General features: G+C 39.7%; 1 protein-coding gene across 1 annotated transcript; it reads left to right on the forward strand.

The window, feature by feature from the left end:
* The first annotated feature begins 37,492 nt into the window (after positions 1-37,492).
* On the forward strand, positions 37,493-38,275 carry lrrc3b (leucine rich repeat containing 3B). Its single transcript, XM_020925917.1, has one exon. It carries the CDS (start codon positions 37,493-37,495, stop codon positions 38,273-38,275), a length of 783 nt encoding a protein of 260 aa, XP_020781576.1.
* The last annotated feature ends 33,814 nt before the right edge of the window (positions 38,276-72,089 follow it).

Genomic DNA, 72,089 nt, shown 5'->3' on the forward strand with positions numbered 1-72,089 from the left:
CTAGGGCAGCAGTCTAAGCAGGGACTCCAAGACTTCCTTCAGCCCAGACACCTCCTCCAGCTCCTCCGGGGGTACCCAGAGGCGTTCCCAGGCCAGTCCAAAGACACAGTTCCTGCAACCTTTCCTGGGTCTTCCCCGGGGGCCTCCTCCCAGTAGGACAAGCCCAGAACACCTCTTGAGGGAGGCGCCCAGGAGGCATCCGGAACAGATGCCCGAGCCTCAGCTGCTCCTCTCTACGTGCAGGAGCAGCAGCTTTACTCTGAGCTCCTCCTGTGTGACAGAGCTACTCACCCTATCTCTAAGTGAGCGCTCTGCCACCCTGCGAAGGAAACTCATTTCAGCCACTTGTATCTGCGATCTCGTCCTTTCGGTCATTACCCAGAGCTCATATTTTCAATTTCCTAATATTCTAGTCCAAGACTGCACGACTTTAAAATCCATCTAGATGTTTTTACAAAGATTCATTGTGTAACTTTTATGGTGGAGGGTCCATCATCTTCTTGTTTCTATGGATATGTCGTTGCTCTACCTGGAAAGTTCCGTAGTGTGACATTAAACAGCTCTACTTTACATTTATTCAGTTACAGGTGGTTTTATAGCTCAAAAATAACTAGAAAAACAAACATTCTGACTGTGAGTGTGGTCGCCTCTCCATAGATCTGATCTGTAACTTGGTCTGGTTTGGTCTCTATGAAGATGGAAAGATTTAATGCCATACTGTGAAACATTCCTGACAAAGGAATAACGCATTTGACGGACTCTCCAGCAGAAAAGTTACACAGTGTACCTTTTGAAATACTGCAATTGTGATTAGATTTGGTAGGATTCTGTTCAGAGTGCACATTAGTCAACTCCAGGAGTGTTCAAATGTGAGAAAAGACTGAAATGTCAACTGATAAACAAATACAAGAATCCCAGTTACAACTAAAAGAAAACATTTTTCAGTCTTTGTGATTTGAAAATTGTCAAATTGCGCTTTCATCCCTATTTCCATCATTCTCGTCATAAGTATTGAGCTTGCTTTATGTCCGGTTAAGTATTTCCTTCGCCCAAACTTTCTAAAGTGGCGTACAGGCTCAACTCTTTCCTCTAATGGAGACATACTCATTGTTTTTCCAGTTAGCATTACATTAGTAAACAGGAAGCACTTCAAAACATACCTTTTAACTGGCATCCCAAAAGCACTGTAAACATGAATGTCGGAACACAAATGCTCTTAAAAGAAATGGAACTAAACACTCCTATTTTCCTTTCATCATTGGCGTAACAGCTAAAGTAAGTAATTATTATTCTTTTATAGTGTGACTTTTTGATGTTTTAGATGCAGTATGTAACTTTTCTGTTGAGGTCTGCAACTATCTTGTGTCCATGGAGATACTTGGCCTGGAATGTCCCACAGTATGGCATTAACTGCACCTATCTCGCATTTATTGTGTTTTGTATTAATTGCTATGATAAACCTTTTTTAAAACATGCATTGGTGCTGTGAGCGGACTTGCCTCTCCACAGATGTGACCTGTATGCACTCCTGGGAGCATCACCTGCTTGTCTCCATGGAGATAGAGATGTTTTATGCCATAAGGTGGAACATTTCAGGCAAAGCTGTTAACTCACCTTAGAAACAAGCCAAAAACATAATCTAAAACATGTGTAAAATTAATTTAAAAGATATTTCCCTTTGCTGCCCCCTCCTGGCAACATTAGGGAGTGAAGCATTTTGAAAAGACAACAAGCATGGCTATTGTTAAAGGGCTTGTATTACACTATTTGATTTTATAAAATGATTTCCTCGTCACAAACAGACCTGGAGTTGTGTTTTGTTTCATTTGCACATGTTTAACTCACAAATCCTGCGTATTTAGGCTGCGTTCTTCTCTCAAACTGAAAACGCTCTTTTCCACCTTGTGATGTCATGTGGTAACTAGTGTTGGAGTCAAGACCGCACTAATCGAGACCAAGACCTGTCCGAGACCACAGGATCCCGAGACCAGGACGAGACCAAGACTTTTAAAGGCCAAGACCGAGACAAGACCAAGGCTGAATCCCATTACACCCCTTGCCCATACCATTGTCCCCTACCCCTCTGTTTTTTGTGTTCACATGGAGGGGTAGGAGTGTCCCAGTTACCGTTATGGCAGAGGGGTTGGGGAAAGTGGTAGGGCTATATACTCCTCCAAACGAAGATTTTTCAGAGGCACACGCCAAACGGAGGGGTATGAGCAATTTCCCAGAATGTCTTGCCAATCACCTGCAAGATGGCTGCAACCACGACCACAGGGACCAAAGAAGTTCACAAATTAGATGACATGTTGGATTTCTTGTCGGTCTGGCGGTGACTACTGATGACGTTTGCGATTGTTGAAGGGGTGTCCCAATTTATAGGGGTTTACTTTCAACCCCTACCCCTTGTTGCTCAGTTTCAAGGGGCAAGGGGTAGGGGCCAAAACTAGAAATCAAGACAAGACAAGACCATAGCCGATCGAGACCAAACTGACCAAATCTTTGTAATTTTTGACATTTATTTGTATTTTTTGGAACATATATATTCAATGTTTAGTATAAATCTATCTCCATTTTATCACTTGTCGAGTGTCGAACCTCGAGATCAAGACAAGACCAAGTCCAAGATGAGACTAAGACCACAAAAAAACTCGATTAAGACTTGTTTCAAGTACTACGACACTAGAGGTAACACAGGAAGTGCTCCACTGTGGTTTTAAACTCCATACACCTTCACTTCTTAGAGTCATTTGGATAATTTCAGCCCTGCAATTGCCGATCTCTAACTAAAGGTAAAAGGAGCTGTCAACATGAAAACTACCGCTTCCTGACATCACAAGGTGGAACAGAGCATTTTGAGCTGAGTTGGAGATGTAGACAGATTAATAATAAAGAGTTACTCAAACATGAATGAAACAAAACACAACTCCAGGTCTGTTTTTGTGGAGGAACAACATTATGACATGACTTCAAGCTCACAAGAGTCATTTTTGTGTAACATAGGACCAAACGGATGTTTTGTTGTGAATTCAAGTGTTGGAAAATGTATTTTTAAGCAACATGTTTGAATACCAAGTACAGCATGTTTTACAGATGCAAAACAAAATCTTTAAAATCTCCAAAAGTTGAGTTATTATAACTTTCTACTTGCATTTGTTCAACTGAATGTAGTAACTTTATGAGCAAACCGTAGTTACATCTTGTTCTGGACCAACAACACGCAATAGATATCTCCATTAGAGCAGAGACTGTCTGAGTCTGTCTCAGTCCTGGATCAGTGCCCTGCTCCATTTGTTCTAAGCCAACAATATAGAGCTTTTCTCATATAAGCGTTGTGAAAAGGAAAGTCCTGTACTGATTCTCGGAAGAACTATTGTGTAAGAATTGATATTTCTTATTTTTTATATAAAAGTGCATTGGCTTTTTCAGTGTGTATTAACTAATGTGCCGTATTGGCCGAGGTGGAAGGAAATTAACAAAAAGTAAAGTTACAGTACTGTATTTACATTTTAGGCATCTGTTCTTAAGTTTATTTTAAAGTGAATACGTTTTACTTTTACTTCACTACATTTGGGAGCAGGTGTCTGTACTTTCTACTCTACTACATTTTGAACAGGACTGAAAAGTATTTTGTTATTATTGTTTGAGATCTGCCGAAAAGACTGAGGGACTAGGAAAAAGTATATATTAAATTGTTTCAAAATTCAGCACAAATGTCACAGATCACTACATTTTAAGTGTTATAAGATCTCAAAACAGGCGCGTCAGACTGAGGGGGGTTGGAGGGTGCTGTTCATCCAGGGCCCAATGCAAGAAGGGGCCCCTTACAAAGTGTATAATGTGCATTTTTCATTAGGCTATAAATCATCTTGTTGGGCACACAATATTGTCTGATTCATCAGCCTGATTCACTTTGTGGAAACCATCTGACCTCGCAGCATTAGGATTCGTTCACTCCACGGTTGACAGGTACTTTTTTATTTAACCAATCTCTGCTATTTGGTCGTGATGTATGTAATGGATCAAATCCTGTAGGAAGAAGGGCAATAATGTCTTTTCTGTTGATAAAATTCACCAAACATTCTCTTGGTTCCGGCTTTAAATCCTCGATCTTGGGAATTGTTGCCAACACAGAATGTCTGTCTTCGTCTACATCCATCTCGACCACTTTGTTTACTGTTGTGCTGTTCCACAAAAGGGACCCAGACAGACACTTGAGTTTGATGTCATGGCTTCAAAGCTCTTCACTGATTGGCCGGTGCACGGTCTACAACTTGCGGGGTTCTTGCAAACCGTCTAGTGTATTCCGATTCCTGACCTAGTTACTGGAGAGTACTAGATGATTTGTACCCAGGGCCCAGAATTTGGTGCTACACCCCTGCCTAAAAATCTGCTCTGAATACTTTTCCTTTTTACTCTAAGTACATTTTTAAACGCTACTTTAATTCTTTTACTTCAGAGATTATTACAGTTTAAATGTTTGTACTTTATTTAATAGTGCAATATGGAATATAAATGCTATAGAAAAGGTCAAATATGTGGGATTTCTTTAGCACAAAGGATCAGAAAGAGAAGATAAAGACTCTGACTCATTATTCCTGGACGTGGGTAATTATAATGCCGAAAGTGTCTGTATTTGAATCAGTGTTTACTTCCAGATGCGACTGCCCTTCGCTCTGTGCATTTATATGTATTTAATTCATAGGTTCCACTTTTAAGCAATGTGGGACCTTTTCTGTGTGGAGTTTGCATGTTTTCTCTGTGCTTGTGTAGGTTTTCTTTGGGTTTTCCAGTTTTCCCTAACCCTAAACCAACCTAATGTACAAAAGTCTCTACTCTAGGGTCAGGACTACCTTTTAAAATGGGCCGTTACTTGTTTAAAACCAATGTAAAATATGGCTCATTCCAGACAAAACAATAACCTCTCCATGAAGAAAATCATCTGACGGGTCCTTCACCAGAATGCACCTTTTAAGCTCAGACCATTCTGTAACGTATTTGAGTAATTTCCAGTCTGACGCTTGTGGTTTTCAGCATAGGAAACATCTTGTAGGTTTTCATTTCTGAATATGGCTGCACTTACCGTATGAAATTATAATGTGTTTATCAATATTACAGCATTATGGGTTTTGGAGTTCTGCCCGATATCTACAGTATTTTTATGGATTTCACGAATTACCACTTTTACATTGCTTTGCCAACCATCAATACAGACTGGAGCCAATCTTCTCTCTTCTGCTTTAAGGGCCCATTTTAATATTACAAAGTGCTTGCAGCTAATCATGTTATTTTTCAGCTGGAACTATTTGTGCAAACTCAACTGCGTAACACGGTATTTGGATAACTGCTTACTATCGAGGCGTTAACTTGGTTGTATTAAAGGACCTATATTACGCAAAATTGACTCTTGTGAGCGTTGAGCCGTGTTAGACAGTTGTTACCTCATCAAAAACAGACCTGGAGTTAGGGTTGAACAATCTATCATTTTGGACCGAAAATTACGATCCCAGACAACACGATTTTGGGAGCGTCAAAGCCCTGTTTTTTTTTTTTTTGTTTTGTTTTTTGCAGTGCTCCTAAAAAGCCCAATTTAAGAGTGAAATATAGTTCTGCATCGACTGAACACGCTGCTGTCGTCACCTTGTCGCTACCGTTTTTGATTTATGAATCTGCGTCGAGGCTAGGAGGTGAGGATTTAAATCTGGCGTTCGTGTAAAGTTTAACATGAACCATCTCCAATGTGACAAAAGCACAGAACAGACTCACCATCATCAGCACATCCTCTGTCACAGAAAGAACACTCATATTCCACTGCGTCCTTTAGTCCGACAGAAGCTGACTCATCGGTGCACAAGGAATGAGCATGTTTTTTTCAGCGCTAATAGTTCATGCAAATTATCCATTTAGTTTTAAGTTTCATTTCTGTAAAACGTAAACAAATGTGCACAAAGCTGCATTAAACACATTATTTCCCAATGTGTATTGAAAAAAAGGAAAGCGGAGTACAGGAAATGTATGTAGAGCAGTGGTAGAGACGACCAATCACAGCCTTTATTGTCTGCGTCGCTTCTCCCTGCTGCCATCGTTTTGAAAATTTTGGGCTTTTTGGCGGTCTAAATCATGATGTAAGTTTCTGTGATGTTTGCAAATGTTCATGTGCACTGAAACTTGAATTGAAAAAAGTCGTGGATGAAATCGAAACCTCAATTCGATTTTTTTCTTAAAATCCTTCAGCCCTACCTGGAGCTGTGTTTTGTTTCATTCACACATGTTTGAGTAGTGCTTTATTATTGTCTGTCTACATCTCCAAAGCTCAAAATTCTCTGTTCCACTGTGGTGGAATTTCTTTACTATAATCAATAAAAACCCTGAGAAGTTGTCTTGAGTCAAGGAGCCTGATTTATTAAAGCAATTGTGTGCACAATCACAGAACTACTTGCCCCTGCTATAAAGAGTCTGTCCCTCAGCTGTAACCAAAACAACACAGAGTTTTCATACCCCACAGGGGGCATAGGGCACATAAGCTAAGACATAACAGATGTTATGTTTATGTTTTATTCTTGACCATAACATTAGTTTTGCTCAGTACTTCACCAATGTTTGTCGTTCTTCCTCTTTGTTTTCGTTTTTCTTACCTTGATAGTTGTGGATAAATTCATCAGGGACAGAATATGTCTTTTGTTGACATTGTTGGTTGAAGACTTGTGGATGGGGCAGATTTATGAAGCTGGTGGAAAATACTCGACATTTCCACTGATATTTTACTATAGAAAAGCATTAACGTACGTGACATTTACCATACACTGCGGCACTTCTGCCTTTTGTGAAAATGGTCTATACAGTTCCAAGGACAGATCAACACAGATCGGGTCAACACAAGTCACGGCACAACAATCAGTGGAATAACAAGTTAGCATTAACGTGAGAAATAGACTTTTATAGAGGCACAAGGCCAGAGTGTCTATATAAGAGCACCGGATTAGAGCAAGTTTTAAGTTAGATAGTTGCAAAATCCACATCATGAAGTGATAGTTTTCAAGTTAACAACTATGTTTTACCTTTGTTTAGCAGCGATTGGAAATTCCAGGGTTGAAATTACCCAAATGATTCTAGTGAAGGTGTATGGAGTTTAAAAACACAGTGGAGCACTTTCTGTATTAACACATGACATCACAAAGTGGAACAGTGTTTTCAGTTTGAGAGTAAATATGCAGGGTTTGTGTGTTAAACATGCTGCTTCTCTCATCACCTCGTCACCTGGAATCTTCCAAAGTTTGGCATTACACTTTTTTTTATCTCTACGTAGACACAACAGGGCCAAGTTAGAGCCAGGTCTGCGGAGAGGCGAGCCCACTCACAGTAAGAATATAAGTTTTTAGGTCAATAAAAACCCATATTACTGAGTAGACGCAACATTCTAGAAAAGAACAGTAACATCTCCATGGAGACAACCAGAAAAGTTACACAGTGCACCTTTTATTTCATTATATAATATTAATATGTGTTGTACAACAGATCAGGAGGTCAATTTGCAGAACCACTGTGTGACGAACAGTGTGTTATGATTTTAATGAGCGTAGTAATGGAGACATGTGTCAAAGTGAATGGTCCAGACACAAAGCTCTGTAATGGGGCTGCAGCTGGGTAAATACTGAGGATGAAGGTGGTGACCTGCAGTCTTCATCGGGAGTCTTTATCATAATAAAAACACTGGGAGGTGGGTAACAGAAGTGGACAGTTGTAGAGGCTTATACCACAGCAGTCCGGTCTGGTTTTGTGATATGAGGGAGCGTGACCTTTTGTTTTGGAGACCACACATGCTTGAAGGAAAAGTTTGAAATGACTATTTTGTGGTCAGTGTCTAGAACCAGGCTGGTGTATCTGGTGTAATCGTTGAATCCAGCCAGCCACTATGGTTGGATAAAAGATTGGTAGAAAGGGAGACAAAGCCTGCACACTTGCACCGAAACTGATTTTAATAAATGACAACGTTTCGATCAGTGGATCTTCATCAGGTCATGGTTCTCTGTGAGCCACTCCCATATAAACCCTCTGCCCCCTGATCCCTTGGCCAATCCAAAAGTGAGTCACAGGAGACGTCCACACAACACAACAAAATACAGTGGTTCCTCGTTTATCGCGGGGGTTACGTTTTAAAAATAACCCGCAATTGGTGAAATCCGCAGAGTATTCAACTTTATATTTTACAATTATTATATCTGTTTTTAGGCCGTAAAACCCCTCACCGCAAACTTTATACACTTTTCTCACACAGGACAGTTACAACCCTTTTGCATCCTTCTTAAAACTTATTGCTGCTCTCGTCCTTCTGTTATTTTCCTCCTTCTTTATGTAACGAACTGAAGATTCATTTATTCCGTAATGGAGCCCTACAGCACAGAGTTCTGCACAAGTCCATTTTTGGAGCACCCCACACACATATAACAGCACTGCACCCACCCGTTAACCCGAGATTATATCAAACTTTTGCGCTGCCTATGCCACGGGCTGAACCAAGACTAAACCAGAACTAACCCAGGACTAACCTAGGACTGATTCCAGGACTGAAGAGGAGGACTAAACCAGGACTAAACCAGGACTGAACCAGGACTCATGATCGGCACGGGCTCGGAGGTGACCGCAAGAGAAAGGACCAACGCAGAGCTCCGCACCTCATGGTAAACGCGGCAATTGCCCGATCGCGCAGCACTTCAAAATCACACTGCAATGATGGAACATTTATGTAAATTTGGCAAACTGAACACATTTTGTACTGTAGAGGAGGCACGGCACGGAGGTGACTGACAATGTTCTATAGTCCCTTAGCCAGTCATGACGCAGGGGGAGGAACACAATACACACTCATACAATGTAAAAAAAAAAAAAAAAAAAAAGAATAAGCATGCAAACTTGTACAAAAAAAATCTGCGTAACTGCGAGATCGCGAAAGGTGAACCGCGATATAGAGCGGGATGACTGTATACATTGTACATCATATAACACGAGCCATTACCCAAGTCCATCAATCATATGTCATCATCGGGCAGGTGAACCACATTAGAAAACATTATAGAAAGTATTTAATTTCATATTTCTGATTCCGGCCACTAGGGGCCTGCATTTTTAAGGAATACATATAAACACTTTCACTTTGTAGGAGCAGCCTGTTAATATCACCTCCTCTTCTTGGGAGCTTCACCTGCTTTATCCCAGTATATTTAAGGGAGCAGATGGGGTGCTGCACTTTAAAACGGTTGCTCCGATGTTCACCAAAAATGTCACTGACCTTTTAAAATGCCGCTGTGGACTTGGTTATGTAGGAAAAACATCTAGAGCACTAAAGACTATCTGAACATAAGAGCAACATGCGAAATGGAAAACTAAGAAACCCTGTAGCTGCCCCTTAAATATACTGGGAAAGAGCAGGTGAAGCTCCCAAGAACAGGAGGTGATATTAGGCTGCTCCTACAAAGAGAAAGTTTTTATATTTATCCAGTAAAAACACTGACCCCTAGTGGCCTGAATCAGGAATATGAAAATGTTTTCAAATGTATGATGACAGATGATTGATGGACTTGGGTAATGACTCGTGTTATATGATGTACAGTGTATACTGTGTTATATGTTGTATGTTATATGTTGTGTTGTGTGGACGTCTCCTGTGACTCACTTTTGGATTGGCCAGTGCATCAGTGGCAGAGGGTTTATATGGGAGTGACACACAGAGAAAACCATGACCTGATGTAGATCCACTGATCGAAATGTTGTCATTTGTTAAAATTTACTTTCTGTGTTCACTGTAGTAGCCTTACACGAGTGATGTGCATATAACAAGACCTTTAATGAATAAAAGTCTGGTGCCATAAACTCTATAAAGAAGTGAATTAAGGGAGTGTGACGTCACTCATAGCATTCGGCTCCAGTCAAATGAAGTTCACAGAGGTCGGCAGTTATGGGGTGAATTTGGAGCCAAGTTCAATATTTGGAATTTTAACCGTGAGTATCTTGGCCCTTAAAGAGCCAATCCAGAGCGAGACTGTTGAAGGTAACGCCCCTTCCCACCCCCACGCTGGTTTAGCAGGAAGCAGACACTAAGCAACACTCTCATTCAAACACCAGGATCATGTAGAGAAGGTTAACACGAACATTTTAAGATGAAAATGAGGAGCCTGACAGCAGCTGTTACTGAGAGAGGGGGCAAAGTTTTTCAATTGAAAGCGAACTGGACCCAGAGTCGATGGATGGAGTCAGAAACATGGCGATACTCACTTCCTTATTATTTCAGCTGTAAGTCCCTATGGAGCAGTTTTCCTGGTGCATCTGAGGAGGACGCTGTGATAACTGTTTTCCTTTTGGACCAAAATAAATGACAACACAGCGCTCATGGAGGGACACGTGCATATCGAACAAACACGTGTATCGAATCATGAGACCAGTATTGAACAATTTGATATTATATTGATCGTTGCCTCCCTATTAGCTATACTTATACATACAGTCTTTCTTTGTGCTAATATTGTTTTGTTTTGTTTTTTTTCTCCAGTCCAATATTGACAAATTCCAGTACCAGTATTGTTTCCAAGCTGCTCTAGTCTCTGCGTGCTTTTGTGCCATGGAGATGTTGTTGCTTTGTCTGGACTGTTCCACACTATTGCATTATTAAACTTATTTACACAACCAAATGCTGCACCAGTAAAATGCAGGGTATATTTGAGTAAAAACGGAATATATGCAAGACTTATCAGTTTTAATAACATACTGTGGAACATTCCCATTAGAGCGATATCATCTCCATGGAAACTGAATTCATCAAACGGCTTTCCATTGCTTTTCAGTGTACCACCAGCTTTCCCAGTATCCGCCGTGACTGCCCTGCGTGACGTAAATCGACAAAAAAGATTGGCTGAAAAAAATCCATATCATCTCCTGTAGCCTCTGCAGGCTCAATATTCAATTCATTAATGTATTTACAATATCAAAGCTAAAATGTACACATAAGTCGTTTTAAAATGGCTAAAACTGTGTGCCTTTTACATATTCCCCTCTTGGACATGTAATAGGTTTGAGAGTGAGCTGAGCTGGGTCTTTTAACAAGAGGAAAATGCAAATGGGTTCTGACAGCCAAAAGCAGGACTCAGCGCTGCCCCCTGCTGGCCTCCTGCTGGTCTCTTGATTGGCTCAGTCCCACTTCAGAAGAACAGAGACGGCTCTCACACAAATATCAATCACAGAGCTGGACCAGAGCCAGAGCCAGATCCTGCAGAGATTCACCTGTGAGATGTGTTTTACTCATGAGAGAGGGATTACACGGACAGGCTCTGGATGTTGAATTGATTGAAACACTAAAAAAAAAAACAGGTTTAATGTTTGTACATTTACATTTTGGATGTTTCATGGCAAAGAACAATCATCACATTCCAGAGTATGATGTCATCTTCCCATATGGGGCCAACACAGTATTCCCCATTGTTTACATTACAGTTTTTATGAGAAGTCTTCATTGAACCTTATTATTTCTGGTTGTACCCTAGAACCTAAGGTTAAAGTACACATTATTGGTCCCACAGGGAAATCTGTTGTTGTGGAGAAATACTCCTTTTGTAGACAATGATGAATGTTGAAGCAAAGAAGAAGAGCTTATTTCTTGCAAGAAATAGGTTCAACAGAACAACCAGCAGCACGTCCCTCCAACGTCAGACCCCGAATGATACAAAGCACCAAGTTTATACACACTGACTGACCAGAGGACGTACAGGTCAAAGGGAGAAGGTGATGACTCCTACTGAGGTGTGACCAGATGTGCCTGATCTGATTTGCATTTGCTTCCTGACAAGATTAGCACAGTCTACACGGTCTACCAGAGGTTGGACCAAGTCGTTGTTTTGCAAGTCTGTAGTAAGTCTCAAGTCTTATGACCTCAAGTCCGAGTCAAGTCCCAAGACAAATACAAGTCCAAGTCGAGTCTCAAGTCACCGGCCCATAAGTCCAAGTCAAGTCCTCTGCTTTGAGCTTCAAGTCATTTCAAGTCTTTAAACCACCTTAGATTTAATTGTACTCAAAAAGTCATAGTATATTTTATATAGGAGTATTTATCTAGTTGTAGAATTTTTCTTTTTTAAATGTCTTGACTAGATCTTAGTGCGAATCACTATGGTCAGAATAGAAAGAATTAAGATTTAAAAATGTTAAATAACATTGTGTAGTTTGCACTGAAATGGAAGGATCATGTTCTATGTAGTTCCCTCTGTTTTACTGAATTGTACTGTATTTTACTGTAGTACATTTGAGGATACCACATCACTGTACTTCAGTTATAACAAATGGAGAAGTGGGAGGGAAATGTTCCAGTTTGTTCCTTTTTAAAATGAATCACCACATTTATCAACTGCAAGGAGAAAAGTATTTTCTAAAAACATATACTTTTTTAGGAGAAGCATCAAGTCTTCTCAAGTCACAGGGCTCAAATCACAGTCAGGGTCTGAGTCATTGACCTTCAAGTCCAAGTCGAGTCCCAAGTCTTAAAGGTTGTATAGAGGATTTTCCAAGGAACGAGAAATCCAGCGACTGTTTGTCCTTTTTCAAATGTTGCGCATGCGTGAAACCACCCCCCCTCCCCTACAGCTCCCTACGTAGAAACGCCTCCTCCCGCCTCCTCCTTACGCCAGAAACAGGTTTGTTTACAGCCGGTGCGCTGCACATGACTTGTAAACAACTAACTACAGTGTTGGTTAGGCAAGACGGAGAAGTGAGGAGCGGGGGGAGCGGGTGTGCGGACATTTCATTCGCGGACGAGAAGTGAGGAGCAGGGAGAAGAGCGGAGCGGGGAGAGAGGAGAGGAGCAGGAGAGAGGGGGGTGCAGAGAAGGTTGCGCGGAGATTCAGTGCGAATGAACTAGCTACAACACGCAGCAGCAAGCGGACTCTTTCTTTTCTAGCTCTTGGAAATAAAGTACGTTTTCATAATAAGCAGAAGTGACCTGTCCAGGAGTAATTTGGCGACCAATGCGTCAGTCTTTAGACCCTGCGTCTGCTTCAGTTGCGCCATCGCTGGAATGAATCTTCAAGAATCACCTTAGTTTGGCTTCGCTGCTTTTCCCCTTGTCTTCTTCTTTCAGCAATCTCAAAAACGGACTTTCTTTTGCGGCTAACTGCTCCTGGATTCTTGTCTGCCATTGCAACAAACTTTGTGCGAACTGCGAGGAAGATATAGGTAAAAAAAAGCCGCTAAGAACTGTTGCGTTGGTGGAGTAAACAGCGTCTGTGCGGCTTGCGTCTGTGGACTGCGTGACAGGCGTACGTAAACCACGTACCGGCGGCGCGCAGGCAAGTCAGTTACGCTAGAAACGTAGGGAGATTGATTGACAGCCTGTCAGCTAACAGATAACGAGGCAGTGTCGTTATCTATTGGAAAATGTTTAGCCCCACCACGTCCAGAGTTGATGAATTTTTATTCTCTTTTTTTTGGTCATCATAATTACAAGGCTACTGCATCTCTATAATGCTATCATTGACAATTTGAAACAAAAAAAAAATCCTCCATACAACCTTTAATCCATTTTATCAAGTCAAGTCTCTAGTCCTAAAACAGTGACTCAAGTCTGACTCAAGTCCAAGTCACAACTTGCAAGTCCCACCTCTGCAGTCTTTACTAAACCAAATGAGTCACAAGACCAAATGTGTTTCTAAAAGATAAACTTAATTTAATCAATCATAATCAATATTTTAATTTCCTTCACATTTGTTTTTTGCTTTTCACTCATTCTTCAAAGTCGCTGAGGGAAACAGTCAAGAATTCCCTCAAGGATCTATAATTTAACTATAATTTTTTCCTGCATTTAATTTTATTTAAGTATGTTTGTATTTTTTCCTCTTGTTTTTTTGTATAGGTTTTTGTATATTGCCCTATATATCATGTGGATTGTTTTGTATAATTTTGACATTCCCAATTATCCCCTGCCTTGCTATCTGTATATTTGATTATGTTAAATTAAAAGAAAGAAAAAAAAAACAGTCAAGAACTTTGGCGATCCATCTCCCGATCTTGGGCGAGGCTTGGTCAGAACTAACCTTATACAACAACACGGATTCTTGTGATAATTGACGGACCAATTACACAGCAAAAACCAAACCGAAACAACCTTTTTAAGCAAAAAACAAACAATTTTGCTTATGAAAACTATGCAGAAGGCAAGTGTTGTGTGCAGAAGTCTGTGCTTTTTGCTCAGCTGGATGTAACAAAAGTAAAATTCTTCATCTTGTCCTGCTGTTGTGACATTTTGGACCAATCATTCAGCTATTCATTATGGTGTTCTTGATCTCTTTCAGCGAGTTCCAGGTTGATAAACGTGTAGAACTCATTTCATAGTGCTGCACATGTCACTCAGGCGTGAGTCAGGATTGGTCTGGACTGCCTTCGCTGGAGGATTTTACTTAGACCATAAGAAAAATGATTTGGACACAGTAGCGTGTGTTATTGTACAATTGCAAGGTGTATGGTATGAATCTAGTCCTGAATCTCTCACTGTTTGAGCGGACATCCAGGTTATGCACTGACATCGTTTTATTAGAAAAATGCCCGTCAACGCTCCAACTGAGGCACTGAGGCAGAACTGCGAGCAGCACAGCACACAAACTGTATTTCTTTCGTTCTTGTTGTAGATGTCAGGTACAAACTAAATATTTAGCAGAAGAAAATGTCATTACTCAGCACTGACACATATTTAAAGTTGCCCCACTCATTCTCATTCATCTGCATAATCACTATTGTTGGTCTACGAAATGTTGCGATGTCCTATAAACCTGCATAACGCTCGGCTCCGAGTTGTTTAATGCGCTGTTACGACAACTACAAACTGAAATGTGTCACTTGTAAATGTGAAAAGCCTGTTCCCTGTCTGTAAATGTCCAAAATATCAGTTATGTCAATGTTTTAAATGATCCTAGTTAGTACATTCTATTGGTGCGTTCGATTATCCATCGGACTCAGGAAGTCTGAGGACGTTACCGAGCAACACGCACTGACACGGCCCTTTTCCTTGGACGGCACGACTCGGAACAACTCAGAGGAGACCGAGCAAGGTTTCCGAAATGGAATCCACGATGGCGATGACGATTTCAGTCAGTCGTATTACTGCAATACAGAGCCCTGCACTTGACCCGACGCAAAACACATTTTGAAATCTCATTGCAGCATCGGGCGGGTCAGACGATAAACTGCAATCCCTCTAACTAAATATGAGTGTAAAGTAAAATACACAAATGATTAATATAAGCCTATCATACATTATTTGTGCCTGATATTTTATTTGGCATTAATAAAAGCATTTTAAGTAGCCTAAATTTGCGGACGTGGTTTAATCTTGAGCACATTTTAGACAATTCCTTTCCTCTTCTGCGTGTTTGATAGAGCTTAAGGAAGCGAATGTCCCCGTCTTGCGGGATTTGCGGATGGGAGCGGAACAAAATATCACAGATGTGGACGGGAGCGGAACAAAATATCTCAGATGCGGATGGGAAAGGGACAAAATATCGCAGATGCGGACGGGAGCGAGACGAAATATCTCAGATGTGGACGGGAAAGGGACAAAATATCTCAGATGTGGACGGGAGTGGACCAAAATATCGCAGACGCGGACGGGAGTGGACCAAAATATCGAAGACGCGGACGGGAGTGGACCAAAATATCGAAGATGCGGATGGGAGCGGGATTAAATATCGCAGATGCGGACGGGAGTGGATCAAAATATCACAGATGCGGACGGGAGTGGACCAAAATATCTCAGATGCGGACGGGAGTGGACCAAAATATCTCAGATGCGGAGGGGAAAGGGACTAAAAATCGCAGATGCGGACCGGAGCAGACCTAAAAATCGCAGATGCGGACGGGAGTGGACCAAAATATCGAAGATGCGGATGGGAGTGGGACTAAATATCGCAGATGTGGACGGGAGTGGATCAAAATATCTCAGATGCGGACAGGAACGGGCCTAAATATCTCAGATGCGGACAGGAACGGGCCTAAATATCTCAGATGCGGACAGGAACGGGCCTAAATATCTTAGATGCAGACGGGAGCGGGAATGAGCATTACAATTCTTTGCGGGCGCAGGCGGGAGAGGGACTGCACATTCTGTCCCACGCAGACCTCTACTGCAGTACTTTATCACGCCGTGGGTTTGGTGGTCAGTATGGTGAGGTCAATATTGAACGAAAGACTTTTAAAACGGGTGTTGCTAAACGTCTCTAGAGTCACTAACAGGAAGATAAACAACAACAAAAATAGCTTTCCGGGTGGCGTCCAGGTTTTTTCTTCAAGTCGGACACGCGAAACCGGAAAAGGACGTGTGTGAACGTGACGTCATATCCGAGATCCGAGTTGGAGATGGATGGATAAACGAATGCACCATAACGCACAGTAGTTAGTGGATTTGTCACTGACCATGGTATAATCCGAGTAATATCTTTCAAAGTCACACAGAATCTTGTCAGTTTTCGCCGTATGTAATATTCCTGGTGCAGGCTGGCTCTGCTGTGAGGAGGTGGAGGGGGCAGGTTTGTGTGATCACAGGTGACTCTGCTGTTGTCACTGTGTCTGGAGGTGACAGACGGTGTGAGATGAAGCTCACACTTGTATTTATGGAGCCTGGAAACACGGAACAGATCTGTGAGTGGCATTTGGCTGTCTAGTCTGAGGTGGTCAAAACATGCTCATTTCAAGCTCAGTACTAAGGAAATGGATCAGGATTTGATAACACCAACACCAAACACTTTTTTTAGACGACAGAATCTAAAATAATAGTTGTTTTTGTTTCAAATATATTCATTAAGAAGCCAGTATGAATTTATACAATGAAGCTTATATAAATATTGGTTCATTTTAGGTGCTTTGTGGTGGAGGGTCTGTCAAATACTTGTCTCCATGGAGATGTCATTGCTCTGCCTGGAATGTTCCACAGTTTAGTTTATTTATTTAATGGGGCGGCAGTAGCTCAGTTGGCACAGCGTTCGTTTACTCATTTAAAGATCGGTGGTTTGAATCCCGCTCTCGACGTAAACATCATGGGTTGAGTGGTCAAATCCACAGACTCACAGGTTGTTTGGTGTGATTCCATCTTCCACAGATGAATGCTGCTGTTGTGTCCTTGGGCAAAACACTTAACCCTAGTGATGGGAAAATGGAGCCTCGTGAAGCACTGACACCTCAGTCGCAAGATTATCTGAAATGGTTTGACGTGTTTGAGGCCTTGGAGAGACGACCACGACCACAACCACGACTAGCAACAGAAATAGCAGCTGTAAATAAGAAAATAGGTGACCTTGTTAGGTGGAATTAGATCAAAGTGATCCCAAACCATGAATCACTTTTTTCCACTTGTAGATGCCATCGAAAATGAAACAAATGCCAAAAGTCGCCAAAAGTCACCAAAATCACCACTAACGTCACACAATACTCCTCACTACCCAACATTTTTAAGAAATATTGGTGCATCTTTTATACTGTAGCAGTTTAGCGCTTGTCAAACCACGGAAGTGCGCTGAACACTCTGAAGGAATCTGAACCAATCGCAGAGCAGAACATTCGCAGAGCCAATGAAACACTTCGATACAGTGAAGTGATTGACACGCAGAGCGAAGCAGTAGGAGGAGGGACCGACACTTCGACACTTTGGGCACGTGAGCGGCTGCTGCGAGATGAGCTCCGAGGCAGTGCTCCGGAGCAATTTGTTTCAGAAAGAATGAGACGTGCTCCAGAGCTCCGACTCATTTGCCCAGCACTACTTAACCCACCTCCTCTCCAGTGTCTGTGTACTCTGGTGTGTGAATGGGTGAGTGGTTCCTTATTGAGGTGGAAAAGCGCTATAGAAAAATGTGACCATTTAATGCACAATATACATAAACGTTAACAGGAGAGATGCTTTGTTCCAGGTTGTAGCACTAGTGCTAATTTCCATCTTCCGTCCCTGGGCAGGTTGATAAAATCAAACATATAAATGACGGGAGCATCATAACAATTATGTGTCCTCATTCACATTCAGTTCTTTCAGCACCATAAAATCATCATCCTTATCAAAATCGTCATTCAATTCATTCACTCCAGAACATCACGCTCTCCCCAGACACTCATCAGTCACATTATGGGCGCAGGTTTGGTTTGAGAGGAGCCGCTGTTTCTCCAGGCGTGAGAAAGCGCCATAGTTTGTTTATGTGTTCAGCTTTGTTGGTAACATGTTCCACTGATGGATGCATGAAAAAGTTGAGTATCCAAATGCCGTCCTGCGTTTGTGGATCCTGCACTCAGTTGGATCGAGCGGCTCAGGAGGTGGTTTCAGAGCTCAGAGTAACAAACTGTCTGTCAAATCTTATACAGCAGACAAACATTTGCGTTCATGATCAGGTTTTCCAAAGTTAAAATGCTGCGTTTAACAAGAATATGACAGTGGTGGAATAGCCGACTTTTCTTGTCATGGGTCAGTAGCTCTACAAGTTACAGGTCAGATCTGTGGAGAGGCCCAGAATGCCTGTTTTTCTAGGTATTTTGTAAACAGCTCTACTTTCCATTTATTAAATTGCAGCTGGATTTAGAGCTCAGAAATGCCTAGAAAAACCTGACCTGTAACTTGGTCTGGTTTGGTCTCCATGGAGATAGAAAGGTTTAGTACCATACTGTGAAACATTCCAGACAAAGCAATAACATCTGACAGATCCTCCACCAGAAAAGTTTCACAGTGTACCTTTAACAAAAAAGGAACAAGACAGAATACTAAAAAATAAAATAAAATACAAAAACTCAATGAAACTTCCTCCTATACCCTATATCTGACCTTATAGTTCTCACATTAATCAAGAGCATTCGAAAACTATTGAGGAAATATAAAATTTTCCCTGTCCTATTTATCTTTTTGAAGTATAGATGACAGAGTTTGAGACTTGGTTTGATAAAATGGACTAAGACTTGGACTTGAAGGTCAATGACTTGGGACTTGATTCAGACTTGAGGCCTGTGACTTGAGAATACTTGATGCTTCTGCTAAAAAAAATATACAGGTGATAAATGCTGCGCTTAATTTTACAGGAACAAACTGGAACATGTCCCTCTCACTTCACTGTTTGGTACTTTGGATGCAACTAAAGTACTGTGATGTATTATCCTCAGTAAAATACAGTACAATACAGTAGTTAAAGTACAATATAGTAAAACAGAGAGAACTACAGAGAACTACTTGACAAAATAACTGATATTAAGCATGTTAAAATCTGAATTCTTTCCATTCTGACTGTAACGACTCACACTAAGATTTTGTCAAGACATTTAAAAAGGAAAAATAGCATTTCTACAACTATATAAATACTCATATATTAAATATACCATGACTTTTTAAGTACAATTTGTTTTAAAAAGTTATATCAATTGCAAATAAAGACTTGAAATAACTTGAAGCTCAAAGCAGACGAACTTGGACTTGACTTGGACTTATGGGCCACTGATTTGAGATTCGACTTGGACTTACCTGTGTTTGGCTCGGGACTTGACTCAGACTTGAGGTCAAAGACTTGTGACTTACTTGAGTCTTGCAAAACAACGACTTGGTCCCACCTCTGATAGATACCTTCAAGATAAATAAACCTTTATTTGACCCACAATGGTGAAATTACAGCACAATTAAGACAATAACAGAAATCACAAATGCGTATTAAGTTATAATACTGCCGTTAGAATGTGTCAGTCTTGGGTATAAATTTTTACTCATTTACCATTTTAGATTATTAGAATTTTTTAATCCTTTATCGATTTTTACTTGGTTTTAATGATTGTAAGTATTATAAAATGTGTACCAGCAACAACCCTTGAAAGAGCATTGATTTACTGTAGTCTATAACTCCTAAATGAATCTGTCAAGGTCTGCACTACATTTGGCAGCTCCCTAACTATGGCTATTCAAAGTGCAATTTTGATATGATTTCCAATTCATCATTCAGCTCTTACTCACACTCCAGATTTAGTAAAAAATACTGGAAGGGTGTTAAAAAATAGATTGAAATCAGTGGTGCATTATGTAACTTCGCTGGTGGGGGTTCTGCCATGTGCTTGTCTCCATGGAGATATTGATTGAGATGTGCCTGGAATGTTCCACACTATGACACTAAACACATCCATCTTATATTTATTCGTTTAAATACACGTACTCTGTTTGTGGGCACAGTTGCCTCGCCGCAGATCTGACTTGTGACTTGGTCAGGTTGCATCTCCTGCTTGAGCTGAATATGTTTAATGCACAGACTAAAGAAGTGGATTAAGCGAGTTTGACATCACCCATAGTGTTCGGATCCAGTCAAATGAAGCTTATTGAGGCTGAAGTTATGGGGCGAGTGCCATATTAGGAATAGGAATTTATTTACGGACAAAACGGCTTAAATAAGAAAACATCAGGATCATGTAGAGTGAGTTAATATGAACATTTTAAGACCAAAATGACGAGGCTCACTGCAGAAGTTAAAGAAAGAGGAGCCACGATATCCAAGTGTAAGTCAATGGGAGCGAGAGTCAGAAGGAGCCGAAAGTGCCCACAATTTGGAATGCAGTGGCGAGTGCATTAGCTCTGTCCACTTATATATACAGTCTATGGTTTAATGCCATTCTGTTGAACATTCTCCGCTCAATTTCATTTCTCTCCAGCAACTAGGTCAGGAATCAGAATACACTGGACGGCTTGCAAAAACCCCGGAAGTGCGAGTTCGGGTACCATCCAACCAGTGAAGAGACATACATTCTGTGTTGGCAACGATTCCCGAGATCGAGGATTTAAAGCCGGAACAAAGAGAATGTTTGGTGAAGACGTTATTGCCCTTCTTCCTACGGGATTTGGGAAAAGCTTAATATACCAGTTACCCCGTTAGCGGCGCATTACAAACGTCACGACCAAATACCAGTGATTGGTTAAATGAAAAAAAGTACCTGCCTACCGTTGAACAAATTCTAAAGTTGCAAGGTCAGACGGTTTCCACGAAGTGAAACCAGCTGAGGAATCAGGCTAGAACATTCTGGTCATCATTCAGAAAAGTTACATTGTTCATTTTTTATTCTGGGAGTATTTTCCAATAGGGATGTAACAATAACCAAATTATTGTAATATCATATCATCAAAACTCTCACAATAACATTATGGACTGTCACAAAGTATTGAATTGCAAGGTTTTTCACCTACAAGTATTAAAGTAGAGGGAACTGCATAGGCCATGATCCTTTACTTCTTTTACAACACAATAGAATTTATATATTTTAATATTTTTTTGGAGTATGACAATAATGACTCACTGAAAACTGGTCAAGGTATTTAAAAAGGAAAAGTTGCATATGTACAATTTTGTTAACCTCTCCATATCAATATCACAATAATTATCGCACCGTGAGATGCATATCATGATAATATCGTATTGGGACATTTGGATATCGTTACACCCCTATTTTCCAAGCATGTTTTGTTTTTTTCTTTTTAAATTATTTAAACCATGTGCTATTGTGTCCTAATCTAAAGCAGGGGTTCTTAAACTTTACCTTATCTGTATGAAAATATCTAGTTGATACTCTATGAATGGCATCAAAATAAAATTATAGTCATGTTTTTAACCAAATTTGGATAAAAAATTCATTTCATTTCAATGTATTTTACTGGTTTAGGTGTTTCCATCAAAAATGTTATATATTTGGGATTGTATACTGTAAGAAATTGTGTTATTAACTAATGTTCAATGTTTGTACCAGTTTTGGAGGACCCCCAACACATGACCACACCCGACGTTGAGAACCGCTGATCTAAAGTAAAGCGTTCGCAATTTGTCGAGTCTGTCTCCCATCACTCTTTCCTCTGGCATCAAGCATTGATGTACTTGAACAAAAAAGCGTTTATTTCCTAACTCAGCGATAATGCCGTTGTCTTTATTGGCTTTAGAGGTTAATGTGGGAACAAACTACGCTGTATTCTCCATTACTCTACTGCTGCTGTGGCTAAACCAACTCGCAATCAGCGCTCCCATTCCAACGCTAGTGCGATTAGTGGTCCGTAAAACCACATTACCCATCTCAAAATGGATCCTGTGGCAGATGGATTGTTTTGACAAAGGTGAGGGGCTGCCGTGGTGTAGTGACATGCTCCGAGGAGGGCCCCCTGCTGGTCGGAGCTGGTACCACACGCTGCGGCACAAGAATGAGGCAGATGTATTGACTCGTGCTGACAGGGAACAGCAGGCGAGAGAATGATATTCATGGGTTTCTGCTTCCTGTTATATGAGACACTGCGAGTTCTTATAGACGCTGTATCTGATTTTCTTTCCAGGTATTTGAGCAAAATTTGAATTACCCCGGTACAGATAGATTGTATAAGCAGCTATTGAGGTCAAAATAAGTCCACTGTGTAGCGTCTGCATCTAAGTTTAAGTGGTTTTATTGTCTCAGTATCAGTGTAGTGTGATGGTTTTTTGGTTTTTTTTTGTTTTTGTTTTTTTGGCTTTATCATGAAGGTAAAACTTCACACTTGTCTCTGAATGTTGTGAAAAGCCTTTAAACTCAGAACGTATCGATATATTTATGGGCACTTTTAAATCACTTGCTCTGTCATTATTAATTTAACCCTAAAATTTGATGTAAGTAAAAAGATTTTTCCATGGATTAGTGAGATTTACAATAATAGGGGTTTTGTGGTCTTCTCTCAGCAAATATTTGGCTAAATCAGGTCTTTTTTCCTCTAATTTGGTGCATTTTGGATTGGCAATTGTTGGGCTGTCTGCCAGATTGAGGAAATATATAACTACAGAAATATTGTTTAATACTCACTGCTATATCATGAGTTAATAGGCTGAATTAATTTGAAGTGGGATATTCAGATTAAACATTAAAGCGTCACCTGTCACCTGTCATTTGTGTAGCCCAAGGCCCAGTGTCTAAAAAAACATAGTTTGCTATTAGGGATGTAACAATAACCGTAATATCGTGATTCATATCATCAAAAGTGTCACAATAATATCATGCGCTGTCACAATATATCAAATTACAAGTTCCTTTGCTTAAAGGTTGTATGGAGGATTTTTTTTGGTTTCAAATTGTCAATGATAGCATTATAGAGGTGCAGTAGCCTTGTAATTATGATGACCAAAAAAAAGAGAATAAAAATTCATCAACTCTGGATGTGGTGGGGCTAAACATTTGCCAATAGATAACGACACTGCCTCGTTATCTGTGAGCTGACAGGCTGTCAATCAATCTCCCTACGTTTCTAGCGTAACTGACTTGCCTGCGCGCCAGGCCGATACGTGGCTTACGTACGCCTGTCACGCAGTCCACAGACGCAAGCCGCAAAAGAAAGTCAGTTTTTGAGGTCGCTGAAAGAAGAAGACAAGGGGAAAAGCAGCGAAGCCAAACTAAGGTGATTCTTGAAGATTCATTCCAGCGATGGCGCAATTGAAGCAGACGCAGGGTCTAAAGACTGACGCACTGGTCGCCAAATTACTCCTGGACAGGAAACTTCTGCTTATTATGAAAACGTACTTTATTTCCAAGAGCTAGTCAAACGTTTTTCAGGACACGAAAGCGATATCCTATGTCTGAAAACGTAATTTTCAATGCAAAGAAAGAGTCCGCTTGCTGCTGCGTGTTGTAGCTAGTTCATTCGCACTGAATCTCCGCGCAACCTTCTCTGCTCCCCTTTCCTGCTCCTCTCCCTGCTGCCCGATCCACTCTTCCCCCTGCTCCTCACTTCTCCGGGCACGGAATCTCCGCGCACCGCTCCCCTCTCCTCTCTCCGCTCCCTGCTCCCTGCTCCCTGCTCCGTTCTCTCCCTGCTCCTCACTTCTCGTCCACGCACGAAATGTCCGCGCCCCCCCTCCCCCCGCTCCTCACTTCTCCGCCTTGCCTAACCAACACTGTAGTTAGTTGTTTACAAGTCATGTGCAGCGCACCGGCTGTAAACAAACCTGTTTCTGGCGTAAGGAGGAGGCGGGAGGAGGCGTTTCTACGTAGGAGCTGTAGGGGAGGGTTGGTGGTTTCACGCATGCGCAACATTTGAAAAAGGACAAACAGTCGCTGGATTTCTCGTTCCTTGGAAAATCCTCTATACAACCTTTAAATGCATGGTTTTATAGTAACAACAGTTTATAAATATCGGGAACTACATATCCCATGATTCATTTCAGTGCAGACAACATGAAGAAATATGTTTTTTACTCAAATTTGTTGCATTATGATGTAATAATTCACACCATAATCTTGTTAAGGTATTTTAAAAGCGAAAAAAGTGTCCCATCTACAATTATATTCTCCTTTTAAGAATATCGCAATAAATATCATACCGTTAGATGCATATCGTGATAATATTGTACCGTGAGATTTGGATATCGTTACAAACATTTGAGTACACACACATTTCAAATCACAGTAACAGTTCATATTGGGGTGGTATATAAGGATACAAATCTAAATGAATAAGTTTGCATATTTCAGGATATTTGATGCCTGCTCTGTGGACTCAACTGGATATATTTTCATTTATTTATATATCCACTATACTATATATTGACGTGATTATGTAAAACAACTTAGGTAGAACACTATACGATTTTAAATGTTTTTTTTTTCATCCTACTCCTTTTGTAGCCTGATTCATCAGCCGGTTTTACTTCATTTCATTTTGTACAAACTATATGACCTCGCAGTGTTAGAATTTGTTTGCTTGACGGTAGGCGGGTACTTTTTATCATTTAACCAATTGCTGCTATTTGGTTGTGACGTATGTAATGCACCTCTAACGGGGCTAACTGGTATATTTAGCTTTTCCCAAATCCCGTAGGAAGAAGGGCAATAACGTCTTTCCCCTTGATAAAATTCACCAAACATTCTCTTTGTTACGGCTTTAAATCCTCGATCTCAGGAATCGTTGACAACACTGAATGTATGACTCTTCGCTGATTGGCTGGTGCCTGAACTTGCACTTCCGGGGTTTTTACGAACCGTCTAGTGTATTTTGATTCCTGATCTAGTTGCTGGAGAGAAATGAAATTGAGCGGAGGCACTAGGTGGCACAAGCCTGACTACCCCTTTTGAGCACCAGGTCCCAAAAATGTACATGTACATATCCTTATTTTTGTGTTATTGTTGTTGATGTTGTTGTATCTTGTTCAAACAAATACAATGAATGAATTAATTTATTTAAAATTAGATTTTTGCTCATATTTTGTCATTTGGGCAAAGTTGGAGGCCATATTCAGGGAAGAATGGAGTTGGATGATCATAGTGTGTTTGAATGCAGAGAAACTACTGAATACTATTTAGATTGCAGCTCAGAAACATGAGTCTTTTCCACTTATCATGCTCGGACATCGTGACTGTGATATTAAAACCTGCTTTAAAGCTGACAAGAGTAAATTTTATGTAATACAGGACCTTTAAGTTGCTTGAGTCACTGTCCATTGTCCATAAAGTACTGAGTAGTTTAAATCATGCATTATTAATCAGTGCTATACTTTCCAGCATTAGACTCTTCCACTTCTTTGAGTGACTCTCTATTGTTCCGTATAGAGAAGTACATATGGGCACCAGAGGCAATTATAAGTGACTGCTGCTTCTCCTCTTTGCATATTGAGTATCTTTGGTGGGACCTGATGGAAGGCCAATTATATCTACATTAAGAGGGGGAAGCGCGTCTGAGCAGTTTCTCTTGTTAGGCCTGATCAATGCTCTGTCAGATAATGGACTTTCCGTATAGCGTGCCCAGACTGGACGAGCTGGGAGTGTCAGAGCGTGTTTGCATTTATGGTGTTTGGTTGCCATGGCGAATAAAACATACTAGAGCAAAAAAAAAAAAAAAAAACTCAAGTAAAAGTATCAAATGAAAAAAAAATTTACTTAAAGGTGCAATTTGTGACTTTTCTGGTGGAGTGTACGTCCAGTAGGGCTGGGTATCATTAAGAAGTTGCAGATACGATACATATCTCGATACAGTGTGCTTTCAATTCGATATGATATATTTCAAATCGATTCGATACAGTTCAATAAAAAATAAAGGTTAAATCATGGCTTTGGTACTAAAAGTGTTTGTTAAACCCCTTCTTGTGCAGAGTTCATATGAAACACAAACATTTTAATCATCAAAACAGTGTCAAAATGTCAAATGTGTCACATAAATGAGTTTCCTTTCACTCCACAAGCAACAAAACTGTAGCTCTGTAACAAAATAATTTAGTAAAACACACCTAAAAATACTCTTGGTGATATATCGATACAGTAGCCCATGATATCGATACTGTATCATCACATTAAACGATACGATATATCGATATTCCGATATTTTTGCACACCCCTAACGTCCAGTGCTTTTCTCCATGGAGATATTAGTGCTTTGTTTGGAATGTTTCATAGTGTGGCATTAAACCTTTCTATCACCATGGAGTGTGTATACATGCGCATCAGTATCCCGATTATTAGCCATATCCTGGTTATGTCAATACTTGGGATACTGCGTATACATGCGCGCTGAGAAACCAGGACACTCATATCCCCGTGTACATGATCAAATGGAGTAACCCGGTTTCTTTATATAATCTTACAAATGCACAAGCGCAAAAATTAACTTAAATCAATTTAATAAATCACGAAAAATACAAACCATGAGCACCTTTAGCAGAGGAAGCTCGGGAGGTTTAACCAGCGGTGAGGAGCTATGAGATATCCCACAATCCACTGCACAGATCAAATCAAACAGATTCTTCATTAAAATCTTCTGCATAAATAAAAACTTTACAACATCTACACCATAACCACTGTAGAGCCACATCAGCCCGTTTGATCAGATAATTCAGCTTTGATCACATTTGTTTACATTTTACAGAAATTAAACTTAAAACTGCATGGCTCATTTGCATAAACTGTAATAAAAACACTCCTTCCTTGTGCCACTGATGCAATCAGTTTCTTTCGGACTAAATGACACGACTCAGTGAATTATGTGAGTTCTTTTTGTGACAGAAGAGGTGCTGATGATGGTGAGTCTGTTCTGTGTATATATATCGTACGGGAGATAGTTCAGGTTTTAGCTTTTCAGAGCTCATACGAGTGCAGATTGTACGTGTGCAGGTTTCACTCATGTATGGTCACTTTATTTATGTTGGTCACTTTATTTATGTTGCTACTGTTGCGGTGAAAAGACTGAAAAGTGTTTCGGACGCATGAGCACTCAACTTTATGTTGCAGTAACCGAGATACTGCATTTACATGCCACAGTATCCCGGTTACTATTGAAATATACCAGATACAGTGTCTCGGTTTCTAATAACCAGGATACTGCCATAACCGGGATACTGAAACCGGGATACTGCGTTTACATGCACCACGAAGAAACCGGGAAACTCAAACTCGATCATAACCGGGATACTGATGTGAATGTAAACGCACTCATGGAGTCCAAATCAGACCAGGTATTTTTGTGCTATAAAATCATCTATAATTGAATAAATATGGTAGAGCTGTTTAATGTCATACTGTGGAACATTCCAGGCAAAGCACCTTATAAGTATAGTACAGATACCTTTTTTTTCTTTTTTACTACTACTACTACTTTTCCTGCGTTACATTTTCACGGCTGTGTAGAGCGAGTCCAGGCTGGAGGAGCTGAGAAAGGCGACGCGGGAGTGTCAGAGCATGTTTGCTCTGATGGCATTGGGTTGCCATGGTGAATCTGGTCACCGCTGAAAGAATGAACTGAGAGAGGACCAATAAGGAAAGGCACGTCACCATAATTACTACTGCTACTAATGACTATATTGTAGGGTTGAACGCTTCGGGTTTATGTTTAATTGCATTTTTTCTGACAAGCTTTGTGATTATGATGCTCTAATAAAAGGATTCTGCTCAAAGTAAGGCTGGGCAATTCATTATTTTATTAATTGAATTGAGATTGAAATTGAGGATTACTGTGAAACAAGTTTACTCCGTGTACACTTTCTTAAATTACAGCAGATGATAAAAAAGAATGAAAACCTAAAGATCTTTTGCTGTCTCTTTTCTGACTTTGATTAAAATGGATTAAAATAATCGTAATCGTACAGAGTGGTGGAAAAATACACTGGGAAAAAAAAATCTAGCTAAAGTAAAATGACTTAAACATTTTACTTTTATTTGAGTCAATTCAAATTGAAAAGTAAAATTATCTACCAAAGGAATTAGTGTGTTTGCACTTAAAATAAGAAATAGAGACTAAAGAGTTGTTGTTTTTCTTATTTTAAGTGAAGCAAGTTGTGTTTGGGGTCAGTTCGTCGCCACAGAAGCAGTTTATGAGGAGCCCAGCCCATATTACATGATTGTTACATCCACAATGTAATGTGTGTATCTGTACAGGCCCATGAACATTTGTGTGATACTGGTCACACATGAGAATGTTTGTGTTTACGAGCGTGTAACGAAAATGTAATTTTTCATGAGTTCCGTATATGTTAGTTGTGTGACTGTAGATCAGTGTGTTGTGTATCACCAGAAAAAGAAGAAATATAAATTATTTTCGTTCCAGTTAGAATTTTAACAGCATACACTGAAAGAGAAAGGAACTGTTATAATTAGTGATTATCTCAAAAACTATTAATATTTTACTAGACAAATGCATAGACTTATGAATAGATAATAATTTTTCTGAGATTTTGAGACCACTCCTGTTGCTCTAGCTCGATCCCTCGCGGAGTTATGACCAAAAACATATTTGACCTTGGTGACCTTGACCGGTTTCAAATTGTAACATCCAGTGTGCCCCGGTTATGTGTGTGCCAACTTGTGTGATGACTGGGTGAATATTTTAGCTCGCAGATGGTTCAGAAATTGCCGATCCTTTATAAAGGCGTGACCTTTCATTTGACCCGTGTGACCTCAAATGAACTTGGATCATCACCAAACTTTTTTTTTTGTGGCATCAGGCACAGGGTCTTGACCCACGTACCAAATTTTATGACAATCTGTCCATAAATGGTGGAATTATAGTGGGTGGACGGACACAGACACACAGGGTGAATACAAAACCTGGTCAATCCTTTGGGGACCAGGTAACGAGTCCAGAAGAACTGGCACAAGAGATCAACAGTTTTTTTATGTAAAATAAAACGGTGGTTGTTGTCTGATCAGAAGCTCGGTGGTTTGAATCCCGCTCTGGATATATACTCGGTCGGTAAAGCGATCTGTCTGCACTGGTGTGTGAGTGTGAGTGTGAATGGGCGAGTGTTTTTTTGGCATAAAGTGCTCTGAGTGCTTTATAAATGTGACTATTTTAGTGGGTTCAGCTTTTATGGCTCATTATAGATACAAACTAAGTACTTAAGTGTTTCACATTTTGCTATTTATTTATTGCACTTCATGTTTTTTGCTTACAGAATGATGATTTAGCGTCTATTTTCATCAACAATTTGAAGTTTGTAGTATGGATTTTGGCTCCACAGCATATTCCAATCAAATCAAAACTACAATTTGAGTTGTCACATTTATCAGATCACAAAGACTGCAATTTTCTAGATAATAGAATGGTATTTTTTTATTATTTATTTATTAAGGCCAGCAGAACAATAACACAAAAACACCCACAACAAATACAAAAAAAAATAAAAAATACAACGGTCTTTGCAAAGAACTAAATAGCCCATCCCTTTTTATACAGAGAAATCTTGTACCTTAAAGCTGCATTGTGTAACTTTTCCTGGCTATCACCTGGTTGTTCCTATGAATATGTAACTACTCTGCCTGGAATGTCCCACAGTGTGACATTAAACAGCTCTACCTTCCATTTATTAAATTTTAAGTGACTGTATAGCTCAAAAATACCTAGAAAAACAACATTCTGACTGTGAGTGGCCTCGCCTCTCCACAGATCTGGCCTGTAACTTGGTCTGGTTTGGGCTCCATGAAGACAGAAAGGCTCAATACCACACTGTGAAACAATCCCGACAAAGCCAGGACTCTTGTATTGGCTTATCAGTTCGGTTCATATTTCAGTCTTCTCTCAAATGTTAACACTGCTGGAGTTGTTTACAATGTGCGCTCTGAACAGAATCCTACTTTTCAAGCATCACAAGTCTATTTTTTCCCAAGATCGTGCGGCTCTAGAATAGTGGGTAGATGTTTGAACGCTCTCTAATCTTATGTAGCTTTTCTGGTGGAGGATTTGCGTGCACCTCACTGCAAAAAACAATATCTAGGCAAGTTAAAATGACTTAAATTAAGAACATTTCACTTAATTTGAGTAGATTCAACTTGACATTTACAATTATTTACCAATGGAATGTGTGTGTTTTTCTTCATTCGAGCAATATTCGATTTTGTTTCTTATTTTAAGTGCAAAGAATTGTTTTCTTTAACAAGGATACATTTTCATATTTTAACTATAAAAACCCTTGTTGCATTGTCAAGTAAAATTTACTCAAATCATGTTAAAACTTTATTAATTCAAGTCATCTTAATTTGGCTAGAGTTTAGTTTTTGCAGTGCTGCTCATTTCGAGGGAGATGGTATTTTGCCTGGGATGTTCCGCAACTGGGCATTAACCCGAATCTATCGCCATGGAGACAAGTTGGTGACAGCATAAGATATTTTTGAACAAATAAAACACCTGTAATTGAACAAATGCAAGATGGATAAGTATAAAGGTGCCATTTCAATAAATAGTAAATACCGTGGGACTTGAAAGACAGATATTTTGTTATGATGCTTTGCAATAATTTTCAATTATGGGATATTTCAGTAACATGGGAAATGTTTTCTACATATATATCTACGTTTTTGTTTGTTTTTTTCTCTTATGAGGTGGATGACCAAAAAACTCCATCCATCTGCTCCTGGTCCAGCCCTTCTGTCAAATTTTAGAACCACAGTGTGGAAGGTGCTACATTACAGTTCAGATCTGTGGAGAGTCGCTCCTATTCATAAGGAATTATTGTATTTTTGATCAATAAAAACACCCGTAATGAATAAATCCTAGATGGATATGTTTAATTTCATACCATGGAACATTCTAGGCCAGAAGTCGGCAACCTTAAATACTCAGAGAGCCATTTGGAGCGTCTCCCACAGAAAAGAATTACACCTGGAGCTACAAAACCCTTCTGACTCTAAAATGAGGGTAACACTGCATATGAAATTGTATTAATCAATCATCGGGAGAATTAAGGATCGATTTTCGATTTATCATTAACGTTTTAATATGATAAGTATCATCATTTATTATTACTATTACTAATCTGCATAAATAAAATCAACTTTACAACATATAAACCATAACCAGTATAGAGCCACATCAGCCCGTTTGACATTATAATGTGTTTAATGCAGCTTTGACACATTTGTTTACATTTTACAGAAACAAAACTTAAAACCACATGGCTCATTTGCATAAACTAAGTGGAGAGAAAAAAAAAAACAGCTCTTGTGCGCTGTCAGATGCAGCTTCGTCTCTACGCACAAAAATCTACATTCGGTTTGTTTATTAAAAATGAATTTAATCGACAAAATTCTTAATGATCAGTTATCGATTAGTCGACTAAACATGCCCATCCCTACTTTATGCGTTTGACCTGCAGACGTATAATTTCTCAAAAGTGTAACATGAACCATCTCCAACGCGATAGAAGCACAGAACAGACTCACCATCAACAGCACATCCTCTGTTACAGGAAGAACACTCATATTCCACTGAGCCGTGTCCTTTAGTCCAGCATAAGTTGATGACATTAGCGACACAAAGAGCGCTTACAGTCTATGCCAATGAGCCATGTGGTTTTAATTTTTGTTTCTGTATAAAAGAATGAGAACTTCGCACACCATTTATTAGAGATGGGTGCGAGGAGATGGAGCAGCCCAAGAACATAAAGAGACAGGGTGCAGGATTTTTCTCTAAATTTTCTTTCTGTAAAATGTAAACGTGTGCAAAACTGCATTAAACACATTGTTACTCAATATCTATTTGAGTCCTTCTTGTAGGAAATAAAAATCCAAACTTAAATTATCCATCCACAGTGAACCAAAATTGCCGTCTGTTTCTGTGTTCCGTTGTTATTTTATCGCTGTGTAAACCAGTTTCATCAGCTGTGAAATCAAATGAATCTGCCCATGAAGCATTAAATGTTCTGTTTTCTTCAGAAACTTTTCTTTTCTTGGATTTATCCATCATTTACCTACCAGGAGTCGAAAAGCTCAATAAATCATGCTGCTGGTGTGGGACCTGGTAAATCCGGGTTGCAGATCTGTTTTATTTGAATGTTACAAGATTACCATTATTTACAAATTTAAACAAATTAAAATAAAAATATATTGTAATTAAATCCTGTGAAGGCCGAGAGGGGTCACAACAAACGTAAACGCCGCAACAAATACAAATGGGAGAACACAACAAAAAGCCACAACAAACCAAAAAAAGCCACAACACCCAAAAAAAAAAGACACAATGGAAATGACTCTATTTTAATGCAAACGCCACAACAAATACAAACGCAAATGCCGCATCACATTAAAAAGCCACAACACATTAAAAAGCCACAACACATCAAAAAGCCACAACTGAAGTGACCGCGGGACTCTATTTTCCGATGGACCGATCAAGCGGCAAGTCAAGAAGAACTACAACGTGAAATGAATAATGATAAAACCACAAATTACTTTTACTTACGTTTCCAACTTCTCTGTTCCTTTACTTTTCATGTTGTAGTTCTTCCTCTTCACTTGCCGCTTGATCGGTCTGTCGGAAAATAGAGTCTCGCGGTTACTTCCGTTGTGGCTTTTTGATGTGTTGTGGCTTTTTAATGTGTTGCGGCATTTGTGTTGTGGCGTTTATATTTGTTGCGCTGTTTGCATTAAAATAGAGTCCTGCGGTCACTTCCATTGTGGCTTTTTAATGTGTTGCGGTATTTGCATTTTGCGTTGTGGCGTTTGTATTTGTTGCGCTGTTTGCATTAAAATATAGTCCCGCGGTCATTTCCGTTGTGGCTTTTTTTGGTGTGTTGTGGCTTTTTGTTGTGTTGTCGCATTTGTATTTGTTGTGGCATTTGCGTTTGTCATGACCCCTCTCGGCTTCCGTAAAATACTCATTATTTATTTTACAAAGTCACAGGGAGCCGCAACAAAAGGATGAAAGAGCTGCAGGTTGCCGACGACCTGTTCTAGGCAAAGCGTTAATATCTCCATGGAGACGAGTAGGTAGCGGAACCTCCCCCAGAAAGGTTGCGCAGTGCACCTTTAACGCTGTCCAGGAGAAGCAATAACGGTGATAATTGGGTGGCAGTAAAGTTACATAACACACCCCACCCTTAAAAACCAAAGATAATTTTCTGCTTTTACACGACTTGATTGGCCCTTGAATCAAATTATTAGTAGTAATAGTTATACACTTGAATTTACATAATTTATTAGCGAGCCTTAATTGAGCTATAAATCATTCATAGTATTGATTTTGGGGTATGTTTCCTAGCAACAACCGCCGTCTGGCACAGTTATGTCAAAACAAAAGGGTTTAATGATAATGACCCACGTGCCCTCCCCGGAGCGTCTTCTAATTTATGTTAACGAAGCCTAATTAGGGCTCTAAGCTTCCACTTGTGTACGCTTGTGTTTGTTTGGGAGATTTTAAAGAGCTGTTCTCGTGGACCCCTGCTGCTGATCCAATTTCTGACAATATTTTTCTCATTTCACCTCCGAGATGAAGGACAGGTTTGGTTTCCGTTTCAGGCGTTTGTTATTACAGCAGTGGTATTTTAAACTTACATTCATATTTACTCCAATCGACTGTACAATAACTCACTATTATGTAACAGATAATACTCCCTACGACTGTATACCAACTCATTATGTAACAGATAATACTCCCTACGACTGTATACCAACTCATTATGTAACAGATAATACTCCCTACGACTGTATACCAACTTATTATGTAACAGATAATACTCCCTACGACTGTATACCAACTCATTATGTAACAGATAATACTCCCTACGACTGTATACCAACTCATTATGTAACAGATAATACTCCCTACGACTGTATACCAACTCATTATGTAACAGATAATACTCCCTACGACTGTATACCAACTCATTATGTAACAGATAATACTCCCTACGACTGTATACCAACTCATTATATAACAGATAATACTCCCTACAACTGCACTATAACTCATTATGTAACAGATAATACTCCCTACAACTGTACAACAACTCACCCTTATGTAACAGATAATACTCCCTACGACTGTATACCAACTCATTATGTAACAGATAATACTCCCTACAACTGTACAACAACTCACCCTTATGTAACAGATAATACTCCCTACGACTGTATACCAACTTAGTATGTAACAGATAATACTCCCTACAACTGCGCTATAACTCATCATGTAACAGATAATACTCCCTACAACTGTACAACAACTCACCCTTATGTAACAGATAATACTCCCTACAACTGTACAACAACTCACCCTTATGTAACAGATAATACTCCCTACGACTGTATACCAACTCATTATGTAACAGATAATACTGCCTACAGCTGTACACCAACTCACCCTTGTATAACGGACAATACTCCCTACAACTGTACAACAATTCCCCTTATGTAACAAATAATATTCCCTACGACTGTACAACAACTCACCCTTATGTAACGAATAATACTCCTTACAACTGTACAATATCACACCCTTATATAGTAGATAATACTCCCTACAACTGCACTACAAACAACTCACCCTTGTGTAACGGACAGTACTCCCTACAACTGTACAATAACTCACCATTGTGTAAAAGATAATAATCCCTACAAGTGTATAACTCACCCTTGTGTAACAAATAATACTCCCTACAACTGCACAGTAACTTGTTATGTAACAGATAATACTCCCTACAACTGTACAACAATTCACCCTTATGTAACAGATAATACTCGCTTCAACTGTACAATATTAATATAAAAAAATATCAGTAATAAAGTGGTTTTTTTTGTTTGTTTGTTTGTTTGTTTTTAGAGAAATGCTGAATAAATGTATCGTGTAATTATTTAAAAATAATTGCTGGAATAATCGTGTTTTCAATATAGACCAAACTAATCGTGATCATTATTTTTTCCATCATCGATCAGCTCTACTGTAAAATATTCTAGATAAAGGAATGAGGAAAAGCATTTGACGGACCCTCCACCAGAAAAGTTACACAATGCACCTTTAAACTACAGGTATTTTTATTTCTGTAACATGCTACCTTTTGAAAAACACGCATTGTTACTGTCCTCCCCACACATCTGACCTGCAGCTCGGCCCGGTGCTGTTGCTTGTTTCTCTGCAAAGATACTGATAAGAGAGTAAAAGAAAAAAAAAAACTACAGCAGGGTCATCAATCGAAGGCCTGGGTTTACATCAGACCCTGCAGAGCTCCCGTCTCTCCTGCAGAAACTTACTGAGGCAAAAACACACTATCTGTAGTGAACAGTGAATCCTTGAAGCGGCTTCTCCCACCTGCCTGTGTTCATGGTGGTGTTGTTTTGCCTGAAAAGTTACTCAATATGGCATTAAATATATATATTCATCTAGAAAAGTACCTTAAAAACACTCAGTCTTACTTTGCTCAAACACCTGCAGCATTGTGTCCATGGACTTGCCTCATTATGCAACAATGCAAAGTCCACTTCATTGTTATTGTATTTGTGCGTGCAGTTACTTGAGTTGCTTTTTTGTAATATAAATATAAATTCTATGAAACTGTGATTTCATTTGAAGGCTATTAGGCTCACAACAGTTTTAATTTCTGCCATATTTCAATAAGACTAAAAATAAACCTTTTGTCTTTGAAAACCCATTTATTTCGTTAAATGGTCCGATGCAACTTGTGTATGCTTGTGTTTGTTTGGGAGAATTTAAAGGTCTTATATTATGCAAAATTTACTCTTGTGAGCGTTAAGCCATGTTATAATGTTGTTACCTTGTCAAAAACATACGTGTAGTTGTGTTTTGTTTCATTCACACATGTTTGAGTACTGTGTTTTTTGGACTAAAAGGCACACTGGATTATAAGATGCATTAAGTGAAACAGAAGGATGACTTGAGACTTGAGACTTTATTTCCTACGAGGAGGACTCAAATATAGATTGAGTAATAAAGTTTTTAATGCAGCTTTGCTCACATTTGTTTACGTTTTACAGAAACAAAACTTAAAACCACATGACTAATTTGCATAAACTATAAGCGATTAAAAAAAACAAAAAACAGCTCACTCCTTGTGCGCTGATGCGGTCAGCTTCTGTCAGACTAAAGAACACGACTCAGTGGAATATATGTGAAAATCGATTCGAGGTCAGTAAGCACTAGACAGGCTGGCGCCACCTAATGCCTCCACTCATATTCATTTCTCTTCAGCGACTAGGTCAGGAATCAGAATACACTAGACTGTTCGTAAAAACCCCAGAAGTGCGAGTTAGGGCACCAGGCAATTAGCGAAAAGCCAAACATTCTGTGTTGACAACAATTCCCGAGATCGAGGATTTAAATCCGGAGCAAAGAGAATGTTTGGTGAATATTATCAAGGGGAAAGACGTTATTGCTCTAATAGCAGCGATTGGTTGAATGCCAAAACATACCCACCTATTTGTCGAGCGAACAAATCCTAATGGTGCGAGGTCAGATGGTTTCCATGAAGTAAAACTGACTGATGAATCACGCTAAGTAAGCACAACCAGAATATAAGATTATAAGGCACTGTCAATTATTGAGAAAATTAAGGGTTTTTAAGTGCGCCTTATAGTCCGAAAAATATGGTAATCCTTTATTAGTCTGTCTACATCTCCAAAGCTGGTTTTCAAGTTCACAGTTACCTTTTACTTTTAGTTCAGTAGAGATTGGCAATTCCAGGGCTGAAATGATCCCAGTGATTCTAATGAAGGTGTATGGAGTTTAAAAACACACTGGAGCACTTCCTGTATTACCACATGATATCACAAGGTGGAGTGTTTTCAGTCTGAAAGAAGAACTTCTCTTAAATACGCAGGGTTTGTGTGTTGAAACAAAACAAAAAAAAAACAACTCCAGGTCTGTTTGTGATGAGGAAACAACATTAAAACATGGATCAGAAATGTTTGTTTTGGTTTCCATTTCAGTAATTCGTTTTTTTACAGCAGCTGTATTTTAAAATGTTTACTTAGTCTTTGAAAATATGTTTATTTTGTCAGCTATACTCCTTCCAACAGTGACCTCCAGCTCTGCCTCACACCTTCTCACTGCTTCTCTCTCCATGTCTTTCAGGGTTCACACCATGCCAGCACCACTTCGCGCCCTCCACTCTCCCGTGGGTGCCTTCGGCCAACTGTAAACGCTCCAACCAGGACCACGCACGATGCCATGTGCGCTTTGACTCTCCACCAGCTGCGACGCCAACCCCTCCCCCCTCTCCGGAGCTCCACGGCGGGATGCGGTTGGTTCTGACACCTGCCGGCCACTATGACTCTGCTGGACGTGTGGCTGTCACGCTCCCTCCCCATGTGCCTGCTCCTCCATAGCCTGGTTCTCATGGCGCTGTGCTTCCCCTCGGCGAGCATGTGCCCCAAAGGCTGCATCTGCCAAAGGGACTCCCACCTGCACGGTCTGAACGTCAGCTGTAGCCACGCCCGCTTCAAGGAGATCCCCGCGGGCCTGCCAGTGGACACTGTTCTCCTCCGCCTGGACCACAACCAAATCGGAACAGTCCCCGATCAGATTTTCCACGGTTTGCGGTATCTGAGAGAGCTGAATTTATCGTACAACATCGTGGAGACTCTCGGCGAAGGCGCGTTCAGCGGCATAGAAGCGACCTTGCAAGTTCTGGATCTTTCGCACAATCGGATTACGAGCGTCCACAAGGATGCGTTCGCCCGATTGAAGGCGCGGGTGATTGTAGACGATAACCCCTGGCACTGCGATTGCACCTTACAGCAGGCGATCGGGGGCATGGCGCACAATCACGAAGCGGCCGCGAGGGTGCTGTGCCGGAGTTCCGAAATAAGGGACCAGGAAGGGCGTCCATTTTTGGCAGTGGACACCGATCTTTGCAACTTGGCGAAAAGGACAACGGACTACGCCATGCTGGTGACCATGTTTGGGTGGTTCGCCATGGTGATTTCCTACGTCGTCTACTACGTGCGGCAGAATCAGGAAGACGCACGGCGGCATTTGGAGTATCTTAAGTCTCTCCCAAGCAAACCCAAGAAACCAGACGAAGCGGACGATATAAGCACTGTTGTCTAATCGCAAAAGCTTACGGACTCCTGAAAAAAAAATGCACTCAACAACCAAATTGTTACCCACTTTGTGTGAGTTGTAGGAGTCTCTGTGGGCACATCTCATTTCTCTGTCCTCGCTTCCTTCTCCTTGATTCCTCTCCTTGATCCTCCATTTTTCAGCTGTCAATCAAACGCGCCGTATTAAACGTTGTCCCAAAGCTCAGAGGAGGTGAGGGAAGGAGACCACAGAGGAAACCTGAGTGAGGGTTCAAGAGGCAGACATCAATTCAAATAATTGTCTCACAGTGAGGAGTTTGTATTGTTGCAACTACACAACTACAGGGACAGCAGCAAAGCATGTTTGTCTGACTTTGATTTAAAAGTCCTGAAATTATAATATTAAATAATCCTTAGGGTCATTTATTATAGGGTCATTTTGGTCAGAACCAGCGCCTGAAAGACTGTCCCATTCACCCTAAGTTTGTGTCTGCTTTGCTCGTCTCTCCTCTGCTCTTCTCTTTCCTCTCTTGGCATCTTCAGGCCATCAGGGAACCGTGCCAGTGCTGGTTCCTGCCCCCAATTTCGAACCGACTGATGTGTTCACGCCGAAAATCAGAGCGTCTAGACGTCAGCAGGTTCGGCAAAATAAACAAACAAATAAAATGTGTGTGTGGAACATGGTGGAGAAATCAGGTGACAAGAAAATTGATTGTGCAGTGGTCAGTGGAGGAGACCAAATATTTGCTATATCCATGTTCGCATGGTAAGGTTCCATGTTTGGATTCAGTGTCGCTGCCGCCTTCTCCACAGCAGATGTTGTAGCAGAGCTCGGCGCAGATAAATAATTATTAATATGAGTATAAATGCTCGCTGGTGTCCATGATGCGATCCATGATTGTTATTTTCTTGCTGTGACATCCGCTGTCGTCTGGCCTTGTTTTTATTTAGTGGCAAATTAACACCCTCTGTCGATGACACATCACGGGTTCACTTAAATATTTTGAAAGCGGGGCATTCACCAGTGAGCACTTTGGTTCCCTGTGCAACCTGTGCACCGTTCTGGCCGGCCTGAAAACAGCTTCTGTGTCTCCTCTGCTCCTCTCTCCTCCCTCCTCTGTGGGCGGGACTTCTTCACCGATTTTCCTTCAGAATCGACGAGAGGAATCAAGTCAAAGGAAGTGAGAAAAGAGAAATGAGACGCTGCCTGTAACTCAAAAGCTGTTGTTGTTGTTTGTCCTTTCCCAGGGATGGTGGAATAGAAGATCCAAGGCCGAGTATTCAATCTACTTTTTTCTATAATTAAATATTTACGAGTTGGAAATCTCAGGTTTCAATATCGACAGGCTTTTATAGACAGAAATTTGGAATCTTATGATAAAACTATATTTCTAAAAAGTCCCTTATTCCTGCATGGTAACTTCTACACGACTAATAAATGACCAATCATTCGCTTTTTCAAAAGATGTTTACTCTTTCTACAATTAAATTCAAATATAAAACATTTTGTACAGAAAATACCCCCTCTGCTTGCCTTAAGGTACATTATATAACAAAAGCAGGTTTCTATAGGCTGTGTGAAAACGAAAATAGTTGGAGAGGCAATTCATAAAGTAATACTAATTTAAAGACCCAAATTTAATTCAAATACATTTTAGTAGAAGCTAATCAACACATTTTTAGTTATTTAAAAAGCCCATATTACACTTTTTCTGATCTATGTTATGATGTTGTTGTTGTTTCCTCATCGAAAACTTAGCCAGACTTGTGTTTTTTTTTGTTCTTCTCTCAAACCAAAAACACTGTTCCACCTTGTGATGTCACGTGGTAATACAGGAAGTGCTCCACTGCGTTTTTAAACTGCATGCACCTTCACAGGAATCATTTGGATGATTTCAGACGTGGAGTTGCCCAATCTTTATTGAGCAAAAGCTAAAATGTCGCTGTTAACGTGAAAACTACCGCTTCGTGACATCACAAGGTGGATCAGAGCATTTTGAGGTCTGGAGATGTAGTCAGACTAATTAATTCATTACTTAACCGTGCGTAAATGAAACTAAACACAACTCCAGGTCTGTTTTTGATGAGGAAACAACATGATAACATGATTTAAAGCTCACAAGAGTTCGTTTTATGTAATATAGAACCTTTAAAAATATATGCAGTAACGGAAAGAATAACATGGCACTTAATCAAACTAACATTTTGACGGTCATTTTATTGCTAAAAAAAACATTCACTACATTTATTTCTCCATGAGACCAGGAAGTGTTATACCTTCCAGCAGAAAAATTACGTAATATACTTTTTAAAATGGATAAGAGTTGGTTTTATCATAAACGATAAAAATCCATGCACTCAAACGAAGATTTATTTTGATGGTAATTAAAACCAATGAAGGCGCGCTATCTATATAAAATTTCCGCTACCTTCTTGTCTCCATGGCGATTTGCTTTGCCTTGGAATGCTCCACTGTAAAGCTTTAAAGGTATCTATCTCACATTTATTCAAATACTGATGTTTTAATTGCTCAAAACACTCAATAAACAACAATAACTACATTTATTTCTCCATGGAGACTAGGAAACGGCGTACCTTCCTGCTGAAAAGTTACGCAATGCGCCTTTTTAAAATGGATAAGAGTTGGTTGTATCATAAACTATAGAAAACCCATACATTTTTTCCCCAATCTACATGAAGGTTTTAAGTGTTTTAAATTACACTACTTCTCCTTTTGGCAAGCATGACGAATTTGAATACACTTTTGTACCTCTTTAACATTTTAAAAGCCTGTCAGGAAAAATATAAATGATTATTATGTAAATGAAAAAGCTTCTTAATCTTAATTAACCTTTTCAAAGTCATCAGAATTCAACTGGGCCAAGACAGACTACTTTGCATATAGGGCTACAGACAGGACCACAGAGAGACATCACTATTAGTTAGAAAGAAGATTATGGAATTGATAGTAAACAAAATATATATGGAATTATATGTTTTATACTGTAAGTTTTGAAGTGATGTTTGTAGCATTTTAACAATAGTTCGCAATCATTGTCTTCAATATGAAAGCCTTCCGTATTTGAACACCTACTGAAGCCCCACTGTGTAACTTTACAGCCCTAAAATTGTTTCAAATCACTTCATATTTGTCGTTTTTCATTTTTTATTGCGTTGAAAAATATGCGTCTTTACTGTGAGCGAGCTTGCATCTCCGCAAACTTGACTTATTTGACCTGGAGAAAAGCTTCCACCTGTTTGACGCCATAGAAACGTTATTCTCTTGGGCATAATGTTCCCCAATATGGCATGAAACGTATCTCTGAAGTATGGTTTTAACTTTCTGTTTTCATCGTACCATGCAGGTGAAATCCAGAAAGTTACACGGTGTTGCTTTAATTACATGTTTTTGTCATGCAACAGATTATGACATGTTTTCTAATATTTTCACTAGGCCTGTCACAGTAACTAATTTTGAAGAACAATACATGGCTACAGAGATTTACTCTAAGGCCTCGATTACACGTACAGGGGTATTTTTAAAAACTGACATTTCCCTTCGTTTCTACCCATCTTTTACACGCAAACGGCGAATTGGCTTCTGAAAATGAATCTTTCTAAAAACTCTGGCTAGAGTGAAGATTCTGGGAAACTACAATTTGGTGTTTGCGTGTAACTTGAGATAAACTGAGTTTTAAGATCTAATGTGCAGAAAGTGCGACCAATGTTGCCCTTTTGCTCTGATGATGAGCATGGAAGCACTCAGAGCGGCAGTCGCATTTCACTGCAAATGCAACAAGTGGCCGAAATGAGTTTCCTCCGCAGGGTGGCTGGGCGCTCCCTTAGAAAGGGTGAGGAGCTCAGTCACACTGGAGGAGCTCGGAGTAGAGCCGCTGCTCCTCCACGTCAAGAGGAGCAGCAGAGGTGGCTCGGGCATCTGTTCTGATGCCTCCTGGGCGCCTCCCTCTCGAGGTGTTCCGGGCATGCAGGAAGACCCAGGACAAGCTGGAGGGACTATGTCTCTCAGCTGAACTGGGAACGTCTCGGGGTCCCTCTGGAGAAGCTGGAGGACGTCCGGGGTGAAGGAAGCCTTGGAGTCCCTGCTCAGCCTGCTGCCCCTGCGACCCGGCCCCAGATAAATGGAAGAAAATAGATGGTTGCAAACACTTTTTATGTGTTTGCATTTGCACACACAGCTGATGTTTCATATCCATGACCAGAAGCGAATGAGCTCGGAGATCAGCAATTTTGCCACTTCTTTAACATATCTGTGGAGAGACGAGCCCGCTCAGTAATGCAAATTTTTTTTGAGTAATACTTATAACTGTAATGAAATAAATGTGACGATGTTATTTTGGAAAACGAAGGGAGGGAAATGTTCGTTTCTCAACATACTCGGGTGTGTGTAAACGTAGGCTAATATTGAAACTACTTTATGCCACTGACACAATAAAAAAAAAAAGATAATCTCTGTAAATCAGTTTGAAATATTGAACGATAAGTGGATATAGTATTTATGGTGACAGGCCTAGCACTTACCTTTGCGTTTCTTCAATAATACTGGTGAAAGTCTGATTACATAACATTTTTCTATTATATTTTTGACAGTTTAAGTTTCAGTTAAACCTTGACAAGTTTCTCCGACCTGCTTTTTAGAAAACGTTATGTAGTCCTGACCTCGATGTATTGTCTAACGTGTCAAGACGGTGATGTAACAGCCCACTCGCACCAACATAGAGCTAACTGTCCCATAGAGCTAACTGTGCCATAGAGCTAACCGGCTTTTGTTCTGGCTCCCCGTGAGTCACGCTCCAAATGAAAAGGATATGCTTGTCTGGAGCGACCTGTCACGCAGCCAAAAAATGGGTACAATTTTAAAACGCTGTAACAAGTATATTCCTTTTCCTTCTGCAGTGATGGTGCAAGAATGGAAGAATAGGGTCGTTTCAAAATGGCACTGAAATATAAAGCTTTCAATGGTGATTTTTGTATAGAACTGTGTATTATATTAAAGGTGCATTGTGTAGCTTTTCTGGAGGAGGGTCTGTCAAATGCTTTGTCTTTATCTTTCTGGAGAAGTTATGGCTTTGTCTGGAATGTTTCACAGTATGGCATTAAACCTTTCTATCTTCATGGAAACCAAACCAGACCAAGTTACAGGTCAGATCTGTGGAGAATGCCTGTTTTTGTAGTTATTTTTGAGCTATAAAACCACCTGTAATCGAATAAATATTAGATAGAGCTGTTTAATAGCACACTGTGGAATAGAGTCCTGCACGGGTCCTTTTTTGGAGACCCGCGCCCGCCCGTTAACCCGTGATTATATCAAAGTTAAACCCAATTATAAGCATTCTAACTGAAGCAACTATCAGAATATGAATTGAAAAGTTATGACTTCAAGAATTACAGTCACGAAATGAAACGGTTACGCTTTCTTCAGTGCGAATACAAATTCACAGGCGCGACGCGACTGTCATCACTCCACAGGAATTATTTCTTGAGCAGAAGAAACACTGATCATTGACCATAGATGATGGACTTCTGCGCCGCACACGCCACGGACTGAACCAGGACTAAGCCAGGATTTACCTAGGACTGATTGCAGGACTGAACCAGGAGAATTAATCCAGGACTGAACTTGGACTAAAACGAGACCAAAACAGGACCAAAACACAGGACTAAAACAGAACTGAACCAGGACTGAGCCAGGACTCACTGTCGGGACAGGTTCAGAGGTGCGCCCATGTAGACTGACTGGTGGCCGCAGGCGAAAGGACCGACGCAAAGCTCCAGGCCCCACAGAGGTAAGCGCAGCCGTCGCCTGATCGTGCTTTGCAGACAAACTGCTTAGTCCTGGTTTAGACCTGGTTTAGACCTGTTTTAGTCCTGACAAGCCCATATGTAATCACTACCCGCCCATCAAATTGCAAAACGTTAAAACCTGATCGTTTCAGCCCGTTACCCGCGGGTACCCGGCCCGATGCATGACTCTGCTGTGGAACATTCCAGGCAGAGCAATGACATATCCATAGAAACAAGCAGGTGACGGACCCCCAACCAAAAATTTACCCAGTGCACCTTTAAAGTTGCACTCTGTATCATGAAGATGTTATCAGTTTGCCTGGAATGTTCCACAATTTGGCATTAAACTTACCTGACTCCATAGAGGTAACCCAGCCAAATTACAGGTCAACCCACTCACAATAACTAATCATGTTTTTCCAGGTATTTATTTTTATCAAATTAAAAACCTGTAATTGGATACAGTGGAACATTTCAGGCAGAGTAAAATCTCCACCAGAAAAGTTTCATAGTGCACCTTTTATCAACCAATGAGACTGTGTAATCTCTCATTCATCCAAGAGTGGTTCAGAGTAGAGGCGTTTCATCTGGACAGTGTTTTTTGCGATTAAGATGCTTTGTCTCTGTCTGAAAAACTACATAAGATCTTCAGTCAACACAACATGCCTCTGTGTTTAAACCGGTGAACTCAGAAACTGTTTCATCCCAAGGACGAGACACCGATACAAGAAGAGAGCAATGTAGTGGATTCAGTTCACTGTGTTACAAAAGGCGGCAATGAACAATCTATCAGGGAAACTAAGCAACCATTACATAAGAGACTCTACCAACACAGAAGAAGCACATCGGGGGTCACTCAGCGTCCACCTCCATCTTAAAAGTGCAATCATTTGAAGACGGTGAGGTGCAGATTCTAAGCAGAGTGAAGAATTGGTTTGTAATGCAAGTACAGAGAGATATTTATGTGAAGAAAAAGGATCCTGCTCTGATCTACCATCTGTTTACAGAAGTGTTCTCAATCTGTGGAAGAAGACAACAAAGCAATCAAATGCTAATCAGGTACTTAACAATACGGCAGGTGAGACAGCCAATATACAAAAGGAACATAATGAACCACAATGAAGTTAGGAAGTAAATAACGACAGGTCAGTTTCACTCTGAAGCTCCTGTTTTGTCCTTTGTAGTGGGGTTTAGTAAACTCAGGTTGGGATCATACCCTGCATTTGATTATCCTTCCGAGTCGTTTTTTCCGAGGAAGTTGCCTGGCGAAACGCACAACACGCCCCTTTTCCTGGGACGATGCGAAAAAGTTGACCGAGCAAGGATTTCGAGTCAGTATCCAAGATGACTCCGCCCACTGTGACGTGTAAATATGAACTGTTTTCATTGTGTTTGGACACTTTGGTGGTTTAAATGACAATTTCAGTCACTCGTATCGCTGCAATACTTTACCGCATCTGTATCACTGCCTGTGGGTGTGGTAGTCCGTGTTGTGGTGAGGCTACACGCTACTCTCCGAATCCGACACACTAAACATAATAATACGCTCGGACATGACATCTAATCCGAAGTCCAAGTCTGAAGATAATCGAACGCATGGATAGACTGTATAAAAGAAGTGGATTAAGCGAGTGTGACTTCACCCACATTGTTCAGCGCCGCTCAAATGAGGCTCATAACGCTAATGGTTACAGCCGCGAATCTGGTGCCAGGCTCTATGTTATGAATAAGATTTTTTTGACGGACAACAGAGCAAAAAAAATTAAAATCAGGATCATGTAGAGCGGGTTAATGAACATTTTATGACCAAAATGACGAGGCTCACAGCAGCAGTTACAGAGAGAGGAGCGACAAGATCCCAGTGCAAGTCAATTGGAGCCAGAGCCAGAAGGAGCCAGAAGAGCCTCTTGACGCACTTCCTGTTTGGCATGAGGTGGCTACAGCGTTAGCCATGTCCACTCATATATATGGTCTGTGGTTGGGATACAGCCCAGAACTTTAAGCCAGTCCAGTCAAATTGAAAAGGGCTTCTGGCCACAAAGTCTTGATCACAAAAAAAAACAATGTCCAGATGAACACTGTTGAAACCGTCTCTACTTTTAACACCCAAAATGTTTTAGGGATGCACCAATCCAGCTTTTTCTGTTATGATATCGAATGACAATACTGGCTTTAAGTATCTGCCGATATTAACGATGCTGAGGCACAGAGAAAATATAATTTATTTACTCTAAACACAAGCAGCATATGGTAAAAATGTGTTTTGTAACTGTTATTTATAATTTTCATCACTTAGAAGAGCTTTGTAAAAATAAATGTTTAATATTTTGAGACGTTTTGGGCCGACATTAGCCAGTAAACACCAAATAAATTGAACAGATTGGAACTGAACTTGGAAACCGATACCTGATCAACCAAAATTTTTTATATCTGTGCTGATATCTGAGCAGTATCGCATCGGTGCATCCCTAAAAAGGTTCCTGAGCCTTCTTACGAGGTAATTTAACTTGAGTTTGCTGCTCTTAATGACAAAAATTTGCATTAAACCCATTTCTTTGGTCAATAGATCAGATGATTTAACTTTCCATTGACATTTTTTGTAACCAGTGATGATGTTTGGATAATATATTGATAGAAACCAATCCCGCTCTTTTGAATTGAAAGCCTGTACGTTCAACCGCGCTCTGTATTTAAGGCCACTCTGTGTCAATCTCCGTCACTTTGTTGACCGTGTTTTGACTAAGCGCATCACTTTGCATCAGTTAGATTTTCATTTGGAGCTCCGTCAGCCCTCCAGTCCGTGTTATTACTGTTTGCCCATTGAAACCCAAGCCAACCAGGCAGCAGGAAGCTCCAAATGAGAGCGCATTTTCCCAAACACTACAGACTATGTAATCATCCCTGTCACACCCAATCAACACAAACATCTCATTCAGTTTAGAGCGGTGCATGCATGGTTCTATTTAATAACAGCACAGTGTAATGTCCTTGTGCGCAGTGACAAGAAAATCACTATACTCTCTCCCTGTCATTGCCTATGGAGCCCACCCGGAGCCAATGACAACACGGAGTCGACAGGAAATTAAACCTGACACCAAATACCATGTTTTTAATAATGCCTTTTTTTACATAATGGCCTGGAGAATATGAGGTTGGTGTGCTTCCTGGTCTGTTTTTCTCTTGGAATAGGAAAAGGGAATTCAGAAAGGGGCTGTTTTGTTTGATGATTACAGGAGGATTAGAAAGCTCAGTGCAGAGTGGTGTATTAGCCTCACAGCGAGAAGGTTCCATGTTCAGTTATTGTTATTCGTTTCCCCGACTACCAATAAAAGAGTCAGATGAAAATGTCATTACAAATCTCATAAAATCAGTTTGAGGAAAGAACTCAGCCTAAATATGCAGGATTTGTGTGTTAAACATGTTTGAATGAAACAAAACACAACTCCAGGTCTTTTTTTGATGAGGAAACAACCTTATAACATACAGTAGATCGAAAAATAGTGTAGTATAGGCCGTTTAAAGGTGCACTGTGTAACTTTTCTAGTAGAGGATTCACAACCTGCTTGACTCCATGTAGATCAGGCATGTCCAAACTATGGCCCGTGGGCCAAATGTGGCCCTCAGACAAACTTTTCTTGGTCCTTAGGCTTCCGGGAGAATTGGCCCAAATTACCTTGCAGCAATGAAAAATGTACTTTTTATTGCAAGTTTTTTGAAAATCTACCTTCATAAAGCCAATATTTAATATTTAGTGTTTGGTTTTAAGGATCTTTGGATGAATAAAGGACTGATGGCTCATTCTAATGTGTTAAACATGCACATATTTCAATTATTCACAGTAATGTGCATCAGTCTACGGCCCTCGATCAGTCCTCTGCTTTGTGTATGTTTAGATATGTGGCTGTTGATGAAAAGAGTTTGGACACTCCTGATGTAGATGTTTTTGGGTTTTTATTCCTGGAATGTTGTATACGGTCAGCTTCTGTCGGACTAAAGAACACAACTTTCGGAATTTGAAAAATTCGGTTTGAGATCTGTAAGGCTGGCGCCACCTAGTGCCTCCACTCAATTTTATTTCTCTCCAGCAACTAGGTCAAGAATCAAAATACAATAGACTGTTCGCAAAAAACGCGGAAGTGCAAGTTCAGGCACCAGCCAATCAGCGAAGAGCCATATTTTCAGTGTTGTCAAAGATTCACGACACCGAGGATTTAAAGCCGGAATAAAGAGAATGTTTGGTGAATTTCATCAAGCGGAAAGATGTTATTGCCCTTCTTCCTACGGGATTTGGGAAAAGCTTAATATTCCAGTTTGCCCCATTAGCGGCGCATTACATACGTCACGACCAAATAGCAGCGATTGGTTGAATGATAAAAAGTACCGCCTACCGTCAAGCGAACAAATTCTAACACTGCAAGATCAGACGGTTTCTACGAAGTGAAACCGGCTGATGAATCAGGCTAATGTTCTACAGCAGGGGTCTCCAACTTTTTTTCTCCAGTGACTTACCTTTATGAAACAAAAAGCCAGAGATTTTAGAAAAGCAAAAAGAGAGCTACCAATTTCAGCAGTCGCAAAGAAACTGAGTAAATATAAAAGCCACAGCAAGTGTTAGATGGGGAACAGCTAAATGGATAATGGTTTATGTTTATAAGCATCTAACTGTGCAACAAATTAGGCATCAGAATGATATATTTAGTGTTAACTATCATATTTTACTTATTATCCACAATACATAGAATTCAGAAATCCCTTGGTGAGCTACTTTGAAGGGAGTGAAGAGCTACTGGTAGTGGCATTTAATTGAACTATCTCCATGGAGACAAGTGGGCCACATCGCCAGGCCAAGTTACAGGTCAGATCTGTGGAGAACAGGGCTTGCTTACGGTAATAATGCATGTTTTTATTTCTCAAAACTACCATAAAGACATCTGTAAATAGGGATGTAACGATATCCAGATTTCTCGGTGCGATATTGTCACGATATGCATCTCACGGTACGATATTTATTGCGATATTTTGGAGAGGCTGATATAATTGCAGATAGGACACTTTTTTCTTTTAAAATACCTTGACAAGATTTTGGCGTGAATTATTATTCCAAGAATGCAAGTAAAAACATATCTCTTCATGTTGTCTGCGCTGAAATGAATCACTGGATATGTTGTTCCCTGTGTTTATAAGCTGTTGCTACTATAAAAACATGCATTTATGCAAAGGAACTTGCGATTCGATATAGTGTGGCAGTCCACGATATTATTGTGAGACTTTTGACGAGACAAGCGGGCCACATCGCGAGGCCAAGTTACAGGTCAGATCTGTGGAGAACAGGACTCGCTCACGGTAATAATGCATGTCTTTGCGGTAGTTTTGAGAAATAAAAACACCTGTAAATAGGGATGTAATGATATCCAAATCTCACGGTACAATATTATCATGATATGCATTTCACGGTACGATATTTTGAAGAGGCTGATATAATTGTAGATAGGACACTTTTTTGCTTTTAAAAATACCTTGACAAGATTTTGGTGCGAATTATTACCGTCATAATCCCAAGAACTCAAGTAAAAAACATATTTCTTCATGTTGTCTGCACTGAAATGAATCATGGGATATGTAGTTTCCGAATTTAAGCAAAGGAACTTGTGATTCGATATATTGTGACAGCCCACGATATTATTGTGAGACTTTTGAAGAGACGATATCAAGATATTTCGGTTATTGTTACATCCCTATCTCTGTAAATGAATAAATGCGAGATAGATTTGCTTAATGCTGTACTGTGGAACATCTCAGACAAAGCAACATCACCAATGACATCAAAAGTTACACAGTGCACCTTTTAAATATGCAAAAAGAATATTTCTGATAACCTGAATCTCTGACCGGATATAGCTAAGTGGTTGCGAATCACGTAAAGAATGTAAAGCAGATTTAAAGCAGGACTATATAGATCTAAACCCGGACTGAATGAATAAAGAGCTGTGTGCAAACTCTTAACGCGAGCACGTGAATGTTTGTAGAATTGTGTATTATGTAACGTGTTTGCATTTTAGGTCACCCAATGTTATGGCTCATGAGTCACTGAAATCACAGTTGTTCTACACGGTGTTTGTTGAGATTTAATCTATCTATGAACACAAACGTGACCTGTAATTCAAGCAGGGGTGTAGCTCCAGATTCAGGTCCCTGGGTACATAATATCATCTTGGTGGGCCTGGGGAAAAACTGCATGTTACAGACTTTATTGAGAGGCCCCTTGTTGCACCGGGCCCTGGGTAAACCGCACCCTTTACCCCTCCAGTCCGACTCCCCTGAATTCAACTGTGATTTTTAAGTTTTTTACCATATCCTGTCATCAAAAAACATACCTGGAATTGTGTTTATCTTCAGTCATACTTGTTTTTTTGAGCTTCTGTAAAAAGTAATTTGCCTTTGAGCCTCAGATAATACACAGTTTGAATTTTCCCAGGATTGTTGCATCACAGGTAGAGACCATACTCAGTTTTTAAATCCATAAATACCGTATTTTTCGGACTATAAGTCGCTCTGGAGTATAAGTCGCACCAGCCAAAAAATGCATAATAAAGAAGAAATAAACATATATAAGTTGCACTTTTGGGGGGAAAATTATTTTTTTTAAATCAGAGACCAGGAACTCACATTTCATCTTGAAAGGGAAGTTCTAGTAATAACAATAGAACAGAGAACAACAGACTGTTAACGTCACATATGAACAGTTCTTCAGATAGCTATAGCATAAACAACAGAACAAGTTTACCAAACTCTCCATCTCACTCCAAATCACTAAATCCATTCAATTCTTCATCCTCAGTGTCACTTCTGAGCAACTCCGCGACCTCCGGAGGTAAAGAGAGCGCGGCTTTCTCTTCTGTGTCGCTGTCGTCAGACTCAGCATCAGTTCCAATTAGAAATATTCCGGCCTTTCTGAATCCCGACAGGATGATTTCTGTTGGCACTAAAGTTTAGACTTTGTCGATCCAGTTACCGTGAAGCTGTGTTCTCCATTCCCACCTTTTCCCAGTCCCTCACAAATTTCTCGCTCACTCCACACTTTCTTTCTGCTGCTCGATTACCGTTTTTGGCTGAATATTTCACTACTTGCAGCAGGACAGTGGCTCTTTCTGCAGGAGACATGTGCAGTAGAGTGAAGTGACAGTGGTTACAGGAGTAATAGCAGCAGCAGATACTGACACACAAGACTAGAGCGCCCCCTCAAGGCTGTCAGTGTGAACTTAAGTCGCACTGGAGCATAAGTCGCAAGACCACCCAAACCATGAAAAAAAGTTTGACTTATTGTCAGAAAAATACGGTAATCTGCAAAGCTTTTCTGCCATCAAATTGCATTTATTCCTACTGCGTACTTACGTTTACTTGTCGGGGAATGTTCCTTAATAAGTTGACTGTTTTCTCTCATGGTAGTTCCCTCTACTGCCAGTAGATGGAGCACTACACCAGACTCCAGCTGGAAAATAATGTCTGGTTTTACACATGGTCATTATTTTAAGTTAACAAAGCTACTCAAAAGTATGTTTAAAGTCCAATAACAATGTAAACAATCTTAAATATGTGTTATTTAAAATGGTAATATCAGTAGGCCTTTCCAAGACTTTTTTTTTTCCTATTCCTACAAAAAGTAATTGACTAGAAAACTCGCCAACCTCTTCTCATGACATGTTGGATACTCTGGTCATCGCTTGTGATTAAACTTTTGTCTCTTGTACAAAATAAATGATTGTTAAACTACTGTCTTAGTGATAGGAAATGATCAAAATTGGTAGAAACTGTAGTGTACATAGGAACGTGGATGTTGTGTGAACTTACTTGAATCCCTTTAAACTTGTCATTCTGAATGTGCTCCAGCTCTTTTAGCCTTCGTCACTGTACCAGACTGAGCGGGACTGTAAACAAAATGCATGTAAAATGTATGAAGCACAGTGTAGCCAAGGATGACAGGATTTACAAGTGCCTGAAAACTTCTCAACACTTTTTTTGGTCCTTACGTCTTTCCATATTTGTTGCTTTCCCAATGTAGAAAACCCCCAGTCGTCAAAAAGAACTGATTTTCTGTTCGTTTTTGCAAGACTGAAACATCTGGATATTGTTGTAAAGCTGAATTCTATACTGTACCATATCACAGTTTTCCATGCACAGGCTGAAACTGAGACGATGTATATTTGGAATGAGTTGATTTCATGAGAATGTTCTCTTTTTAAGACGGACAGTGTGACAGCTACAGTGTGTGAAATGGTTTTACGGCAATTTTAAAACCGTTGTTGCTTCATGAGACAAAAGGGGCACTGAAATGGTTCGATACATTTGAGAATGAGTTTTTGTGTGTGTCTCTATTGCAAAATACGAATTCTAACTGGAAAAACTAATAAATGCATTAATAATTAATTTTGTATTTTTACTACAGTGATAAAAGCCTTTGTTACAATGTCATAGTCTACGTTGTAATAGTTAAAATGAAGCTCCCAGATTAATATTCTTGCCCTTATTTTTACTTTTTCCATTATTTATTATGAAATTAACAAAACTTATACATAACAGAGCTACTCTTTGTGCTTAAAATATCCTACAGACAAAATGCAAAATCAGTTTTTTACAATGAATTTAAGTATTTCTACAATTATAACCCCAATAACACCACCACTAGGGATATTCAAATCTCTCGGTTCAATATTTTCAAGATATACATCTCACAGTATGATATTTATTGAGATAGAGGTGAACATAATTGTGAATATGCTACTTTTTCCTCTTAAAATACCTTGACAAGACTTAATTCAAACAACTATATTTCTAATAAATGTTAATAAATGGTATTTGAGGCACCGTCCACACTAGTACGTATTCGAGTCGTTTTCGTTGTGGATGCAGTGTGCGTTCACACTAATCCGATTGAAAACTGCTCCAGAGACGGAACGATCTGGTACCTCCAGCTCCCACGAATTCATCTGAGTACAGACCTGATCCGGCACCGTGTGGACGCCTGAAAACGCTGATACGCTGACGTCGCTGTGATTTGCGCGTTTCTGATTCGCTGGGCTCGCTCTATTGTGGAAAACAATTTAAAGAAACCATAGACAAATGGGAAAAAGCGTAGCTAGAATTACTTGCCATTCCACAAAAAGACAGTTTTTACGCTTGCCATCTCTGCTTGTGGACACAGAAACGACGTGTTTGGTGGACAAAGCATCGTGCTTCCGATACAGTTGATATTTAATTGTATTTAAAGAGCGAAGTATCGTTCTGTAGGTCTGTGCTTATGATCTGCAGGCATATAATTTCTGAAAAGTTTAACATGATGAACCATCTCCAACACGACAGAAGCACAGAACAGACTCACCATCAGCAGAACACCCCTCTGTCACAGAAAGAACACACATATTCCACTGAGTCGTGTCCATTTTAATCCAACAGAAGCTGAACCGCATCAGCGCACAAGGAGCAAGAGCTGCTTTTTTGAGCTCTCAGTTTATGCAAATTAAAAAACATAAACAAATATGCTCAAAGCTGTGTGGATGAGGGAAGGCTTGTGGACACAGAAACGACGTGTTTGGTGGCAAATCGTTTCCGATACAGTGATAAGTTTCAGTGTAAACGTACTCTGAGTCTGCATTTTACAGTCAGTCAGGCCAACTGGTTGACAGTAAAAATGTTGGCCCAAACATCTTGTAATGTTTTTCAAAGTCGTTCTGTAGTTTTTAAATGGTTAAAAACAACATTTGGATATTTTTACCATACGCCCTTTGTTTATAGTAGATATATTTTCAGTCTTTGCCCTAGTACCGTTGATATCGACGATCAGCAAATAGGGAAGGCAAATCAAGTTTATTTGTGCAGCACAATTCATACACAAAGTAATTCAAAGTGCTTTACAGACTAAGAAATAGGTTAAAATCACAATACAAACAAATCAAAACATAAATAATCGTCATAAAATAAAAAGAAGAGTGCAGAATCAAAATCCAAATACTTACACCCAAATCAATCCAAACAGAAAAAAGCAAATTCTAGTGATCTGATTTCTGTACAGTAGTAGGTTATACAAGATCCTCTCACATCATGTACCAGGACTGTGGGACATATTTACCTTGAAAGAACAGAACCTCAGAGACTCCGTAGCAGCTCGGAGAGGCAGCGTTTCTCCTGTCACAAAAACGATGAGAGTTGACAGTGGACATAAGTAAAGATGACAGCGTGACACAAAGGGGTTTAAAAATATCTTCGGACATCCATTCATCCTTTTTTAGCCTCTATCCTGGGGCCTGTGTGTTTTCGTGAAAGGCAGTTATCTATAGGGCTGTGGTTCTCAGTTTAATTTCTAATTTTAGAACGGCTTTGGAAAAATCCTATTACAGACCTGGTTTAGTTCTGGTGATGCAAAAGCCAAATAGTTAAATAGGGGGAATTTAAAAAGTAACGAATTACTGTAATGCGTTGCTTTTTGCTGTAACGCAGTAATGTTCGGCATTACAGGAAAAAAAATAGTCATATTTTACTCGGTACAAATGTGAGTAATGCACATCACAATGCTTTTTTAACCTGGATTAAAGTGGTGGGTTTTTCTTCAAACAAATTTGCTAAAATCGCCACGATATCAGCAGCGATGACACGCCGATTTGCAGACACCCTGTTCCACGGACTCAGGGTTCTCTCAGATTCCAAGTCCTAGTCCAAGATTAGTCCTGGTTTAGTCCTTGTTTAGACTTGGTTTAGACCTGGGTCAGTTCTGGTTTAGACCTGGTTCAGTTCTGGTTTAGATCTAGCTAAGTCCTGGTTCAGTTCTGGTTTAGACCTGGTTCAGTCCCAGTTCAGCTCTAGTTTAGTTATAGTTTAGTCTTGGTTTAGACCTGGTTTAGACCTAATTTAGTCCTGGTTAAGTCCTGGTTCAGTCCTGGTTCAGTTCTTGTTCAGCTCTGGTGTAGTCCTGGTTTAGATCTGGTTTAGTCCTGGTTTAGACCTGGTGTAGTCCTGGTTTAGATCTGGTTTAGTCCTGGTTTAGACCTGGTTTAGTCCTGGTTTAGATCTGGTTTAGTCCTGGTTTAGATCTGGTTCAGTCCTGGTTTATTCCTGGTTCAGTCCAAATAACACATTACAGTTTTAAAGTAACTTGCCCAACAGTGAACGCGACATTTTGGATCATCATCAAAAACGGGCCTGAAGAGTTTTAGATTTTAGACATCATCCATGTGTGTTTGAGTAATTTAGCGATCTCTCCCAGGACCTATTCAAGCCCTTCTTACAATTAACCATAAGAATCTGTACAAAACTCTAGTCACAAGCACAATGCACAACAATTGTAATGTGATAGTGCTCTGAAGGGGGAGGGACTTAGCAGAGACACAAAGCGCGCCAAAAACGAAACAAATACGTCATTTTGGGGGAATAAAGCATTTTCTAAACCATAAACGGTAACACTGATTTACTGATTGATTTACTGTTTTTAAAAGAAGTATTGTAACCAAATTGGCTATGTTAAACCTTATATCTTTTGTAAGGAATATTAATGATAAACCAGGTCAACAAATCTGCATTTTGATGTTGATTTCAAGAGAGAAATTATGGTTTGATTAGAGTGACCAGTTTTCAAAATCAAAAACTGGGGCACTCGGTTTGTAGTGGTTGGTAATAATAAAACGGTGAATCAAGTGTGTTATTAAGGAAAATTGTTGCACTCAGCCCATTCATGACTAACATGTGAGTCAGTATAGTCACATTTTCTTTGTGTTTTGGTCATTTTTAAGCAGCTTTCTGTATTTTACCTAAATAAATGACAGTGTATGCCTCTGTTTACTGTTGGCAGGGATCAGATTGGTCAAAAATAGGGACACCTGGGACAATTCTTGTATAAAACATTGAGGTACTATGTCTAGCTGGGTCAACAAATCTGCATTTTGATTCTGATCTCAAGAGACAAACTATGGTTAGTTAGAATTAGGGTGATGTCTATTTACCCGGTGACAGTCCTAGTTTTGAGCCCCGTGTCCCCTGTCCCAGCGGATTTATCCAAAACTAGTGATTTGTCCCAGTTTTATACAAGAAATATTCCAGGTGTCCTTATTTTTGACCAGTCTGATCCCTGCCAACAGTAAGAGAGGAATACATTGTCATTTGTTTAGGTAAAATACAGAAAAGCTGCTTAAAAACAACCAAAATACAAAGAAAATGTGACTATGCTGACTCATGTTCGTCGTGAACGGTCTCTGCATAACAGTTTTCCATGATTACGCACTCGTTTCGCAGTTTTATAATTACCAGCCACCACAAAATGAGGGTGTCCCAGTTTTTTATTTTGAAATTCTGGGGGGTCAACCTTTAGAAATTGCAAAAATCTAATGACTGGAAGCTCAAAACAGACAACTCAGACTACGTTTACTTGATGAGGGTCTGAACAGAAAAGGCAAAAGACATAGAGACTTCACTTTTTATTTCGCATTTAGACGAGCATTTTTCGAAGGAAAACTGCGTGCATACGGTGACGCAAAAGTGTGTGGAATTCGATTGGGTTTGCATGCCATACTCGGTGGGGATGTATGTGACGTAAACGCGTATGCGACGTGAGCAGGTCTGACCAGAGTTTTGCCTCTTGGGCGGTGTAGACGGAAACGCTTACGGCAGAGTGTGTTCAACTGTTCCACTCTGGAAGGTAGTTTCAGATTTTTGCATTTTAAGCCCCAAAAACGTTGTCACCATCTAAACAAAAGGCACTTCTGATAAAATACTTTGTCGTTTTTACCCGCAAGCGTTCTCATGTAAACAGCCTCAAAGGACTTGACTTGGGACTTATGGACCAGTGACACGAGACTCGACTTGGACTTACTTTTATTTGACTTGGGACTTGACTTGGACTTCAGGTCAAAGACTTGAGACTTGAAAAACAAGGGCTTGGTCCCACCTCTTCTAGTTAGGTCAACAAATCTTCATTTTGATGATGATTTCAAGAGACAAATTAGAATTAGTTAGAATACGATACATTTTCGCATATGCACTTAGCTGTATTCTAACTCCAGCTTTATCCATTGTGGTCTTATGTGGAGCTAGAATTGTTATCCGTCCTCTGCATTTTGAATATGTTAGCACAGCAGGTGGTGGTAAACGCAGCCTTGATATTAACCTGCGCTGACAGTGTTGCGAGTCTTGATGTCTCCAAGTGTAAATTTGTCAGAACGGCGGAGGAGCTCGGTCCGTGGGAGGATTCGCGGCGACCGCTGCAGCAGCAACAACTCTCACCTTGTTAGAAATGTAAAGTCTGTTCATTCACACTGCACAATATTGTAACGACGGCAACAAAAAATGAAAGAGCGAACGCCGTAAAAGTACAGACACCGGAGCAAAAAAATACTTACCCACATGAAAAAATCTACTTGAGTAAAAGGAGTAAAGTACCATTAAAATCATTTTGAAACTTAAAGAGAAAAAAGTAAAAGTATATGCAATTAATCGAGTTTGGATCACAATTTTGATTTGTGTGTCAAACAATCTCATAATCGAGTTGAAACGATTTATGTTTTCGGATATTTTTATGAGTTTCTATGCCTTATTTCATGTTCAAAGTATATTTTATACATCGCAAAACTGCTCTAAGGTTCATATTTGTAGCCTATATTTATATTCAATTTGAAAGTTTTGCGTAAATTATCAATAACAAAGTGGGTTTTCTTTGTGAGACAGGGAAATGCTGAATAAATGCATCGTGTAACAAAAAAAAAATCATTTGAATAATCATGATTTCAGTATTGGCCAAAATAATTATGATAATGATTTTTTCCTATAATTGAGCAGCCTTAATTTGCGTAGATTTTCAGATCTAATAAAACTTCAAATGTTGTGATTTTTTAGCTGGTTATTGGTGTAACTTTGTTCTCAAACTAAAAAAAAAAATAAAATCCCTCAGCTTTTTCAGCAGGTTTCAAATTATAATAAAAAATACTTATTAGTCTTGTTTAGAAGTAGAAAGTAGAGATGAGCACTGTAAACCCAAATGTTCAAAGTAATTAAATAGATTAAGTTGTGTATAGTCAAAGTTTTAGAAATAGTCCTTCTAACTTAATTATGTCAAGCTGCTGTAACATGCTCTTCTTTTTGAGTCATTTTAACTAATATTTTTTGATTAAAGGAAACTATTGTGGGTATAAATGAGCATAACTTAAAAACATAGATGAGGTACAACTTAGTAGATTGAAGTAATTAAACACTGAGAAAAAATTAAGTCATAAAGTCCTGTTATTTCTATTGTTTCAAATAGAGGTTTAATTAAAAAGTAAACTTAAAAAGAAAACTCTAAATTTTACATCATAATAAATGAAAATAACTGAGTTGCCTTAACAAACTATGAGTCATATCAACTGCAAATATTTGAGCACTTTTAATTCAGCTGTTATCAAAAGTACAAGGAGTAAACCATCCAAACTTTTAAGTTCTGGAAAATTGTGTCTTTTAAGTTCAGCAGTTTAAAATAATTGAGGTAATCGATTGCCTAAATTTTTTTAAGTTCAGGTAACTTATTTGGGTTTACATCCACTTTAAAAGCTACTTAATTAAAGTACAGGTACCTAAAAATTACACTTAAATACACTATTTTACTACTTTTTCTTCGTTACATTCCACCACTGAGTAAACTCGCAAAAATGAAAGATAGTAAGTGTGTTTTTTTTGTTTTGTATTTATTATTTTTTTTAATCTGGGGTTCTTTTTCAGTGTCCCAAAGACAAAATTGCCAAAATAATTGAAATGCTGACATACATTTAGATCTGCATTTTGTATTTTCGGCTGGAATTTCTGCTCTGTAGTCGAGTCACACTGTCCATCTTTATCTGGTTGTCTGCTGGTACAAGAATGGTTTTCTGGAATGGCATGAAACAAAGAACATGAAATAAAGGAGGTATGCATTAAATGATGGTGGTGATGTCTTTACTTTGCAGTTTTTTGTATGCATTCCTGTCAACTTCTTACAATTGACAGTACAATTCTGTCAAAGACTCACAATCCATGCTCCCTCTGGATATTTTCATAAATATACAAAAGTAGAATACAAAACAATATACTACAACTTCACAAACCTGACAGTGCAGTATTTTCATTACCTGTATGACTTTCCAAGCCTTATTAAATGTAGACATGCACCTATTCAGCTTCTAGGATTCTTTATAAAGACAATAGCGTAAGCCATCTTCAGAACTGTCTTGCAGCTGGCAGCCAAAACATGTCAACAAGGTAAATATATCTCCTACACTGCAAAAAAGCTTGGCCAAAATTTAAGATCTAAACACTTAAATCTATCAGAAAATGTCTTTAAAGAAGTGAAATTATCTGTCCATGCAGCAAGATCATTTTACTTGACATGTTATGTTAAATAAACTACCCCTACACTACATTTAAGCTGTCTCAGAACTAGCAAGTGGATAACCTGAAAACCTGAAGACTAATTTAAGTTTTAAACTCTTGTCCAGATCAGAGAAATTCACAGTTTTAAAAATAAACCAAAAATGTAATGTACCTAAGAAGGTTCCCGATATTAACCGATACCTGTGTAGGGACCCCAAAAATACAGATCACTTATTTCAAATTTGATCTATTTGTGTTGTGTTGTTATTTATTTCCTGCAGGTACGTACTAAACAGTAGTAAATAGTCATCAACCAGGATATTGGGAACTGACACCATGGGAGGGAATACAGCAAACATAACATTTTCAAACTTTATACCTCATATAAGAGTAAAGCCCCCTCATGGAGAATGTTGTTTCTAGCTCACAACACTGTTAGGCTACGTTCAAACTGCAGCCTGAAGTGACACAAATCCGATTTTTTCGCCCCTATGCAACCTGTATCTGATCTTTTAATGACAGTCTGAACGACACAAATCTCATTTTTTTCCAATTGTGACCCAGACCACTTGGATATTTGCTCCTAAAACAGATACATATCTGATCTTTTGACACGCGACTTCAGTCTGAACGGTCAGGTCACCTTCATCCCACCTACACGTCAGGCTCAGAGTCTACTCAATGAAGGGAAAGCGAAGTCAGAGAGTTTATTCAATATTTGGGAGGATCGCTGTATTCAGGCCAAATTGGAGAGCTTTTTGAAATGATTGCCAAAGAAATGTTTGAGTGTGGCTACAGTCGGTCCTGGCTCCAATATCAACAAAAAATAAAGATCCTGTGAGCCAAATACAAGGAGGCTAAAGACTCAAATAAACGACGCGGACATGGACGTCTAACCTGTCCATTTTACGAAGAACTGGACTGTATTTTGGGAGACAAGCCCAGCATTCTGTGTATCATTCGTTAATACGTTTTTTCAATAATAAGAAAACGAAAAAACAACTGTTTTCTTCATTATTTGTCTCCAAAACCAAAATGAAAAAACGGACAAGGATTTGTTTTTTCAGTTTTCGATTTTGTGTTTAAATGAAGAATGGAAAAAACAGATAACCGCCGTGTCTTCCGTGACCGCGATGCCGAACTTTTGCACTGCATACAGACTGAACCAGGACTGATCCAAGTCCGGGACCAGACCGGGACCAGACCGGGACTGAGACCGGGACAAGAATGATACAATGATTCCCAGTGTTTAGGTGACTTCAATGAGCACACTTTTGGGGCGTTTAAAGTTCACACTGGAGATCACAAACAAGTCACATGTAATTGGAAATGTGAACGACCTCACAACAAAATCAGATTTCACAAAAAAAAATCCAAATTGAGCATTAAGCCCTTCAGTCTGAACACAGCCTTAGTTTTGGTTCAAAGTTTTCTTTTTGTTTTATTCGCCCATGAGCTGACAGCTTCTATTGTCACTGCTGTGCAATCCAGCAACAAAATAGTCCAACTAACCAGTGTATTTGAAGGGTTCATTGCCGTACCTCTTGACCCGAGAAGTGTATTGTTCATTACAGTGGGCTAATAGGCTCAGGAGAGAGGTTTCAGAGCTGTGCAAAGACAATTCTCTTCCATAAAATGTAATTATTTTTCGTTGTCCTCTGGCATTGCTCCTGACGAGTTGGACCAATGGCACTGAAAGACGGGTCAAACACAGAGGATGAGATTCTACGAGAGAACAAAGGACCAGTCTTTACCTTGACTCAAAAATAATCTTACCTGAAATTGTTCTCCATTGTGTAACTTGTGGTGTAGGGAAACGTTGTTCCTTGGCCTGGAATGTGTCACAGTGTGGTATTAAACCTTTCTATCTTCATGAAAACCAAACCAAATCACTTTACAGGTCAGATCTGTGGCGAGGCGACCCGCTCACAGCCAGAATGCATGTTTTTCTAGGTATTTTTGAGCTCTAAAACCACCTGTAATTAAATAAATCCAATGACATATCCATAAAAACAAGCAGTTGATGAATTCTCCACCACAAAAGTTACACAATGCACCTTTAAGATGGCCTAGACATATAAAGTAGTCCAAAAATCACTAGTAAATCGCAAGTAAGTGTAAAAAATTAATAATTAAGTAATTAAGTAAGAGTAATTGTAGCAGTCTGGTCGTAACATCTGGTCTATAATTTTAAAGTTAATGTAACTGGAAGAACATCGCAAGAAACATTAAATAATGCACAACATCTGGTATTTTCAAAGGATAAATCACATAAGGAGAAGAAACGGTGCAAGAAAAGCAAATGTTCAAATCATTTAAAATAGACATGAAGCTTTTGTCACTTGAGAGAGTTACCAAAACTTTTACTCAAATAAGAGTACTGTTACAATGTGAAATATAGTACTCAAGTCTGAAAAGTACTACTACAATTTTATTTAGTTATTCAGTTATTCGGACACTGCAACACAGGGCTCAAAATGGGCCTTCAACAAAACCAAGAGAACTAAAAAACAGGACAACAGAGAATCAGAACCCAGGATTAAGGGGGTAACTATTCCTTACATGGCTTGTGTTTCTGAAAAACTACAGAGGATTTTCAGACAACATGAGATCCCGGTCTATTTCATAACCTACAAACACTTTAAGACAGAAACTGGTCCACCCAAAGGACAAAACACCGAGCCACAAACAAAGCAATGTGGTCTACTCCATTCAGTGCAGTGAAGACTACAGTGAACGTGACACTGGAGAAACAAAACAGACACTTCACAAGAGGATGAACCAACACAGACGAGAGAGCAACACGGGACCTCAGTCTGCTGTTAAACTCTATCTAAAAGCCACGGGCCACTTCTTTGAGGACAGTGAGGTACAGATCTGAAAATAATTAGTTTGAGAGGGGAGTTAAAGAGGCTATTTTTGTTAAGAAAGACAATCCTTCTCTAAACAGAAATGGAGGACTCAGACACCATCGATCTCCTATTTACAACTCCATCCTCAAACCTAAATCAAAACAAACAAGAGAACAATAGCTGTAGCCAGGTCAGTAGTCAGGCTGGCGCCACCTAGTGCTCGCTCAATTTCATTTTTCTCCAGCCACTAGGTCCGGAATTGGAATACACTAGACGGTTTGTAAGAACCCCGGAAGTGTGAGTTCAGGCACCAGCCAATCAGCCATACATACAGAGCCATACATTTTGTGTTGTGGGCACTCAACTCTGATGGTAAACTGGTGGTAAGATACTACTATAGTCACAGCTGCCCTGGGACAGACTGAAGCAAGGCTGCCAACCTGTGCTGTCGGCCTCTACATTCTGTGATGGCAACGATTCCCGAGATCGAGGATTTAAAGCTGGAACAACGAGAACGTTTGTTGAATTTTATCAAGGGGAAAGACGTTATTGTCCTTCTTCCTACAGGATTTGGGAAAAGCTTAATATACCAGTTATCCCCGTTAGCGGCGCATTACATACGTCACGAACAAATAGCAGCGATTGGTTAAATTTTTAAAAAGTACCCAGCTACCGTCAAATTCTAATGATGCGAGATCAGACGGTAAAAAACGACTGATGAAATAGGCCCAGAGGTGTGAAAACATTCATTATGGGCCTGAATGATTCTCCTAATATGACCCCACACTCAGTGCTCCATCACTAGGCCTTGCTAACAAACAGAAACTGTAAACAAGTAGATGTGTAAGTTTCAGAGTAGTTTCACTGTAGTTAGCTCCTCCCTGCAGACAGATATAAGGAAGTGTCCACCAGCGTCTGACCAGAACTGAAGAAACTGCTTGAATTCGACCAAATAAACTTTGTCCAGTTGATATTGAATTTCTCCCTTGCCATACAATTTTATTTAAAGTCTAGAGTAAAGGAGTTCTGCACATTCCTGATATCTGTGTTGTCCTCCTGTAGGCCTTTTTTTCCATTTATTTGAATACAGTTTGCCCCAGTACAGATATATTGTATAATTATCCTGTCTTATGTGCAGCTCAGTCCACTGTGCCCTGTCTCCATTTAATTATAAAGCTTTTTAAAGTTTGATAGTGAGGAAGTGCACGTTTTTGTTTGCTTTATTATCATCAAAACTCCACACTGGTCTCTGAAAGTTGCGAAAAGTGCTTATAAACTCATCATGGTGAACAATCAAGATGCTCAGAATGCATAAAGTAAATGAGGAATAACTGATTAAAACGAACCAGTTGTGTTTTTCATGCTTTTGAGACCATAAAATCAGGTACAGTTCTGTTTTTAGAATAATTCAGAAGTCTTATTTTCCAACACTCAGGGCTGTCACACTGTAAGGAGTCTGTACCTTGGAGCACTGGACTCAGACAGAAGAGAGACTGGACCTGCTTTGTCATTTGTACATTTTAATTAAACCCAATGTATCCCTGGGGCGTATTGAGAAGACATTGCCTGCCGTAAATCCAATAGAAGTGACGAGCTATGAAAGTCTACGCAGAAGTATTATAGTCGCTCCTTAAAACTGTTTCTCCTGACAGATGTTCAAAAAGTTTCAGTGGTCGCAATGATTTCCTCGATCGATCCTTTCACAGTGAAATGAACCGAAATGTGATAATTGAACATGGATATGATTTCCTATTAAAATATAATTCTTCAAGGTCAAACTGGTAATGGTAGAGAGATGTTTTTACGACCAACTCAGCTTGGGAAGAGGGAAGTAACAAAAAAACTCCATTTACTTGTTTTTTATTTATGTGTTTATTAAACCAACAATTTGTTTTAACATTATACAAACGGAAAAATAAATAAATGCAAAGTGATGCTTGGTAATACAGTCGTCCATCGCTATATTGCAGTTCACTTTTTGCGGTCTCGCTGTTTCGCGGATTTATTCAGTGTAATTTTGTATGCTTTTTTTTTTTTTTTTTTACAGCGTATGAGCATGTATTGTGTTTCTCCCTCTGCATCCTGATTGGTTAAGGGATTGTAGACCACTGTCAATCAATCTCCTCCGTGCCGTGTCTCCTGTACAGGACAGAATGTGTTCAGCTTGACAAATTTACATAAATGTTCAATCACTGCAGTGTGATTCTGAAGTGCAGCACGATCGGGCAATCGCCGTGCTGACCGTGAGGTGCGGAGCTCTCCATCGGCCCTTTCTCTTGTGGTCATCTCCGAGCCTGTTCCAACAGTGAGTCCTGATTTAGTCCTGGTTCAGTTCTGGTTTAGTCCTCCTCTTCAGTCCTGGAATCAGTCCTAGGTTAGTCCTTGGTTTAGTCTTGGTTCAGTCCGTGGGGTAGGCAGCACAAAAGCTTGATATAACAGATATCATGGATTAAAAGGCGGGTGTGGTGCTGTATGGGTGCAGGACTCCAAAAATGGACCTGTGCAGGACTCTGCGCTGTAGGGCTCCATTACGGAATAAATGAATCTTCAGTTCATTACATAAAGAGGAAAATAACAAAAGGACGACAGCAGCAATAAGTTTTAAGAAGGATGTAAAAAGGGTTGTAACTGTCCTGTCTGAGAAAAGTGTATAAAGTTTGTGCTGAGAGGTTTTACAGCCTTAAAACAGATACAATATCTGTCAAATATAAAGTTGACTACATTGCGGATTTCACCTATTGCGGGTTATTTTTAGAAAGCAGCCACCACGATAAACGAGGGACCACTGTACTAAAATGAAATAAAATATTCATAAATAAGCGATAAATGTATGAGGGTCATTCCACGCCAAAATCTCCGAATGCCCCCACCCGACTATCTCAGATTTTATGAATACTATGGATGTATGTGGACACCACATTTTCAAAAATTAATTTTGCAAAAATAAGTCAGAACACCATCACAGATTTTGGATATGTTTATGTTTATCTGAAAGTGGCTCCTTGGAAAACTCTGCTCAAAACAGGTCAGAGGGGAGTTGACAAAATATTTTTTATTTCAAAACTATAAGGAGTTTGGAGCTGAAAACTGAGACCTTTCCTATTGGAAAGTGTGTGAACCTCCTAGAATTTTTTCAGCAAATCTGAGATGGTCAGGCGGGGGCATTTATAGATTTGGTGTGGAATGACCCATGAAATATTAAAAAAATTTATTCCTTGTAAACAGTAAACAAAACTTTTCAAAAAGTAAAGCGCAGCACTAACTGTTCCAGGGTGAAGTTTTACTCAATCTTCAGTGTTTTGGCCAGAAAATCCAACTTGTGCACATTGTCTGCAGTAAGTGCAGAACTGCTGCAATTACATTGTCCCCAGTGGTGGAAAATATCCTTTCTTTGCCTCTCCAGAAAGGCATTTGAAAAAATCGGATCTGTGTCGTTCAGACTCATTAAAAGATTAGATACAGGTCACATAGGGGCAGTGTTGGGAAGGTTACTTTTAAAATGTATTCCCCTACAGATTACAGACCCCAGAATGTTGTTTGTAACGTAATCCATTAAATTACTTAAAGTGAGTAACGTAATCTGAATACTTTGGATGACTTGGATTGCTGTAGAGAAGCAAAGACAAGGAAATCTTATATATCACATAAGATGTTTTGTCTGCTAAAAGACAGTAAAAAGCCCAGACTTTACTGAACCAAATTAAAAATAGTATTGATAGAAGACGAGGAGACACGGTCCGCACAGCATGGTTTAGTCCTGTTAAATCCTGTTTGAGACATAGTTTTGACTTGGTTTAGTCCTGGTTTAGTTCTAGTTTAAACCTGGTTTAGTCCTGATTTAGTCCTAGTTTAGACCTGGTTTTAGACCTGGTTTAGACCTGGTTTAGTCCTGGTTTGGACCTAGTTTAGACCTGGATTAGACCTGGTTTGGACCTAGTTTAGACCTGGTTTAGACCTGGTTTGGACCTGGTTTAGACCTGGTTTGGACCTGGTTTTAGACCTGGTTTTAGACCTGGTTTAGTGTCCAGCAATGCATGGAATTACCGAAAAAAAAAAAAAAAAAAAGGGATATAGCCCAAAATGTGAAAACAGGAAAATATTGCTGTGTAATCCATTTATTTCAACAAAGTAACTGTAATCCAATTACCACTCACTGAAACAGTAACTGTAACTGAATACAGTTACTCAAAATTTGTACTTTGATTACGTAACTCTGGTACATGTAATCTGTTACTCACCAACACTGCATAGGGGCCAAAAAATGTGATTTGGGTCACTTCAGGCTGCAGTCTGAACGTAGAGAGCCAGAAGCAGCACAAACACACCCACAAAGTACAGACCCAAACTGGGGACGTAACAGTTTCTTTTCTGTGAGACTTGCGCAAAGCTGCATTAAACACATTATAATGTCAAACAGCTGATGTGGCTCTATAGTGTTTATGGTTTATATGTTGTAAAGTTGAGTTTATTTATGCAGATTAGTAACAGTAATAATAATGATGATACTTATATAAAAACGTTAATTCTCCCGACGATCGATTAATAAAATTTCATTGAATGCCCGTCCCTTTTATAAATACAAACCTCGACTATGTCCTCTATACATTATAATACAGCGGCCTTAAACACACAAGAGCTGAAGCAACGACACATTAGCTGTTCTACAAATGGAGAGAGAATGACCCATAGCAAATAACCAAATGAATTGAACTCTACTCTTGCATGAAATTAAATATGAAATGATAACGTTTGCTCAGACCGCGCTGTAACTGCGCCGTTCTCACCGACAATGGGTGGAACAAAGACTCGAGTTTGCGGCTGTTCAAAGACCGTCTGACCTTGAAAATTATAAATCCCCCAGCTACTTTTTTTCTCCACTTTTCACTCCAAATCATTATCCAATCACAAGAAAAGCACGGCTCGCCCTCCAGATAGATGTCAGTACTATTTTATTTTTATTGCGCGCCGTAACAAAAGAACAATATGGCGTCTGTCTGGTTTTAATTGCTGGTTCGGTACGTGTTTATGGCAGCCAAGAGTAGGTATTCTTTCTTTTCAACTTTTTACTTTCTTGCAGGCGTCACTCGAATTTCAATAGAATCTCAAACAAAGCAGCGATCCGTCTCGGAGTTTTTGAGATAGCTGTCAGTGTATAAGAAAAAAACATGACGAAAAGTCTTTGAATAATGGGACCACACACACGAAAATATGTCTCTATATTTACTGGTTTAACTATATATTTTTTTATGTTTTTTGGATGTAGCAGAGTAAATTATGATGTACTATGTAACGTCTAAGGTGGGGGGTCCGCTACCTGCTTGTCTCCAGGGAGATGTTATTTCTTTGCCTGGAATGTTCCACAGTAAGACTTTAAACATGTCGCCCTTGCATTTGTTCAGTTACAGGTGTTTTATATTTCAAAAAAAAATATATATATATAAAAAAAAACATGAATTCTTACCATGTGCAGGCAATACACAATAATTTCACAAACCTGAAAAATTTACATAGTGCAGCTTGTTAGAGTTTGTATGAATAATTTTAGGTTTTCAAAAATAGTTAGACTATTTTATTTATTTTTTTTTTTTTTATTCTATGGGGTATTAACTTTATTTAACATTACGCTCGAAGTGTGTTATGCTAATGAAAAAAACTACATATTGCATGAGGTTTGTACGGAAGCCGAGAGGGCTCCAACAAATACGCTGCAACAATTACAAATGTGACAACACACCAAAAAAAGCCACAGCGTAAGTGACCGCGGGAGTCTATTTTCCGACGGACCAAGCAGGAAGTGAATGGGAAAAGTTGAAGAAGAACAAGAATGTGAAAAGTAAAGGAACGGAGAACGAAGTTGGAAACGTGTGTAAAAGTAATTTATTGTTTTGTGACCAGGATCAATGTGAAAAGTCTGATAGTTGCTTGATCCGTCGGAAAATAAAGTCCCACGGTCACTTTCATTGTGGCTTTTTTTGGTTTGTTGTGTTTGTTTTGTGTATTTGTGTTGTGGCGTTTGTATTTGTTGCAGCGTTTGCGTTTGTTATGGGCCCTCCTGGCTTCCGTAGGTTTGTGAAGTTATAACGTATTGTTTTATATCCTGTTTTTATATATTTATGGAGAATTGTTGCATGAGAGCATGGTGATGTAGGCTTGTGGGCTGAGCATTGGACAGAATCTTACAGCTAAACCTAAGAAGGGTTTGAATAGGGCCTGAAGAGATCACTATATTATTTAAACATGCATGGATCACATCTAAATCCTCTTCAGGTCTGTTCTTGATGAGGGAACAACGTTATAACATGGCAGAAAGCTCCAAAAAGTCGATTTGGGCTAATACTCTCTCTTTAAAAAAAAAAAAGAAAAGTTTAGCTTCCTCCTCTACTTCCTGTTAAATTGTTGGCCATAGTTAGTTTGGGACGGTGGCCTATTAGTGGCTGAAGAGGTTCACCAACTGACAGTCGCTCACACTGGTTCATTATGTGTAATTTTAGAATGTCCATTTCTGAAACACATGCATGGCATTGGACAGCTGCAGAAAGTTGAAGCTGGTACAAAAGTGCAGGCAGAGATCTTCGTCAAACTTGGGAATCCGACCTACAACTTCTATTTTTTTGTTCTATGTTGAAAGTGCTTTATGTAACTTTTCTTATGGAGGGTCTGTCAAACATCGTTTTCGCCTTGCAGATATTATTACTTTGTCTGGAATGTTTCACAGTGTGGTATTAAACCTTTCTATCTTCATGGAGACCAAACCAAACCAAGTTACAGGTCAGATCTGTGGAGAGATGATGACGCGCTCACAGTCAGAATGTCTGTTTTCTAGGTATTTTTGAGCGATAAAACCACCTCTAATTGAATAAATGTAAAGTAGAGATGTTTAATGTCACACTGTGGAACCTTTCAGGCAGGATCCCCAACCAAAAAGTCACATATTGCACTTTTAAGCTGGAAAATGTTCATTTAGGAGGAGTCAGTTGAGGTGGATCGGGCATCTGTTTCGGATGCCTCCTGGACGCCTCCCTTGGGAGCTGTTCCGTGTATGTCCCACCGGGAGGAGGCCTCGGGGAAGACCCAGGACACGCTGGAGGGACCATGTCTCTCGGCTGGCTTGGGAACGCCTCGGAGTTCACCCGGAGGAGCTGGAGGAAGTGTCTGGGGTGAGGGAAGTCTGGGAGTCGCTGCTTAGACTGCTGCCCCCGCGACCTGGCCCTGGATAAGTGGAAGAAAATGGATGGATGGATGTTCGTTTAGGGCGATTGTAAACTGAGATGAAGGCCATATCAACTCTCTCACACCTGATCTGAGCTCCTCTTCTTACTTTGATTTATTTGTAATACCTCATGCGGTTGCCCCTCATGCAGTCTGAGCCATAGACTGTTTATAAACCAGCGGTTTTCAATAGGTGAGGCCCACTTTCCCCTGGGAGGTCCCAAAGAGTTACTGGGGAGGTGCAACACATGTGGACTAAACTAGGACAGATCTGAACCAGGAGGACTAAACCAGGACTGAACTTGAAGTAAGTATTGGGACAGGTCCAGAGGTTCGCTTGTAGACTGTCGGGTGACCACGGGCGAAAGGACTGGCACAGAGCTCCGGGCCCTAGGGGACTAAAGCAGCTGTCGCCCGATCAAACTTTGTGGACACACTGCTCTGCCGGCTCAAGGTTCTCGCTCTCTCATGTCCAAGATTAGTCCTGGTTTAGTCCTGGGTTAGACCAGGTTTATTCCTGGTTTAGTGAGTCATAATGCCATACTATGAAACATTACAGACAAAGCAATAACAGCTCCACCCTGCATGAGAAAAGTTACAAAATGCACCTTTAACCCCGCAGATCGTTTTGAGATGTTGATTCACAAAAACTTTCACTCTTTCTTTGGTGTTATTTTAAACTCTGGATATCGGTGCTGTCAGATCTGGTTTATTGAGCTCTTTCTCTCCTGTCATCTCATCACACTTTCCTCCAGAGGCCCTTCCTCAAAATAACCCAGAGAGTCCAGTGAATCCCCGGAATCAACCACAGAGAAGTCTTAAGGCAATGCAAAAGTTTGTGCGGTAATAATAACCCAAGAAAAACTCGTCTTTTCCTCTGCCAGCAGCCCCGGACTTTATCTCCTCCCGCAGCCCACAGTATGTCTTGAGAGCTTTTTGTCACGATAACTTTGAAAACTGTGCTTAAAATTTGCCAGGGATGAAAAAATAATTAATTAGAAAACAGATGGCGTTATGTAAGAGGTTTATAATCCAAGTTTTTTCTGTTAAAATGCAACTTCATCAAAAAACTTAAGGCTACCTGGAGTTGTGTTTGAAATGTGTGTTTTAAATCTGTGTATTATTCGTTCATTTGTTTTTCAAAATAAAACTAAAAATAAGAAAATGACAAAACTATTTTCATCATTATTTGTCTCCAAAACCAAAATGAAAAAACAGATAAAGATTCGTCTTTTCAGTTTTCGATTTTGTGTTTAAATGAATCATGGAAAAAATGGATAAAGACCGTTTCCTGTTTCTGTGACTTAAACTGCTACTAAACCAGGACTAAACCAGGTCCGGGACCAGACTGGAACCAGACCAGGACTGAGACCCAGACATAGACCGGGACCAGACTAGAACTGAGATCAAGACTGAGACCGGGACCAGGCCGGGACTGAGGCCAGGACCAGACCGTGATTGATACCAGGACTGAGGTTGGGACCAGGCCGGGACTAGATCGGGACCAGGACCAGGACCAGGAATGAGACAGTTACCACACCGGGATTGAGACCAGGATTGAGGCCAGGATCAGACCAGGCCAGATCGTGATTGAGACTGGGACTGAGACCGGGACCAGACCAGGACTGAAAACTGTTTAGTCCTGGTTTAGTCCTGGTTCAGTCCTGATTCAGATCTGGTTCAGTCCGGCATCACAGTTTAAGTCACGGAAACGGTCATTGTCTGTTTTTTCCATTTTTCATTTAAACAAAAAATCGAGAACCGAAAAAAAAAACGAATCATTATTTGTTTTTTCATTTTGGTTTTGAATGAAGAATGAAGAAAATTGTTGTTTTTTCATTTTTTTATTTTTGGTTTTATATTGAAAAACTAATACACGAATGATACACGGATTGTTTTACTCTCCTCTTTTAATTATTTATGTTTTGATTTGTTTTTATTGTGATTTTAATGTCTTTCTTATTCTATTAAATACTCAAATTTACTTATTTAATTACTCAATAAGCTGATCAATAAGAATATATACTTTCTGCAATTCTTTTAATAAGTATTATTTTATTTAAATTTTTGAAGTTTCTTTTATCCAGCGAAAGGGGCCACAACTCAACAAGGAAAGGACCCAGAAGCAGACAAAATCCAGGAGGTTTAACAATAATTTTTTACAGGAATTGTGCGATTTTTCAGGGATGGGAGGCAGTTCCGGGAGCAGCAGATGGATGGGTGAAAATGGTTGGAGCTGGGGGTGGAGCAGGACCAGGACCAGGACCAGGACCGAGCAGGCTGCTGGCAGAGGAGCTGGAGCAGAGAACAGACGGCAGGTAAGTAAAAAAAAATGCAAAAACACACTTGGCAAAGATTCAAAAAAATTCCTGTTTCAAGTATTTTCCCTTGAAATACCTGTTAAAAGTCTTAGAATCTTGTTACCTCCTCAAAAACAGACCTGGAGTTGTGTTTTGTTTCATTCACACATGTTTGAGTAACTCTTTATTATTAGTTTGTCTACATCTCCAAAGCTCAAAATGCTCTGTTCCACCTTGTGATGTCATCAAGTGGTAGTTTTCAAGTTAACAGCTACTTTCACACTTTCTTTAGAGCTGAAATTATCCAAATGATTTTAAAGAA

The sequence above is a fragment of the Boleophthalmus pectinirostris genome, unplaced genomic scaffold (genome assembly GCF_026225935.1).
Source record: "Boleophthalmus pectinirostris isolate CB_2022bp ecotype Guang Dong unplaced genomic scaffold, ASM2622593v1 HiC_scaffold_21, whole genome shotgun sequence".
NCBI lineage: Eukaryota > Metazoa > Chordata > Actinopteri > Gobiiformes > Gobiidae > Boleophthalmus > Boleophthalmus pectinirostris.

What these genes read in the sequence shown, in the direction of transcription:
- lrrc3b (XM_020925917.1), top strand. Translation starts at nt 37,493, where the DNA reads ATGACTCTGCTGGACGTGTGGCTGTCACGCTCCCTCCCCATGTGCCTG.